The following is a 72,089-nucleotide window of genomic DNA, read 5'->3' on the forward strand; positions in this document are numbered from 1 at the left end:
CTTTTTTGGCTCTTCAGTTGTTTAATTAGGCCACATTTTTAGTCCATCTTTATAACCACAAGCATTAGAAATTTGCTAGCTGAATTGTTCAGGATTATAACTAGAGCTTCTGAGCTGTACAAAAGTTCCCGTCAACCATGCAGACATTACTTACCATAAATGTGTAAAGGAGAAAGAATAGTAAAATAGATTAACAAGAAAATTCCCTTTTACCCTTCAGACATCCCAATCAATTCTTGCCCTAAGGCTTCTGTATTATCCATACAACACAATAGCACAAAAATAGAAATGCAGGAATTTGACAAAAGAAGTTTGCGTGGAAAGGCTGAAAAATCCTCCCTGCAGACTGTATGGTCCACAATGGTCTGAAAAATCTTGTCAGTGCTTCTGGTGGATGAGAAGATATTCAAGACCAAAGCAGGTTAAGACAGTTTGTATCATGGACACTAGAAGCCTGTGTTTTTGATTGATGCTTACCTCACTCTTCCAAACTGGCATGTAGATGCATCTTGGTATAGCGCTCTCTAACATAGCAAAGATAAATCACATTGTACAGAAAACACATAACCCTTTTTATTTTAAAACCTTCAATGAAAACAACTTTCCATATGAAATTCCATTTTTAAAAATGTATACCAACCAAGCTATGGGTCAGTTACATTATACAGATTGCATATTTTAAAGGAACCTAAATATTTGATGGAGTATTTACATAGGAATCCATTAGGTAGTAAAGTTTCACTGCAGTTGATATTTCTCTAGCACATACTTTATTCAGTGTCAAAGTAGTGAGGATGAACTGGTAGTTATCTAGAAAAGCTTATGACTGGATAGTCATTTAGGGTCAATTTTTTCCTGAGAAAACATTTGTTCTTGAAACTTTTGTTTTAATAATCAGTAACGCATAAGTAGCACATCTTTGTTGCAATAAAAACCCTACAGGGATGCCTAGTTAACCTTTCTTTTAAATTATTTACGTACCATTAAGTTAAAAAGTTTACATTCATTCCATTCATTCATATAAAAACTGTTGTTAAATCTTATGCTTACGATTTAACACTGATTGCTGCAACACAAATTGCACTTTTATATAAAAAAAATTATTGTATGTATGGAAGGGGGAGGGAAAATCTGAATGCTACCCTGTTGAAAATTTCCGACTGACTATGTATAGTTCAGCCCCAATATAGGAAACTCCCATCAACCTTCATCACAGTACATGGGAAAAACAATAATGCAGCCTTGCGAGTACTTTAAACAAAAGTTCTTGTTAGCCAGTCCTAACTTGAGAAGGGTGTACCAAATGTGATTTACTTCATTGGGTGAGATGGAAATCTGTTTCTTTTTTAAAAAGCTATTCAGAAACGTGGGCACGCTGTGAGGAGAAAGCTGTAGCTGGAACACTGACTTGGGAGAGGAGACCACATCAAAGTGTCAAGTTTCCTGATGTGCACGTTGGCATGAGTGGTTCTGTGTCACACTATCCCTAACCACGAAAGCTTTTGCCTACTTTTGTCTCTAAGAAGTGTTGACACCAATCAGATCCTGGATGTCGGTTGTGTGGGAGTGACACAAATACATCGCAATCCTCAAATACACAAGGCAGCGCTGGTAGCTGTGGTGAAGATCTACTTCTGGGACTTATCAATAGTGCAGAAGGGCACCCCTGGGTGGCGGTGGAGCTAACAGAAGTGGTTTAGCCTCCCTTGATTCTCTTGCATAGTTGAGGATCTGGGCAATCAAGCAGAGACCTTGGGAGTAAACACCTCTAGAATCAAGGCACTGAGACAACTGGCAAGGAATGCCCCTGCCAGCACTTTCATTGCTTCTTGGTCTGCTTGGTACAAGAAAAATACACAACGCAAAGGGTAGCCAACTATAGGTTGCAGCCCAGTGTAAGTATCCATCTCCGTCACCCAATTCACGCTAGTGCCAAGGCACACCAGGAATCCTGTCTCACGGAAGCTGTAACTTCTGCAGTGGAGGTCAGGCTGACTCCTGAATATAGCCCTTCTTGACCCGAGTATTTGAGTGTGCTAGTCTCAGGACTGGCGCTCTCTCCTCGGCCAGGCATCACTGAAGAGACTGCCTGCAGCAAAGATAAAGGGGGGGGGAGATTAAGTAACACATCTTTGCCAATAACACCATTTTTTTTTTGGCCTGGAAACAGTTCTGTTTTGTATGTACAGCAAAGGCTCCATGTAACCCACAGGGCCTGAAAATTTGCTGATGTCAGCACATGAATTGCTTCCAGTTTACAATCCACCAGTTCACACATAACATTTCTCCAAAAGGCTGCCAACCTCCAGGTGGTGCAGGAATATCAGGCAAGAATAGCTAACAACACTGACAATGCTAGTGAAAATATAGGGTGTATTAGTGCATAGGGAATTAGTACAAGGACTAGCAAAATATTTACAAATATGTACAAAAATAGTTTCAATAGTCCACACAGGTACAAAAACTCCAAAGATTACTGCAATGGCAATGTAGCAAAGGCTTGTCTTGAATAAAGTTGAATAGGAAGACAATTGTTTCTTTTTTCTTCTTCAGTTCCATTCAATGTAATTCTTCAATGCATGCACAGTAATATATCCAATGTGGTATTTTCTTCCATATAGGATAAAGACGCAACTATGTAGACTTCAACAAATAAATTCAATTCCAATATAGGATTCCTTATATTAAATACATAGTTGCACAGACGTTTCTACTACGTAAACTGTTCCCAGTGGGATACCTATATGGAAGAAAATATGTAAGTTCCCCAAACTTTTTTTTGGGGTGGGGGGACTTTGTACCATCCACGGACGTGTTGAAGATCAATTAAGAGATATATACCCAGAAGATTTCAACACCAATTTGAATTGCATAGAGACTGCATCAAACTTACATGTATATATATTGTATATAAGGTTTATGTTTATGTATCCCACTGTGTTCTGTAGATGTTATATGTTTAAACACCAATAAGCATTTTGATACTTTTGTACTTGGAGACTCCTGTGCAATTTTTCCTAACCTACGGTATTAGCACGCAGGTGCCTTCTTTTGGGACTGCAACTACCTGGAGATTGGCAACCCTATCCATGGGGCCTGTTGCGTTCTACAGGACAATGTAAAAAGTTTGCAATCTAGAACATCATGCCTGGGAAGAAGACCTTTGCAGTGGGTAAAATCACAACTTGTTCCAACACAGCATTTCCACTTTCTAGCAATCATTTTACCTTCTCCAGTTTTGGAAAGGCTGATTTGTCTCAGGATAAATCCTGTCTGCAGAAGCTATTTAATCTCCAGGGCTCTCTAGGAATTCAGGGGGCAAAGCTGTGCATATTCCCACAAGTAGGGCAGCATAATAGAGGAGGAGGGAGGATTCCTCTTGTCCCCCAGTGGCAGCTTGCTTGTTTTGTAAGTTGGGAACGGGATACAGGGACAGAAGAGCCATGCTACTCCTCCTTCTCCAGGATAAACAAGTGTGGCAGAGGGGAGAGGCAAACATGTTCTTTGTTTGGCCTGGCAGGCAGGCACAGGAGGCAGGCAAAGGCAACAGGCAGGGAAGGGAGAAAGCAGGTGTGTAAATGACAGACATGCTGTCAAACCAAAACAGTGTGTCAATTCCCCCGCCCCACTCCCACTGCACCTGCAGGGGACAAAGGCTTGAAAGCGGCTGTGATCTTTCTTCTCTTTCCAACAAGTAAACCAGGTATAAGGAGGATGTGTGAGAGAAGGGTCTGAGTTATCTCATATCAGTGATGAGGACCCATCATCTGAGAGCCTAGTCTTATTGTCCCTTTAATGCTATGGGAAAGTATTAAAGCCTGCAAATACACAGGGTTGGATCCATCAATCTGGCAGCAAAAGGCACCGACAGTCACGGACCTTCCCTGCTTCCCACTCTTCCCAGCAGCTGTTTCTGACCACAGGAAGGTTTGTTCCCAGTATAGCATGGATTAATAGTCATGTGGGTTGGGAGAAAGGAATGAAATCACATCTTTTTGCAGTGTGGAGCAACATCACCCCTTCCCCCTCTCCACTGCAGCTTCCTGACCTGCAAGGCTGTTAGTCTATGCAGGTCCCATGAGCCCTGGGCATGCTTTCCCTGGGTCAGGCATGGCTGCTGGGATGAGGGGGATTAGGGTTGCCAACCTCTAGGTAGTACAGAAAATAGACAATGCTGTAACAATATAGCCAAAGTGTAATAAGTATGAAAATCATACATATACAGTAACATTCAATCCAAGGTAGATGTCTTGAAAGAAGAATAAGTGGTAAAGGGATATGATCGTTTCAAGTAGGCTACTGATTGTATCCTGTTTAGGAACGTTGTAACCAGCTGAACTTGTCTGTGCAACCATGTATCGGCGAATTATTATCCTAATTTAGGAAATTATATATAAAAACAACACATGGTTTGCCTTGCTGATCCCTATGGGAGATTAAAATTATCGGCTCTAGAAGCTTCATTTTGAAATCAGTGTACATACTGAAATCTTAATTGAACGAGACTGAGGAAGACTTGATCGTATTCCTTTACCACTTATTCTTCTTTCAAGACATCTACCTTGGATTGAATGTTACTGTATATGTACCTATACACTTGTATATTATATGTATGATTTTCATACTTATTACACTTTGGCTACATTATTACAGCATTGCCTATTTTCTGTACTTTCTAATCTGTGATATTAGTACAGAGGTGTTAATTTTTTATTGCTTAACCTCTAGGTGGTGGCTGGAGATTTCACACTATTAGAATTGATCTCCAGGCGACAGATCAGTTATCCTGGAGAAAATGGCCACCTTGGAAGGCGGAATCTATGGCATTATACCCTATTGAAATATCTCTCCTCCCCAAGCGCCACCCCCTCAGACTCCACCTCCCAAATCCCCAGGTATTTCCCAACCCAGAGCTGGCAACCCTAAGCGGGATGCAGGAAACAACTGTGATCCTTGAGTCTGCAGTTTGCTGGATTCGCCCCACAGCATCTCATTCAGACTGCTCCTTCCCTGCTGCTATTAGCCCTGGTAGGGAGGGAAAGACCACCTCAGATTGCATGTAAAGAAAAGTGGGGGGTTGAATTTTTAAAATGAGTGCACAGGCCAGGGAAGCCATACTCTGCCTCCTCTCACAACACTGCTTTCTGCATTTTTCCCCTTACACAGATGACTTCTGGAATCAGTGCTGTGCACACACACACACACACACACACTCACAGAGAGAGAGAGAGAGAGAGAGAGAGACAGACAGACAGACAGACAGACAGACAGACAGACAGACAGAGACTCCCTATCTGCTGCTTGGGCATCCCAGGAAAGGAGAAAAACTCACTCACTCATGCTAATTTATGCCTTCCTGTACCCATTCTACAAGGGAGAATTTTAATGGCTTCTTAAAATGGGGATGTTTTCCCTTTCCATCTGCAGTTTGGCAGAGAGGGAGAGAGTCAGCTCCAGAGAATTCCATCCCAGCTAGGATAGGGGAGGATGATAGTTGGAAATGTGTTTCCGGTTAAACCCCATAATTCCCACAAACCCTATTCACATAGAAAGTGATTGGATTCTGCCAAATTTTAACAGCAAAAGAGGAGCCAAGCCTTCCCTCTCTCCTGCCTGCCCTCATTCTTGCAGCTGGCTGTCTTAACTCCTGCCCCGGTCCACTGCTGATATTGGAAATTAGCTGGGGACTGGGTAGGGTTGCCAACCTCCAGAGGAGATCTCCCGCTATTACAACTGATCTCCAGCTGATAGAGATCAGTTCACCTGGAGAAAATGCTGGCTTTGGCAATTGGACTCTATGGTATTGAAGTCCCTCCCCTCCCCAAACCCCGCCCTCCTCAGGCTCCACCCCAAAAATCTCCAGGTATTTCCCAACCTGGAGATGGCAACTCTAGGGGTTGGGGGGAAGAGCACTTGGAGAAGTGGATCTTCGGCTGGGAGAGAGGAAAAGGGTTCTGCTGTCCTCACTGAGTTGGCCCTTCAGAGCCAACAGCATCTTATACATTGAACATAAGAAGAGCCCTGCTGGTTCAGGCCAGTGGTCTACGGAGGCCAGCAATGGGGCATAGAGGCTGAGGCCTTCCCTTAATGCTGGCTCATGGCACTAGGATTCAGAGGTTGACTGTCTCAGAATATGGAGGTTCCCTTCAATTATCATGACTGACAAACCTTTCCTCCATAAATCTATCTAATCCCCTTTTAAAACTGTCTATGCCTGTGGCCATCACTACATCCTCTGGCAGCGATTTCCACATTCTAATAATTCACTGCGTAAAGAAGTATTTCCTTTTGTCAGTCCTGAATCTACTGTTCATCAGCATCATTAGATGCCCAGAGGTCTAGTATTTTGGGAGAGGAAGAAAAACTTTGTCAACTGTCTCCACCCCATGCATAATTTTATAAACCTCTATCATGCTCCCCCCCTACCCCCGGTCATCTCTTTTCTAAACTGAAAAGTGCCAAACCCTTCAGAGTTTCCTCATAGGAAATGTGTTCCAACCCCCTAATCATCTTGGTTGCCCTGTACTTTTTCCAGCTCTGCAGTGTCCTTTTTGAGATATGGTGACCAGAACTACACACGGTATTCCAAATGAGGCTGCATCATAGATCTATACAGGGGCATCATCATATCAGCCATTTTATTTTCAATCCCTTTCTTAATAATCCCTAACATAGTTTGCCTTTTTCACTGCTGCAGCACACTGGGTTGTCATTTTCATTGAGCTATCTACTGCAAGATATTTTCCCCATTCATTCTCAGCAAGTTCAGACCTCATTAGCCTATACTTGAAGTATTTGGGGAGGGGAGGGACTTCAATGCCATAGAGTCCAATTGCCAAAGCGGCCATTTTCTCCAGGTGAACTGATCTCTATCAGCTGGAGATCAGTTGTAATAGCAGGAGATCTCCAGCTACTACCTGGAGGTTGGCAACCCTATAAAACTAGCATGGAAAGGTTCTGCAACTATGGGAAACTCCCAAGTGGTCCAGGCTTCTTACATTGCCCAGCAACAAGTTTCTGTGACCCCCATGGTGCTGGAGTTACACGAGGCCCCAGTTGTAAAGCCCATTAATGCCTTCTCTGTAAAAAAAATCTAAATCACCAAAAGCACCCACAGGGGTTGTTGAAAATCAATAAGCATGAGAAATTTTAAAACACCAAAGAAAAGAAAACAGTTTTTCATAAATCCATCCTGAGTCTATCAAACAGTTTACTGTGTCATGTCAGATACTGAAAATGGCAACATTTTACTAAGAAAAGCTTAACAGATGACATCATTGTGGTTCTCACTAACACTAAACTTAAAAGTGTCCAAACCCGGACATACTTTGAACATTAAGAATGCGAGCATCCCCCGAGTTTAACCGCTGAAAACACCCATCATATTTCAGGCAAAGAAAGTTCCCTTCTGATTCATTTATTTCAGACAAAAGCAAAATGCTTTCCCACTTCATACACTGGACATGTGCCAAGTGAGCAATTTTCACAGACATAAGCTGAAAAGTTCTTCAATTTATCTCAAAATTACCAAATGGGTGGGGAAGTCAAAAGGCAGCATTTGATGGATCTCCCTGGGGACTGGGGAAAGGTGGTACAGTAAGAGCAACACACTGAGGAACACGTTGGCTTCAAATAATATTTTACCATTTTTCAAATGAAGAACATAATTTTACAATTCTGACTGAAACAACCCAGCAACTCCAGATTCCCTTCTGGTTACAATCTTGCAAATCTGTAGCCTTTGAACAGTTTATCAGTCATAAATTAAAATTAGAAATGTTCCTTTTAAAATATATTGTTAGTTATCATTAATACCTCTAGAAATACAAAGCCTGTTTCATCTTTCCGCCCTGTGTCCTTTTAGGGGCCAATGCAGCCCATGTACATTCTTTCTTTAGATCTCGGCTATGGTCCATTACAGCGTGCTTAATAGGAATAATAATAATATTTATCCTGACAGATACATCTTAGTTAATCTCTTCTGTTATTAAATGTAGCTATCTCATTTCAGTCAATGACAATGCATAGTTGAGCTTCTCTTCCCATACAAATCAGTTGAATCAATCTACTGATAACTGATTGCTTGGGACCCAAATGTCTTTTCTTAATATGCATGGTATCCAGTCACTCCCCTCAGCTAGATCAGGGGTGTCAAACTCATTTGTAACGAGGGCTGGATATGACATAAATTTCACTTGGTCAGGTTGGGTCATGCCTCATAAGATTGAGGCGGGGGGTGGGTGGCTTCCTCAGCTGGCAAGCCCGCAGCAGGCTCACCAGTCCAGATCGGAACTGGGGTGGTGGTGGTGGAGGAGGGGCCACCTTGGCTGGCTTGCGGGCTGGATAAGAGACCTCAAGGGGTTCAGATCTGGCCAGTAGGCTGTATGTTTGACACCCCTGGACTAGATGTTCCATGGGCACATGCCATTTCTGATGGCGCAGGGCACCTCTCACCATCACGAGAGGTTCTTCCACTAATGGAGGAGTCTCTCGCATAAGTGGGATGCACTTTACATCCATGAAATGCTCAAACATAATGTTCAAATTCATTTCCCCAGCACTTGAATCATAATGAGCTGTGGCTAGGGAAATGCATTTCAGCAATGAATCTATCCCTATTCTAAATATGGGACAAAATGCAGCCTCATAAAATATCTCGGGATAAATACAAAATAGGGAACAGCTTTCACTATCACATAGGACAACAGGAAAGAACCCTGCTGCTCTGTACATTATCCTTGGGAGTGACTGCATTGAAGTCAAATTGCAAGCTGGTATTCCATCATCTGGCCAAGACACAATACCAGGACAAATTGGGGAAAGGGTCTGGGAAAAGGTCATACCTTCTTAAACAGCTCACTTTTCCTCGGTAGGGAGACCTGTTACACACACTGAGAACCATGGTACTGGATGGGGAAGGCACAATCTCTGCTTAAGGAGCTGGTATAGCAGAAGTGACCTTAAGAAGCATTCTAGCCCTGTTCCACACAGCTCCACAGTGTCAGGCCATTCATGCACATGCCAAAGTCAGCCTAATCTTCCAGTGCATTTTTCACAATGATTTATTTATGGCACAGGTTCTCATGCTGCTGCTCGTTTTGTAACTGCGCTGCTTGAAGGCCCAGCACCAAACCCTATTTTAGGCACAAGGAAGCCATGTGAGTGCCTTTATCAGTGGCACCGAGCACGGCAGGGAGCGCAGCTGTGTGTGACAGACACTAGGTCTGGGCAACATGACAACCTCTGGTGGGTATCCAAAACATAGTATCAGTGTGAATTCCAGAAGCTGACCTTGTGATAAGCGATAAGAAGTCGGAATGGAAAAACAGCAAGGCTTCAGCAGAATACATGTACTTGCCGGATCCCAGGCCTTTATAAACGATTGCAGAATTACCCCAACAAATTTCATTTGTTGTCCTAGAGCAGACCTGTTTTGCACCTACTGAAGCCAACAGGCAAAAGCCAGGTACGCCCTGACTGAGTTCTGCTGGGCTTTCAGCTTCAGAAATTATTTTCACTGCCCCATTGATATACTCTGCGCACACACACTAGCGCACTGCCATTTTACTGCTTTAGCTATTCTTGTCCTCAGCTGGGGCAGTGAAAAGCCCGGTATATTTCTTTACACTATTTAGTAACTTCTGTTAGCAACAATCCCCAATGTAGTGCTCAGGGGTGCTGTGGGGCCTGCCAATGTGCTTTCTGGTGCCTACTTTCTTGCTGTGTGTCGGGGATAAAATCCAAGGGTCTTAAATGAAACAAGACTAACAAAGCATTGCTCTTATCCCTGGCAGGTGCATCAGCATTTGAACCCTTGGCGCAGCCATAGACACAGCTTTTCTTATGTCTCTGTGCTTGGAAATCTCTCCCCACGGCTGCACGTGGAGTAAACTCTTTTCTTTGGAAGCCGTAATGAAACAAAAAGCTATTTTGAGGTGATGCTTGCTATATTCTCACAAAATGCCGAAGGAACTCAACAAGGACCCCTGCCCTACAGTCTGAGGAGTAGGGCAATCAATTGCTGGCTAGAAGACCTTATTTATTTATTTAGTGCATTTTTAGTGTGTCAGGCTTGGGTCTAGGAAGTCCAGTTTCAAATCCCCTCTTTGTCATGAGAGCTTGCTGGGTGACCCTGCGTTAGTTGTGCACTTTCAGTCTAACCTACTTCACAGGGTTGTTGTGAGGATAAAATGGAGAAGAATTATGTAAGCTACTTGGCATCCCCATTGGGGAGAAAGGTGGGGGATGTGGAGACTGTGGGGATGCCCAGTGTATGGAGGGCAGCTCCCCAGACAAGGGCCTACTGGGAAATTTCCCAGTGAGTTCAGTGGACAATCTTCCCCTGAATATGACAGAATAATATCCCAGATATTGCAGAATAATATAGATAGTGCAGAATAATATCCCAGCACTCTCTGCTTCAAAGGGAAGCAGTCCAGGTGACTTCTAATCCTCAAACTTCTTGCTGCTTGGAGAAGCAGGAATAGGGTTCCCAGGTCCCTCTTCACCACCAGTGGGAGGTTTTTGGGGCGGAGCCTGAGGAGGGCGGGATTTGGGGAGGGGAGGGACATCAATGCCATAGAGTCCAATTGCCAAAGCAGCCATTTTCTCCAGGCGAACTGATCTCTGTCAGCTGGAGATCAGTTGTAATAGCAGGAGATCTCCAGCTAGTACCTGGAGGTTGGCAACCCTAAGCAGGAAACATGTAATAATGCAAGTCAAAATACAAAACATATTAAAAGCAGCTAGTGCTGAAGATGTGGGTTGCTAAAAAAAATGCATCAAGAGCTGATCACACGACTTTCTGGAGTGTTGCTGCTGTATAATAATCTGGCAGCAGCTAAAGAATATAACGTCAATTTCTTTGAGAAACAAAATATCACAGACGTAACTGACTTGGAAATATAGAGCCAAATCTCAGGCAGATTAACAAGGCCTACTGGACTCTTAAGAGAAGGTCCTTTAAAACTTTATAACAGAAGGGCAACACCTCTGCATTTCAATGAGGCAAGTAAAACTGAAGCTGCAAAAGACATAAATAAGAAAGGCAGCTTGATGCCAACACATCTGCTTCATATACAGGGTTGCCAACCTCTAGTTGCAGATCTCCTGCTATTACAACTGATCTCTAAGCTAATAGAGATCAGTCCACCTGGAGAAAATGGCATTGAAGTCCCTCCCCTCACCAAGCCCTGCCCTCCTCAGGCTCCACCTAGGGTTGCTGACCTCCAGGTACTAGCTGGAGATCTCCCACTATTACAACTGACCTCCAGCCGATTGACATCAGTTCACCTGGAGAAAATGGCCGCTTGGGCAATTGGACTCTGTGGCATTGAAATCCCTCCCCTCCCCAAACCCCGCTCTCCTCAGGCTCCACCCCAAAAACCTCCCGCTGGTGGCAAAGAGGGACCTGGCAACCCTATGCATATATAGGAAATATGCTTTCTATCTAAGCAGAAAACAGTGCAGACCTGCACCACTATTCCTAGCTCTGTGTCCCTCAGAATGGTTTTCACATTCATTAGGGGAATCAGTCCGATATTGCTGGCCCTAAAAGTTGTCTGACTTACCTGGCATCAGATTGGGTAGGCCAGGAGTCCCCAACCTTTTTGATGTGGAATTAAAACCATAATTTTCCAGCGCACATCCCTAACATTCAGATTTCACTTTGCAGTTTACTTCCTCCCCACTCCTATCTGCAGCCACCAGGATAAACATCATTCCACGTAATTTTTACATCATGTTGGGACTGGAGAAAAAGGACATTGATGCCAAACCAGATCTGAGGGTGGGTTTGGGTCTCACAGCACTAGTTGTGCCCCTTGTCAGCTCAATATGATGCATACTTGCAGCAGAACGAGCACAGTGAATATATAAGCCTGTATAATAAGTAATGAAACCCATGTTAAGCAAGTTATGGATTATTCTGAGAATAAGACTTTCTAAAAGCTGCTCTTTTAAAGTAAAATAAATAAATACTGACACTGAATAAATCACCTTAGGCCACAAACAAAGCATGACAGGTGGGATGTGTTAGCTGCATCCTCTGGAGGGCCAGCAAAGCAGATGACAAAATTAGCCATGGTTAAGTTAAAATGGACACAATAGGGTTAGCTTTTCCCCTGTTAAATGGGATTCTAAGCCTGGATTGTGCTCTCGTTTAGAATCCCAATAAGTGGGGAGGGCATTAATTCTACATAACTTGCACACCTTGATTTGTATTTTAGGGGTACTTGGAATTAGAGACTTTTGTTTTGATCCATGCAAGAAGCGAAGGAGTGGACGAAGAAGCCACGCACACACCTGAATGCACCCATAACTTCACCATGGTTTTCACTGCAGTCTGACTATACCAAATGACAAAGAATACACTGCCAAGGGCCACTGGTTGACTGGCCAGAGTGAGGGAACAGGAGGACTCTGTGCTCCGCTCAGGCATCCTTGTTCCTGCTTCTTTCTCATCTGACAGCCCACTCTTTGAGTACCAGCTTCCATGCCGTGCGGACATACCGCCTTGGTGCTGGGTAGTCGCCTAATTATCAGTTCTGAAAGTTTTACCTTTAAATGAAATCCCAGTGAATTTTGGCTGAATATGATTGTCGACGGTATGAATCCTGTTGAATCTCATTTCCCATCAGTTTCCTCCTTGCTAGGAATGCTTTGGCATCGTGTCCAGAAAGGCATAATAAATCATTTCTGTACCAATAGAAGAATCTGCTTCGTCCAATTCATTAACATTTCCATGTACTGAAAGGAACTGTTTCTTCATGTTCAGTCCCTAACATATTTTTAATCTGTGTCACTTTCCTGGTTGCAAAGAATTTTGTTAGCACAAAATGTAGACTTCATGCAATCACTAAATATAGAATGGGTGGGTAGCAGGCTAGCAGCAACTTTTCCAGCTAACATGATTTCTGGGCCTTGCTTGGCATGATTACTTCTAGAGCATTTTTAGTCTTTTCACTGTTGTACCCATTCCCATCTATCTCCAGAACAATCCTGGAAACTACAGTAGGATTAGGCAAGGTCAGCAGAAGCGATGGGAAGTGGTCCCTGCAAGCAGCAGCTTACTTATGGGAACTGGGCAAGCAAGCAGCCACTTACTCGCTGAAGTGCCACATGCATTTCTATGGAAAAACATCACCCTTTTCCTTTCTACAGTACAGTCAAGGGCACGGTATGACTGCACAAACCCATTCTCACATAACTTGGGTTAGCAAACATTGTGAATTGCAACCATACATTTGCTGAGGGAAACACCAATGTTACAGCAGTATTTTCCATGGAAAACGTGATGTGTGGAAATAGCAGATGCACGTCCACACATCTTTGAACACCGAGTGCTTGGAACCCTGGCCTCATTGGGTTTCAAAGTCCCATGTGCATGCACATTTAAAGACTTGTGCACACACACATCTATTGTTTTCACATTTTACACAGTGGCTTGGAAAATAGGAGGCAGGTACACATTGTTCTGTCTCAGCAAGCATTTGTATTTCCTCAAGTGGTTCAGGCTGTAGCATCGGTACTCTGGGGCTTTTGCTTTATACAGAGTGGTTGTGTTTTGGCTCGTTTATTCTGAGCTGCCTGGAGATTGATTAAAAAGGTGGAATACAAATATTTTAATAAATGAATAAATATATAAATGGGATTACTTCACTATACATTTGTTATTTACTGTTCTACTACTTTCACACTTTCCACTCTTCCTAATGTGTCCTACTTCCCTTAAAACCGCAAACAACTGGGACCGAACCTGACAGTAGGCTTGCCATTTGCCCAGTTATGGTGAGCAATTGCCCACCAATTAACCAGGCTGCTTGCCACCCCTCAGCTGGTCGGCAGGAGGAAGCAGACCAGCTGAAGGGGGAAGTGATCCCCAGGCATGATGATGTCACTTCCAGGTTTACCCCAGAAGTGCCCGCATCACCATAGGGATGCTCTAGCATTCTCCCCCCCCCCCACAATGCTGGCGCTTGCGGCCTAAACCTGGAAGTGACATCAACATGCTGCATGTGCAATGCATGTGCAGATCGACACCCCCAGCCCTGCCTCCAAGAAGCTCCTGCCAGTGGCGAGGAGGGACCCAGCAACCTAATCTGACAGTGATGTTCTTTACTGTTTAGAGGGATCATTAAGACAAGGCTTTTGCGATGCTTTTTATCCTGGCTGTTATCCAGGCCCTTTTCTACAGGCATGATTCAAAAGACTATGTTCTTCATTTTATCTCATTTTGTACATGTCCAGCTGCTCACCACTCTGGTTTTCACTGTCTTTCTTTCTTATAGCCTTGCCTGTGTGAGTGTGTCCCGTCAGGTCACAGTTATGGCAGCCCCATGGAGTTTTCAAGGCAAGAGGTGGTTCGCCATTGCCTGCCTCTGCATGGGCTGAAAGAGTTCTGTGACTGGCCCAAGGACACCTAGCAGGCTTCATGTGGCGGAGTGGGGAATTGACCCCAGTTCTTCAGATTAGAGTCTGCCGTTCTTAATCACTACATCACACTAGCTCTCCTTGCCTAGCCCCACCCATTTCATAATCCCACACCCATTATTGAGTGTATTTTTAAATATTATGTGTTCCTCAGCAGTATTAAAGATCTCTTTCGAGCTGCTCTTCCGAGGTGATATGTGCTGTTATTTAAAATAAAATAACCAACATGCTTAAAGGATTCAAGAATAGCACCCTAGGAACTGCTTCACACTTCCTACTTTATGCAGTGCTGAACATATGTCAGTTTTCGATTGGTGTTTGCCTTAGCAGATGTGTGTGAAGTATGAACAGAAAGGTTTCTTGCACCTCCTCTCCTGGAGGAGAGGGAGGAAATTTTTTTTTGGGGGGGGGACATCTTGCCAGCTGTATAACATCTTGCTGAGCTTCTGTCTCCTTCCTGTCTTCAGGGGGGCACAGCCGGAGGCACGAGTCCTTGGGTAAGAGCCAAAGGGTTCTTGGAATGGAGGCTCCCAGCATGGGGCCTGTGACAGCCAGCCTAACAAATAAGGGCCCACACAGGCCGTGTTTGTTTTGATTGTTGTCTGCTTTATTTAAATTATATTGTTTATTTGGTTTGTTTTGGAAATTTCTGTAAGCTGCTTTGGGTGCGGGCGGGACGTGGCATAGAAATGCCTTGAATTAATAAACAAAACTAAAGGCTAAAAGATGTCTTAAGGTGCCAAAGTACCAATTTTTGGTTTTGCTCCAAAACTAACATGGCTACCATGCTGAAGTAGGAAGAGAAAGCAAGCACACGCGCACACACACACACACTCCTTCCCAAATACTTGGGAAAACATGGACGCATGCTGGGAAGCTATAATTATCTGTGGCTCCCTGGTGCATATATAGAGATATGCGTCTCTCTCCTTCACACATTTACCCCAACAAACCCCAGACAAAGACTCATTGTGACAAATAAAATGCCAAATGGTACTCAGTCATATTTCAACAGAACTTGTGTGCTTAGCATTGCATCTTCAAACCTGAACCCACGTACTTAGAAGTAAATCCCACTAGTGTGCCAGAGGAAAAAACAAACGTGCAAAGTAAATGGCCACAACCCAACACAGAGTATGAGTACATAAGACAATATCTTTCTATGGTAGGGTTGCCAGGTCCCTCTTCTCAACTGGCAGGAGATTTTTGGGGCAGAGCCTGAGGAGGGCGGGGTTTGGGGAGGGGAGGGACTTCAATGCCATAGAGTTCAATTGCCAAAGCGGCCAATTTTCTCCTGGTGACCTGATCTCTATCGGCTGGAGATCAGTTGAATTAGCAGGAGATCTCCTGCTACTACCTGGCAGTTGGCAACTCTATTCTATGGGCACAAGTATGCTTAGCACACTGTTGGGTTAGATCAATGTATAAAGCTCTATACTTAGCCTAGGGCATTATAAGTTCCCCCCCCAACTCTCATTAGTCTATATTTTTGAGAGCACACTAATTTAGGTTCAGAAGGCATCAAGCACAAACAGGGCTACAAAGGCTAGGGAAACTCAAAGGAAGAGCAAGGTGACCTCTGACGGTCGGAAACCGCATGCATAATCAAAACAAAGACCCCAAGTCATCGGAGGGGTGACCACGAGGGAAACAGCCATGCACAAAAGGCCTTACTCTTCTGAGAACAAAAATCTCTATTCAACATATGCATTATGTTCAATCTAGCACAACCCTCGAATCTTAGAACGTATCGCTCTGCTTAGGATTGTAATCATTTATCCATTGGTGATTAGATGTCATCAACCACCAAGCATTACAATGAATTTTAAAGAAAAACATATATTTAAAATAAAAGTCTTCTAAACTCATTCATCTCCACACCACATAAGTGATCGGCAAAGAATAAAAGATTTCCGAGATCATCTATCCCTTCCAAACAGCAAGAAAGGGCTCCACGAGGTAGCTGATATATGTGTGTATGTGTATATTGTCCCTTCTGACTGCTAGATAAAGAAGATTTTGAACCCCACAATGCACAGAAACCTGTCTGAGCACATCATCACCTCACACTGGATCTACGGTTTAGTAGAGTAAAATACTAATCAATAGGGTTGCCAGGTCCCTTTTCACCACCGGCGGGAGGTTTTTGGGGCGGAGCCTGAGGAGGGTGGGGTTTGGAGAGGGGAGGGACTTCAATGCCATAGAGTCCAATTGCCCAAGTGGCCATTTTCTCTGGATGAACTGATGTCAATCGGCTGAAGGTCAGTTGTAATAGCAGGAGATTACCAGCTAGTACCTGGAGGTTTGGAAACTGGCACGGGAAGAAATCAGTACAATAATACAAAATGTGTATATTGTGTTTCAAAACATTTCAACAAGTACAATGGACTACAACAAGTGACAATAAATATATACAAAATATACAAAACGTGTTTGATGCAGTCTATGAATAGTACAGTCTATAAATAGTAGAATCTTCTTAGTATATAGAAAAGTATTTTATTTTAATATAGTCCACTGTACTTGTTGAAATGTTTTGAAACACAATATACACATTTTGTATTATTGTACTGATTTCTTCCCGTGCCTGTTTCCAAACCTGACGGTAGTAGCACGGAAGTGCTCTTTTCTTGTTTTGCTTAATACCTGGAGGTTGGCAACCCTACTAATCAACATGATATAAATGGAAGATAGATCATACATATATACACCTTAATAAAGATGTTTGTGAAGTACTTGAGTTTGAAATTGTGTTTGCATTTATAGATAGTTTCCTCAGAAATTCCCATTCCAGTATCAGCTAACAAAACAAAAAGTTGATTTAGATTACTGTTCTTCTAGATAAGATAAAAATAGAGATAACGACTGCCAGGGCAATTCACTGGCTTACAAGTATAGATACTATTTTATCACTTACCCCTGAGGCTGCGGTTTGTGTACTAGGGGAAGCATTTTTGCTACAGTCATCTGAGTTCGTAGAAGACGTGGAAGTTGGAGTCATAGGAACTGCATTATTGCTATTATTACCTGTAACGGTAGCAAACCAAGTTAGAACTGTGTGTTCTGCCTATGAACAAATCTGTCTCTTAGCAAAACTTCTGATTATATTTACCAGAGCATGACTTTGTCTTAGTTATGTTCTTTGGTTTCCGTTTCCTGGTTTGAATTCCCTCTTTTTTCATAGCAAGGGGTCGGGGCACCTAAAAGAGAAGATCACATTTTTTTAAAAACAAAAATTCCTCTAACAGCCTTCAGGACAGCCATTTGCTGTAAGCAAAATGTCCTGAAACTAACTGCTTTAAAGTACGTTTAATTTGTTATATAATTTATACTAAATTACACTGTTCTTTACTGTGGTCCCTTAAATAAGATTGATATCTATTTGAATATACCAAGAAGAAACCATAAATTAGATCATATGATCATTTTAGATACCAATGCCACAAACACACACTTTGTGCTACCATGTACATGTAGACCTATACTTTCCATTGAAAAAACCCACATGCACAGAACCTTCGTGTGTTCATAGAACCTTATGTGAGGGATCTGAGGGACTATATTTATGATATTTGATTGTTGGGATATAACTAGACTCTTGTAGCACCATAAAATCTAACAGAACTTTAGTCCAGTACAAGCAGTCAAGAACTAAACTAATTTATTACAGCATCTGAAGAAGTGCAATATAGTCAAAAAAAAAAAATTATGATAGAATAACTTTTTAAGTCTCGAAAAGTGCTTCAAGACTCCTGTTCACTTTTAATGCAGCAGACTAGCATGGCAACCTCTCTGGTAGGGTTGCCAGGTCCCTCTTCACCACCGGCGGGAGGTTTTTGGGGCAGAGCCTGAGGAGGGCGGGGTTTGGGGAGGGACTTCAATGCCATAGAGTCCAATTGCCAAAGCAGCCATTTTCTCCAGGTGATCTGATCTCTATTGGCTGGAGATCAGTTGTAATAGCAGGAGATCTCCAGCTATTACCTGGAGGTTTGGGCACACAAAAATTAGCGAGCTGGAGGTTACCTGGAGGTTGGCAACCCTACTCTCTGGGATCAAGGTGGAAGGAGCTGTAATATCAGACACGTTGGATCAGTGCACTGGTGCACACAACGCACATAGGGTTGTAATTTAGTCCTGCACATGACACATTGCTGGTACACAAGGCTGACTCGGGGTTCTCTTCCATTCAGCATAAGTAATGGACGTCATTAACTCTGAGAAGATGATCACCCAGAGGTTAGCGGAGGTTAGGGAAGCAGTTCTGCCTTCAGACTCAGTCGCTTTTCCTCACTCATACGTCTCATCAACCTAACGTATAATTAGGTGCAGTAGCAGCAACCCAACATAGGGGCTTCATGCTTTAAATATTTTCCTGGAGTGCTAGATACATATATGAGTGATTCTCTTGGACCTTGACAAAGTGTAATGCCATGGATTTCTCCAGGGACATTCTCCCAGATCAGTTAACTGCATAGCACAACTGCATGCTCAAATGCAACGGAAGAATGTTCCTCCCTTTCCCCCTAGACTGTCTAGCAGAGTGTGCGACATGGATCGTCTATGAAACTTAATGCACGTTCCATCTGAGGAATGGCTGAAGGATGGAGTGCCCATTAAACATGCATCGAGCAAAGACTGAAATAGCTACTGATAATATTGAAGTAGCCACATACCCCATGAAGTTTCATGTAGAGGCCACAGGCATTGCAAACAGGCTCTCCTTCTGCATTCCTGCGCCAGAGAGTGGTGGTTGTAGTGTGACAGTTGGCACAAGACAAACCCAGTCGTCTTGAAGAAGGCTAGAAGCAAGCGTGAGAAAAGACCATACAGCCAAATAAATACAAAAAACATGGCAAGTGAATAAATGCTATGGGAATATATCTGCTGGCCTATTGGTTAATTTAACTCCTGCTTCCTCCAAGTACAAAAAAAGAGAGAAGGACTAAGGATACTAATTGCTTTCTTTAAAGAGGATCCTTACTGCAGAACCAAAATGGTTTCAATGTGTTATGCCCACTTTCCCCCAAAACTGCAGTTATTCCAGTATATTCATGGATTTCTATGGACAGAGTCTAGACTCTAGTAATTCTGCATAGGATTGCATAGATGGCTTGGGGAAAATCTAAATATTGTGAAATGCAATTCACCAAGCATTTACTCGGAATTAAGCCCCATTGGGTTCAGTGGGATTTACTCCCAAATAAGCATGCATAGGGCTGCAATTTTAATTATCTTCCACTTATTCTACAAGAGATATTGGGGTGGGGGGTGGGAGAGAGAATTAGCAGTCCAAGTTGCTTTGGAGAACGGGACTTTCATCTTGGTGTAGTTGGGGTGGAGGGGGTGTCAGTAAGCTGTGGCATAACAGAAAGGCCCAAAGTATAAACAAGTCATTTATGACACTTTTCAGTGGAGTTTGGAGCCAAGATGAAGCAATTTTACATCAGAAATAGCAGTACAACAAAGAGCTTTACAACAGCAGACCATAGATCATAAGTAAAGCCAGTCCCATAAACATGTGAAATAAAGGTGAAGGGGTTGTAAAGTTTCCTGTAGCAAGTGATCTCTTCTACATTAATCACCCGCAAGGAATTCCAGCTACATCATAAATCTGTTCTTTTGCACAAGGATTGCACTATTAAAAAAGAATCAGTGACCAGCTTCAGCTTTACAAATGTAACCAATTTGCACACAAAAAACTCTGTTACACATAGCTGTACTTTCCCCATCCAACACTGTAAATGATGACTCCCTGTCCCCAAAGAAAAAGCAAATTAACAAAGATTCCACCCCTCCTTTTGCAACAGTTGCTTTTGGCTTGCTAGAAACATTCTTGGCACATGAACAAAAAATGACCATCTTCAGTCTTGTTTCAAAATCAAAAGCAAACTTGTTGTATCTCTGATCATCTAACTAAGTGCTCTGCTTTTACTACTCGAAATTGCAATTTAAATTCGCAGTTAAGCATGTATATTTCCTTCCACAGTGAAGGAAATCAGTCCCAACATCACTAAGGTAGAAATACTTTACTGCTACTCCTGAGATTCTAAAGATAACGTTGTTAGATTCTTGACTCGTTTACAAATGTTTCTAGCACCTATGACTGAGGGAATAAGACTTTTAAGTACTGCCAATTATTCAAATAGTTCTGCAGAAAATTGACCAATGTTTAATTTGATTTTTTTCCCTGCAGGTTTGTTCATTATTTTGTTAATCTTTGGAGCTGACAATGCTAGTAGCGCATTAAAGTTCAGGCTACATAGGTATAAAATAAAATTGTAAATAATGAGCACAAACAAATAAGGTAAAACAAACAACTGCAAACTGTGAGCATCAGCAACAGCTTGCTAGTTGTAAAATAGTTCACAATTAAATTTCCCTTGACTTCAGTTGATATTAACTACCTTTTGCTCATATTACATTTTGCTGTATTTCTGAAGGAAGAACATTAAGCAAATGCATTCGTGTCTAGCTTTAACATTTCCTTTCAACCAATTTTAACTAGTCCATATAAAGCAGTGGATATCTGCATGACACTTGGGGTCTGGCCCTGAATTATACACATTTTACACTGTGTATAAAAAGGGAGTGTGGAAGCTCTTGTTCATGAAACCTTATGGATGAGTGGAAATGTGTTTGTCTTTAAAGAACCGCAAGACTCCTGCTTGTTTGGACTACAACAGACTCAAATGGCTGAGAAACATTTTAAAAATTGCTTAGCAAGATCTTCGCGGATCATTGTTGTTATTATTACCTCTTACATTCAAGATACCACAAGGATGCAACAACGTCATACATTATACCTCTCTGTTGCACATAGTTAAAAGCAACGATTTCTTAAATTTTGGATTTAACATTGGAAAATGATCAATTTAAAAAAATAAAAATTATTTCCACAGAGGGAGATCATGGAAATACATACAATTCACTACTATGAACACTATGCACACCATGTTCACGTTCTCTTTCTTATATGAGCTTAGTGTGAAATAATACATTCCATCTGCTTATTTAGAATATACAGAGATATTTTTATGGAGTACCATGAAACCATTTGGTTCTATAAGGAGTCAGATTTTCTCGCAGTCTCTACTAGATAAGCAGAAAGGAGTGGGGAGGGAGAGACGGGGGGGGGGGAGAAGTTGGCCCATTTTATTCTTCCTAATGAGATTACACTTTACTTAATGAAATCAGGTAGATAATCAATTGCAAATCCCTGACAGTGATTAAGTTTGGGAAACTCTTTGGATTAAGGGTGTGTCATTGCTCTGATGAGGAAATGGTGGCTCTAAAAACTGCACTGTCTCCTCTGAGAGATTGGTTTGTGTGGCTGCCCTTGAACACACTCGTGAAGATAACACACAGCCTGGAGATAAAAAGGAATGTATTACCTCATAAGTAAAATGGGATCAAATGAAGAATAGTGCATGATTTTATAAAGTCAAAAATTAATTATAATCCAGCTGGAGATGGCAACCTCAAAAAATAAAAAAATAAAACCTGAAACACAATAAGTTTTTTACCCAGTTTCTATCGGTGAGGCTGTAAACCATATGAGCTGCTCTTTGCTCCCCAAATTGTTAATTGGGGTGGGGAAAATCAGTTGATTGGTTGGTTATGTTTTTGCTGTTGTTTCTGTATATTCCGGGTTTTTTTATGCTGTTGTTTTAAGGCTCTTCTTTTAATGCTTTTTTAAAAACTAGTTTTAGGCTTACTGTGCATGTATCACTGAGAATGGTTTTAACTGGGAAGGTGAGTCACAGAGATAAAGAGATATATACAAAGAGTATTATAATGACATGCAACAGCAAAATAGAGTGCCAGCGTACATACACTAGGGGCCTAAGAGGGGAGAAAGCCCTGAGCCATTATGGTTTAGTGTGATTTTGTTGTAGAATCAAGTTGGTGCTTTAGAGTGATATGTTATATTTTAAGTCTTTGTCAGCTGCCTTGGAACCCTTCAGAGAAAGGTTTTTAAAAAACATTTTAAATAAATAAATAACTAGGGTTTCCAGGTCCCTCCTTGCCACCGGCTGGAGGTTTTTAGGGCGAAGCATGAGGAGGGTGGGCTTTAGGGAGGGGAGGGACTTCAATGCCATAAAGTCCAATTGCCAAAGTGGACATTTTCTCCAGGTGAACTGATGTCTATCGACTGGAGATCAGTTGTAATAGCAGGAGGTCTCCAGCTAGTACCTGGAGGTTGGCAACCCTATAAATAACCCTTGCATTTTTTAAAAAAAAATACAGCATCAAAATGATTCCACACCTTCCCTCTGTTATTCTGGTGGGGTGGGAACATTCTGTCCTTGTGTTACCATTGCACACATCTCTGCCATCTATGGAGAGTGAAAGCAGAGCATGAAGAGCATTTAGTTGTACCCAAGGATGGGCCAGTTAATTGTAGAGGCGACACAAGGAACCGCAAATCAAATCCCTCGATAGCCATGTTGAGGGACGACGAGACTGAAAAGTAAAGGCAGCCTTCTTGGAGATCAAGTCCCTCAAATTTCACCTCTCAGACAAAAAAAAGGCAAACTCTGGAAGGAGTCGCCGAATGTTTAAAAAATTATTTGGCCCATTCTTTGTCTCTCCCTCCATGCAAAGAACCAGACAAAGGGGAAGGCGATAAAAGGCTAGAATGTTTTTTCTGCCTTCTCCTTGCAGTTTATCCCACCTTCTCATCACTGAATTTTTTCATAGGTCCACACCCATTTTATTTTATTTTTAAGCTACCTTTCTCTAATGGCATGTTACTACTAATAAAAAAGTCAGTTATCATTTAAACAATTTTTAAAATGTAAGATAGTCATGGAATTTCTCTCTACCCTACTAGAAAGTTATATGGGACACACTTTCTTTAGGAAGTTCTCCTGAGGGAACACAAATGGTAATTGTGCAAGCGCATCACTGCAGTATACGTGGATTTTTTTTTACAAATCACTGCTTAATTGTTTTCTTTGCTTTAATCCCTCAACAAAGAATGGCAATATTTGTTCTTTCGTGCTCCTTGGGTACATAAATTTAAATTGTCCCAGAATAGAAATGGTCAGGAATGTCTGAGCTATTTTTTTTACGAATTGCTTCATTCTAGGGAACTGGTAGTTTCTAAACTTACTGCACGCTGACATACTTTGAATTCCTGAAAATCCAGCCCTAAAATCTCAAGGCACATTTGGAAATGGTGAGATTCTCAACTGTGTTTTTATTAAAAGGGGCATGTCTATAGTCCTTATGATCTCGGAAAGAATACTTGCCAACCTATCCACAGTCATGTCCTTTCACTGGAAGCCAACCACAACTGTCTGTAGCGAACTACAGGCAGGCCTCTTCCAAAACTCAACATTTACACGAGAAACCAAAATGGGAGTCATTCACGTCCACCACTTCCACTAGCATCTGTTTTCAAATTGTTTCAGTTGGGCATCTTTGTTAGTCTGTAGTAGTAGAATGAAATTCCAAGCCCAACAAAAAATATTTCCCAGGGTAAAAACTTCCGTGAGTCAAAAGTCACTTCATTAGATAGATCCAATTTAGGATCACAGCCTCAACTGTCTTTTTGTCTCAACCTAGTCCTAACCTCACTAGCCTGGATCCAAAGTGTGACAGTGGGTCATGCAATGGAAATATCCCCACTTGGGAAACTTGTCATGGAACATTTAAAAATACGCTTCTACACGCTGTTTTTTCACTGAACAGCTGACTCCCCTTCTTTTGAAACACCCATCTGTTTCAATAGCTTTTTTCCACGTAGCATTGGGAGCTGCTGTCTGAAAAGTTTAAAGCTCCCCGTCTCGCAGAACCAGTTTCACAGCTCTCTGAATCCTGACCAATGAGTTTAAGATTTGTGGCGGTGCCACCTAATTCAGAGTTCTTTTATTATTGTTGTTATTATAAACTTAACACATTCACAAACCGAGAAAAGGCTTTACTTATAACAAAATGCATATCTACACTGCCATTGTCTGTTAAATACATTGCAAAACCTCTTGTTGTAATTGTACATTTGTCCAATTCAATTTACTGATAAATGGTCCAATGAGATCTTCATTACATCCTAGAGAGATCACTCACTCCCCCAAACGTGTGCACAGGATTGAAGCCCTTTCGTTTTAATTATAACACTGGGCCTACTTGGTGCCAGTCTATCCTCATATATAATTCATACTGTCATTTTAAAAGAGAATTCAGGAAAGATAGGAATAGAGTTAAAAACTAGGCTTGCGCTTTGGGGTGTAACATGGAAAATGAACAAATATTCTTCAAGAGAAACATTCAGAGTTTAGATGATAAAATATCCTTGGAACTCTCTTTCCTTTGAGGAATGTCTGGCATCAAATTGATGACCTTTTAGGTGCCAGGCAGAGATCTGTATTCTCCTCTAACAATGTTAGTCATCCCCTTAATCTGATTTTTACTATTATTCCTTTTACTGAGACATTTGTCACTTTACTCCCTTCATACTGTTTCATCTGCATTTCCTGACTGTTAGCGTTCCATTTTAATCTTTCTGCCTGTGTTTTATTCCATCATGTTGTAATCTTCAAATAGTATTTTTATCTTTACAGTTATTATATTGCTTTTAGGATGATATTTTATGCTTATTGTTGGCTTTCTGTGGTTATGCACTAGCTGCTTCTTCGTGGCTTTTACTTATCTGAATTTTCAGTAAGTTATTATATTTTATGGATTTATTCTTTTAAACAGATGTTATAAACTGCCTCGAGCACTATACTGTGCAGAATATATGTAGATAAATAAGCAAATTTAAATTTATTGAATATTTGTTTTATTTAACAAACTATGAGTTATATTTTATGACTAGAGAAAGGCACACAAGTATCTGTATGGCAGGAGCCATTATGCAGTAAATCCAAATCCAAAACATTAAGAGCATTACCAGAGACTGCTTAATTCCCTACCAAAAGGAAGGCTATTTTCTACATTTTGTAAAATGTCGGGATTATTCATCACAGCAACCAAAATGAACAGGGGAATTGAGCAACTGCCCTATGAGGAATGGTTAAAATGCTTAGGGCTGTTTAGCTTGGAAAGAAGGCCGTTAAGGGGAGATATGATAGAGGTCTATAAAATTATGCATGGTATGGAGAGATTGGACAGGGAGAAGCTTTTCTCCCTCTCTCATAATTCTAGAACATGAGGTCATCTGCTGAAGCAGGAGGGTGAGATTCAAAACGGATAAAAGGAAGTATTTCTTCACACAAAGCATAGTTATATTGTGGAACTCCCTGCCCCAGGATGTGATGATGGCTGCCAACTTGGAAGGCTTTAAAAGGGGAGTGGACATGTTCATGGAGGAGAGGGGTATTCATGGCTACTACTCAAAATGGATACTAGTCTGGATGCGTGCCTATTATATTAGGTGCTGTGGAACACAGGCAGGATCATGCTGCTGCAGCCGACTTGTTTGTGGGCTTCCTGGAGGCACCTGGTTGGCCACTGTGTGAACAGACTGCTGGACTTGATGGGCCTTGGTCTGATCCAGCATGGCCTTTCTTATGTTCATGACTCGATGCTAGTGCCTCTTACTAGGAGTAAACTTAGATATTTCACAGAAACCTGTATAATTGAAATGGTGTATTTATTGCCTTTCAGAAACATTCTCCTCTCTCTGGCAATCATATGTCATGATGAGCATGACCTAGCCTTCATTTTCCATTTATTTGAATGGTGGGGGGACGGGACACATGAAATCTATGAGACTCCTATGCAGCTATCAGACACACAGTTACTTGGAAGTGAGCCCATTGGATAGATCCACCCAAAGTAAACCACCCTACCCTTCCAGTCTATCTGTGTTTATCCAAAATCAGTCCCACTTATTTCAATGGAAGATGGTGAACCACTGACTGACCCCCCCAAAAAAGGGGAGGGAACAAAACTTAACCCTATAAACAGAATTAAGTACCTAGAAGATCAAGCAAAAAACAGCTAACAAGGCCAACAATATAATTAAAAGCTAAACCATTAAAAAGTTGTCTAAGTGCATATAAATTTAATACAAGCTAGAACCAAATGATGCTAATGACTCCTATATGGCCTTGCAAGGAGCCTTCCTAACACACGTATGAAAATAACACAATTGGCATAATACAACAATTGTGTTATTTTTATACATGTGTTTAAATGTATATTTACTTAGATAACTTTTTAATGGTTTAGCTTTTAATTCCACTGACTGATTGTCCATGAGATCTTAAAAGTGTGTATTAGGCACAGAAGTTGTAAAACAGGAATGGAAAAGATTCTTGGATGAGGATGGCAGGGCAGAGGTGAGACAAGGGCCTGCAGACTCCCTCCCCCAGCCACTCACCACTCTCTTCTGGGGCTTGATGAGGGGCCTACTGAGGCCGTTCATCTTGGTATACAGTCCACAGGCGTTGCACAGATAGTTGCCGGTGCCGTCCCTTCTCCACAAGGGGGTCTGGATGGAGCCACAATTGACACATTCCCGGCTCTCGGACAGATCGTCCAGGAGGTCTGCAATGAAGGAAGGCAGAAAGCTCGGTTAGCTTGGAAGTCAAGTGGGGAACCGCTGCCTTTGGGGCATTCTGAGTTGTCTTTCTACCCCCCCCACACACACAAATTCTTTCTACTCGCCCAAGAAAAATGGCCAGCCCCAATCTCTTCATCAATTCCACACAGACAGCCCTCCACTCTGTCCCAGCTGGGATATAAATCCCACTGATCATCACCTCATCTTAAAGATCTGCTTGGAAACCAAGAGCACTGTTTTCAAGGAGGATTTATTCCCGGTCCCGACAATAAAACCCCAGCCTATCTGTGTTGACTTGGAAGTAAGATACACTTAGAATTTCAATAGCACTTGCTCTCAGGTAAATGGGCATAGGATTGCAGGCTTAAAATCCATCCTGTGCCCAGTGAGGTATGCTGAAGACTTAGCCCCACATAACTGGAAGTAAGCCCCATTGAATGCAATGAAACTTGTTGCCAGGTAGGATCCAGTTCACTGCAAAGTCCTCTCAGTAGGCTTTCTTTCTCGATAAATGCAGCTAGTTGGATTATTAGCTCCCAAAACCACTAAATCTGTTTCAGGTCAAGAGGTCCCTAACTGGATTCCTGGAATATGGTCAAATTCAATTCCCCATTCCCAGCAATCCACTTGTCCATTGAATTGCTTTTACCATCTTACTATTATCTTCCTATATTGTGGCTCAAAAACCAGCACCCCACCTCTGCTTAATTTTAAGAACCAACAACCTGATGCTAGATCTGGCCAAGCAAGACCTAGCTTAAACACACACATATTAAAGTTATTATCATTTCAACTGAATTTCATTTGTTTTTAAAATTCCAAGTTCAAGCCTCCAGGGACAGGATACTGTGCAACATTTTCCAGGTGTGGTGTGGTGTGTGTGTGTGTGTGTGTATGAGGTCAGATAGACTTGACAATTTGACAGGAGGGGGATTCCTTTCTAAGCAGCCCCGGGCAAAAAGGACGCCCCCCCTCCCCACTTCATCTTAATCTTTTCTATCTTGTCCCACCATTATTTTCAATTTATTCTTTATCAGCCGTGTGTGTGTGTGTGGGGGGGAGATCAGGGTGTTTTTCTGCCTCTTTCCATTACCTTTGCTGAACTACTGAAGGTGATGCTTTTCATTAACGTTTATTGTGTGTGTTAAGTGCCATCAAGTTGCTTCTGACTCATGGTGACCCTATGAATTAATGCCCTCCAATATATCCAAGAGCCTTGCTCAAGTCTTGCAAACTGAGGGCCGTGGCTTCCTTCATTGCAGCTGTATAAGAGGCTTCAGCCAAAAAGATTGTTCAAAATATTATTTAAAGGACTGAACATCTACTAAAAAGATCCTTTAAAAAAAGTGTGATTCTTTTTTAAAAGTGTGATTTTTCTTGATCCCCCTCAGCTATACCATGATCCCAAGATAGCTTATTTAGATGGGCTCCATAAATGAAATAATGAGTTAGCTGTCACTTCTATGGATTTCAGGCAGGCTTTCTTTTGAATAAGGACGAAATACGAAGGAAAGCAACCTACGAGATACAACGAAGCGCAAGGTTTTTAAAATTACTTCTGCCACGGTCTTCATTTCTGTAAGTGACTGGCAATTAACTAACACCTCGGTTTGAAATCCAGCTGATCTTTAGCAAGCAGATGCTTAAGATCGCGACCTCAAGATTTTTTTTCTCCACATGAATACAATACACTCCGACACCATTCCGACACCATGCTCGTTTACTCAAGAAGTTCAGCCTACTGAGTCCAAGTGAGGTTGGACAGGACAACTGGGAATGGTCCCACTGAACGCAGCAGAGTTTATCAATTTATCAGCGTCTCAGTGGGACATTTCCGGATCAATATACTTAAGCATGGGTGGCATTTTTCTTAATTCAGCTGAAATCTATGGGCCTTATTTTCCAAATGAATGCATTTTGAATTGGAACTGCAGAAGGTTGCAGCCAGAAGCCAAGGAAGAGTTGGCTGGTTTTTTATACCCTGCCTTTCCCTACCTGGAGGAGTCTCGGTCAATCGGCAGGACTTGCGCTTTAGGACTGTTTAAGGTGCCCAAGAGAAATTCTCCGGCTCAGAATTTTAACAAAACCAAGTAAGACCTCACCCCTTAAGGGTGGGGTGGTTGCTCAAGAGCAACAGCTTGAAACCCAATTGAAGTCGCTGACACCTACTTGTGAGCAAGCATAACCCCCTGTGTCAACTGAAACTGTAGTGTCACCACAAATTAACTCGATCGATCCCTCAGCTGTTTGATAACAAAGTCCAATGAGATCTATGTCCATTTGGAATCGGGGCCAAACTTCATCGCAGAGGGAGAAAGGATCAGTGCCATCCTAAGCAGAGGCTTAAAAGGGGTGTAACTCCCCTTTGGATGGCACTGCACAGGATCCCTCTCTCCCCCTTCTGGTCACCACCACCGTAAGTCAATTTGCCACCTTTCCCCTTCACTTTAAACCAACAGGTCGATGTAAAAGACTTTATAAAAAATCCAGCATAAAAACCCAGGTCCTGCCAGCTTGGGCTTTTTAGATCCCCTCCCTCCTCCTGCAGCTGGCTTGGAAAAGGTGGGAAACTGCTAGTGGGGGTGAGGCTGCGATCCGGCACTTGCCTGCTGGGGAGTAAGTCCCCTGGAAACTGGTGGGAGGCAGCCTGCAGCAGGGGTCTGCACGAGCCGCCGCTGGAGGGACTCAGGCTCTGCTCCGGATCGTCTCCGCCTGGGTGCAGAGGGGAGCGAAGGAGCCACATAAGTCGAGCGCGCCTCTGTGATAAATGTTTGGACGGCGGGAAACGGGGTGTCCCAGAGCAGCGCAGCCTCTACCCAGTGGTTCTCAACCTTTTTTGCTCCATTCCCCCCTTTCACCATTGTTCAGAATATCATTCCCCTCTTCCCAAGATAGTCTAACTCAAAAGGTGCATTCCAAATAATATGCATATTTGCTGAATAGTGGTCCCAATTCCCCCCTGAAAGCCTAAAATTCCCGGGGGGGAGGGAATCCCCCCCCTTGCTGAGAATCCCTGCTCTAGCCAAAAAGGATGGGGGGAGCCAAAGGCACTGGCAGAGAGGCTGGCTGGCTGGGGTGACTTTGACCCCCTCCTTCGAGGGGCCAGGCTCAAGGACAGGGAGGGCAAACAGGAGAACGGCTTGTAATACTCCGGATGGGCTGACTCTGCAATCGCTCCGGGAGGGAGACCACGATGGTGGCCGTTTGACACACAGGGAAAATCTAGTCACCCCTGAAGCTTCTCATGGTCAAATGTGGATCCCAGCTCACCCTTCGGACTGCCAATTTTAATGCCACAACATGATTCATTAAAATCTATGCTCTTAAGAGAGATTTCTATATTGGGGGGGATCTAACCCCCCTCCGAGTAGCCAGCCTCCAGTTTAAGGAGCCAGCCTTCAACTTAACTGGCGCTTCCTCCAATGGAAGAGCCATTTCCTTTGGAAGAAGGCACTCTTAGCTGGCTTCCACTGGAGCCAAAAAGGAAAGGTAGGGTATAAATGTTTTAATAAATGTTATTTGGAATGTTTTGTAGGGAAGCAGCAGCACTCCTCCAGTATTTTAAGAGTACAAAAAGAGTGCATCCATTAATTAAATCTGAAGAACACATTGTGTTTATGGTGTGTGTGTGTGTAGGTTCCCTTAAAAAAAAACTTTTAATATGCTTTCATATCTTCCTAAAATGTAAAGTAGACATCTGGTTTTCAGGAGTCAGTTATCTGTTGCCTATGATTTGATACCAAGACGATTAACTCGTATGGGACATCTTAATCAATTATTCATTTTGTGAACTGGCTGCATTTACAGTTTTATGCACACCTCTGGCTTTCACTTGATACCAACATCCCTAAAACAGATCATTAATCAAAATGCAACATTTTGCTTGGTTGCAAATTGTTTACTTAATTAGTTGTTTAAGAGGTTGCATAAAACTTAAGGCAGTAAAAGTACCATCCCAATCCAGAGAGAGATAGGGCAGAAAGTGCCACTGATTTCAACAGAACAGAAATATAGGCAAAAATAACTGTAGCTGACAGCTATGTCAGTCTTTTCTTCCCCCCAGAATGCTGACTTGGCAAAAACAGTTCCCTTTTCTTTTCTCTCCTATTATCAGTTTTCTTGCAGTAATATAAATAAATAAATATAGGGTATATATATCTCCAATTATTACATTAACAAGGAGAACTAATTATTCTCAAGCACTTAGGTTATTTATAAAACCACGCATTTTGTTGTAAAACTGTCTATACAAATTAGAATTTTCACCAGAAAAAGATGAAACAGATACAGACGTCTATACTGATCTGCAAGCTCACCTTGATCCAGCCAGTGTGGGGGAGGGAAGCAGCCTTCTGGGCACAGAATACTCATCCCCCTGCACATCTGAAAGGACATTCCAGTGTGCATTATGATGATTCCATTCCCAAGGAACTGGGTGGATATCACTTTGCAGGGAGACGTGCTTCCCAATCTGGAGCCCTCTACTTGTAACATGCAACATGAGAAGTGGATCAGGGCCAGACTGAGTTCCACTTTACCGTTTCATTTTTCCACTGAGCCCCAAGTGATGACAGATTCCAAAAGGGTAGCCATGTTAATGTGTTAGCAAGACAACAATCACAACAGAAAACCCTACAAATAATGTAAATGAATAAAAAATAAATATTTTAAATATTGAATATTATTCTGAATATTGTTATTATTAATTTAAGTTCTGCCTACCCAGGACCTCAGGGTCTTAGATATAAAACTATTTCAATGGGTTTTTAATTCCAAAAAATTGGATGGGATCATTTTTTGTTGTTGTTCATGAACATTTCTTTGCCTTCTAGAGGCTGCCTATGAGGTTGCCCCTCTTTCACAAGTGTAGAGCAGTATCCGGGGCTATTATATAACCTTTACTCAGCAGTTATGAAGAACATTTTAGGAGTCCAGAACTTTGAAAGAGTCCACAAGACCTTCGCAGCGAATCTTGTAGGTAGCCACGGTCACTGTGCCATCTTGCCCAGGGAATGGAAGCTCCAGCTGAGAGAGGGTGTTTTATTTCAGCCCCCCAGGCCCGGCATTCATTGCTCCGTTGCCATTGGTCTGCATGCAGATAACCTGCATGCAGAGAACCACTCTTCTGCCAGCTACAAAACCAGCCTTACTCTACAGGCAGATGTGGTGGGCAATAGCCTAATTCTTCAGGACCCTAACTATGGCAGGAATGGTTGAAGTAGGAATACCATAGGATGTTTTGAGATACCGGCCCATAAATGTCCTCTATTACTGGAGAAAGGCACAGGCTCAGTTTCTCGATCCTGACACCCAGGGACGGTGCTACCATTAGGCAAACTAGGTGGTCGCCTAGGGCGCAGACCTCAGAAGGGTGCAGAACTGGCCGGAGAGGCACAGTTTTAAACCGATTCGTTTCTTGAAAAAAAGGCAACTGACAATTTATATATATTTTTATTTTAAGGTAAGTACTACAACAGTGCTATGGAACATAATTATAATGTCTTATAAAAAGTTTTGTGCTTTTACTTTTCTACAAGACATCTGTTTTTGAAAATTGGTTAGCAATGGGTTAGCACAAGTAGTTAGCCTTGCCTAGGGCGCCAAAATGACTGGCACCGGCCCTGCTGACACCAGAAACTGCAGTCCAGACTCCTAACACCCTCAGACTCACAACTCAGACTCAAACTCTAACCTCTGCAGTTTAATTCCCGTTGGTTTAAATAGACTTCCTTCCAAGCGATGTGCTTAAAATCGGAGTGACAGCCGCACAGAATTTCAAAGCAGGAAAATCTCTTTCAAATCTCCAGCCATGGACACGCTGGACCTGAATGGCCCCAAGAAATTACATCGGGCTCGATCTCCCTGACTTGGTTTTCCTAAATCAGAAGGGTGGAAGGAAGGGAGGCGGAATTAATTTAAGATGGCCACGGACAACCTGGGCCATTTACGCATGGGGGGTTTTGCCTTGGAGTTGCCGCTCTCTAGATGCACATTTTCCCCATCCAAATTCTCAACACTCAGCAATAAGTCCCCATGGAGAGTTTTGAGAATTCGGATGGGGGGGGGGATGTCCATCTAGAGAGGGGCAAATCCAAGGGAAACCTCGCCTGCATCAATGGCCCTGGGCACTCGGAAATCTGTTTGGAGTAGAAGAGAAACGCAAAAGGAAAGTGAAAGAGGCCGGGAGAGATCCTCAGCTCTGCTTTGGGAGTTCAGGGACACGCGTTTCACATCGGCTGGGATGTGGGGGGGGGGGGGGTCGCTCACGATCCGGCGGCGCTAGCAAAGGGCTTCTTTCTCAATCACAACTAGCTCAACTCCCTCTAACAAAAACGCCCCATCGTGAATAACAATACGTGATTGCATTAAGTCGGCCGGGAAGATTTGCCTGGATTGCAAAACCAACATCTCCCCCCCACCACCACCACACCCTCGATCCTGATTTCGCGGAAAGCAATTTACATGGCAATCAGACCGCTCTAACTTATCGATTGTTTGGGAAATGCGCCTTTGCAAACCGGACGCCGCACAAAGGCGCCCCAGAAGGAGTGGGGTCTATTCTCACCGAGGGACTCAATCGGCTCCCAGGCAGGCGGCTCATTCATTAACCAGGACCGCCCGACGGCCTTCCCGAGAGCAAAGCCCACGACGGTCCACGAGACCTTCCTTGCAAGGAAATGGGCCCGGACTTGCAGCCTTGGGGCGCGGCCTTTAAGATGCCCCGATAGGCAAAGGAGGCCTGAAGACCACCGCCTTTTTCTTTTCCCAGATAGGGAAGACAATAAAGCCCCGCCTAGGGGAAACCCAGGCGTTTCCACGGAGTGGAAAGCTTTTGGACGTCAACCCTGGAACAGCCCTGCTGAAGAAGAAGAGCTAGACCATTTATGCATGGGAGGTTTTGCCTGGGATTTGCCACTCTTTAGATGCACATTTCCCCCATCCAATTTCTTAAAACTCAACAATAAGCCCCCATGCAGAGCTTTGAGAACTCGGATGGGGAAAATGTGCATCTAGAGAGCGGCAAATCCCAGGCAAAACCTCTCATGCATAAATTTCTCTACCACTTAAGGGAGACTCAAACCGGCTTACAATCACCTTCCCTTCCCCTCCCCACAACAGTCACCCTGTAAGGTAGGTGTGGCTGAGAGAGCTCTAAGAGAACTGTGACTTGCCCAAGGTCACCCAGCTGGTTTCATGTGTAGGAGTAGGGGAATCCAACCCGGTTCTTCAGATCAGACTTCACCGCTCTTAACTACTACAACATGCCAGCTGGCCAATGTCCTCCAAGCTGTCGGGGAGGCGCATTTGGCAAGGGGGGTGAGCGGGGAGGGGGGGGTGGTCAGGCAGTGGTCTTCCAGCTGCCCCGACCCAGCACAGCACAACGGCGTCTTCTCTCCACCCAGGCCTTCCTGTCCTCCTCCCGCCGGCCGTCGATCAAACCACCCGCCGCTGGGCTGCCCGGCGAACCTTCTCCCTCGACGGGCACCTTCAGTTCGGATAGACGCCTCCTCCCGGCCGCCCGAGCCTATAAAGCGGGCGCTTGGCGAGAGCGGCCCTTCGCCGGCGGCGCCCCTGGGGCTGGGGGGAGGCGAACCCCCCGCCTGGCTGGCTGCTTCTGGGGGGGGGGACCTCTGCGCCAAAGGCCCCAATCCCGAGCCTTCCGTCAGCGTGGCTCGTTTTGCCACACTTATTAATGAGCGACGGAATAAAAACGTCACAAGATATGCTCTGAAAGGGCACTAGTATTTTTTTAAAAAAACCCAATTTATGCACAGGAGGTTTCGCCTTGGATTTGCCACTCTCTAGATGCACACCTTCCTGATCCAAATTCTCAGAACTCAAAAACAACAACTCCCCCCCCCTGCAGAGTTCTGAGAATTCGGATGGGGGAAAACCCCAGGCAAAACCACCCCGGCCTTAAATGGCCCCAAGTTTTCCTGATGTCCAAGAGAGGAGCCTGAAATATTCCTGGGAATCTCTTTCTCTCTCCTCCCTTCCCAGGCAGCCTTCTGCGTTCCTCTTGCTTTGGACAGCCAGCACCCACCAGTCAGGGTATCTTTGGCGGTCAGGGCCAGCCCCCCATCTCACCTTCCCCTCTTTCTAAGGACACTGCCCCAGGCCCATAACTATACCATATATTACAACAGAGCTCTCAGAACTCTTTCAGCCCAGGCCGAGTCAGGCAATGGCGAACCACCTCCGAACCTCTCTTCCCTTGAAAACCTTACGGGGTTGCCATAAGTCAGCTGTGACTTGACCTCACTTTCCATCACCATATTGTTATATTACTCTCTTTTAAATGCTTTAGTCTTGCTTTTGAGGCTAGCCGCCAACTAAAGCTTTTTAAAATGTTGTCGGTTGGCTTTTTGTCATTGGTGCACATTTTGGATAGATATAAACATTTCAGGTGCCTTTCACAGTTAACTGTTGCCTGCTGAAAGGGTTTCCGTGCATCTTTTTACAAAGAAAAGAAAATCCTTGGTGAAGAGAAAAGCTACAGTAAAATGAGCAAGAGAAACAAAACAAATAAAGTGGAGGAGAGGAGAACCATGTAAGTCTCTTGGAATCCCCACTGGGGAGAAAGGTGGAGCATAAATCAATCAATCAATAAAATCAAGCTGTTTCTGAAGAGGACTTACACATCTGTTAGAAAGGGACAGGAAGATTTTTCAGTATAACCCAAAAGAATGACTTGGTAGAAATTGTAACTCACGTACAAGAGACCTGCTTCCAAGCAAGCCGTGTGTTTCACAATGGCTTTTCCGTGGCTAACAATGTAAGCCTAAGCAGAGTTAGGCTCTTCTAAACCCACTGACTTTAATGGGCTTACAAAGTTGTAATTATGTTTAGGATTGACTGTAAATGTATTTTTTTATTGTTTTTGTGCATAATTTAAATCGGTGGTCCTAAATTATCTTCCAGTTTTTCTTTTCATTCAAGTTCTAAAAACCGCCCTGGGGTGCTGGTATTTTCTTACTGGTTTTCTCCCAGAAGTGAATCTTCTCCAGTGTCCTAAATACCTTTGCTAGGAGCAAATCCTATTTAGATACTTGAACTAACTTTCCAGTCAAGATCAGAGTGCTGTGCTAATTTCCTTTCATAAGCGAGGCCGGCACATTCTCTGGGTAACAAGGGGAGGTGTTTTTTTTGTTGAGCAGGCAGAGAGAAAGATTTGGTGGCCTTAGCCTGCACAGTAGAGAGACCTCCGATTTGTTTTCAAAGGAAAAAAATTAAAATAAACACGGTCTCCCATGAAGTTTAACTACCTACTTAAAAAGGCCATTGGCAAAAAAAATTTTTTTAAAAAAAATTAAATTCATTCTTCTGTTAAACCTTCCCCCCAAGTATTTAAGGCAAGTTTTTTTTAAGTCTTTCTTAAATCAGGACATCTTATTTGACTGTTTTCTACTGCCAGCAACCTTTTTTTCAGGGAGGGATCCCAATTTCCTCCACCAAGAAAGGAATGAAGGAAGAAAATTTCTGAACAATCCTATTAACGTCTACTCAGAAGTAAGCACTACTGTGTTCAATGGAACTGACTCCCAAGTAAGTGTTCTTAGAATTGTAGCTTTAATCTTTGATTTCTCTGTCATCTTTCCTGAAAAACCCTGGCTGTTATTTATTGTTATTTAGATGGGCTACCTATGCTTCCAGATGTCTGATTTTGTATAAACATCAAACTTGGAAAACAGATTGGTAAATTTTCATTAGTCTTGTAGCCAGCTTTGTCTGAAACATCTTAATCCCAAAGATCCAAAAATTCATAGTCACTTAAGCAAACTGTTCTCTGATCAGCCTCCCAGGTTTTCTAACAAAAAGCCAGTTTGCGTCAAACATATTTCTGAGGGCTTGTTAAACCGTCTTCCTCCAAGCCTAGCCTCTTTTGCCTGAAGGCCCAGTCCTTGTCAAAGCCCAAAAGTACTGATCAGGGCTAGGGTAATTGGAAGGATATCTCCACTGAACCACCCTGCTTCCAGCAGCCTTCAAAAGAGAGTGACTCCACATTTCCAGAGCCACCCGGAGATTGCAGATCTAGATCTGGCAGCCAGGCGAAAAGTTCCACACCTTTTCCTCCCCCTCGTCAGACTGGCGCATCCAAGATGATGTCACTCAGCATACCTGGCCACCCTCTGCCCCTCTCCGTTTCTCACCCCAGACCCCTACTGTGCCGTGTGCACAGACGCCCGAGGGCTGCTCTCCAAACGCAGGGAAATCCCGTGGGGGGCATGGGTGGGGAAAAGACAAGAACCAGGGCTGCCAACAGGTCTGGAGAAAAAAAGTCCTGTGCTTGAAATGGAAGCTTAATGTGCAGAAATAGGCAGCTGAACCTTATTTGCGGGGGTTGTCAATAACCTCCTGTTAAGCGTCTGTTAAAGGGACAGGACATTTTTTTCCCTCCAGGCTGTTGGCAACCCTACCTTAACTCCTTCCCATCTTGCAATTTCCGGCTTCCAAATTGCCCTCTCCGGGGGATCTAAAAGAACATCCCTCTTCTACTACAAATGCCATGAAGGGGAAAGAATAGGAGTCCAGCTCTTCCTTTGCCCTTGTCCTTTCAGGCTTCTGATGCTACCAACAGGGCCGACTTGCCTCCCTATCTATTTATTATTAGTTAGTTTAACAAAGCCTGAAACGACCATTACTGGTATTCCATTCCTATCACCCATTATTCAAAAGGATTCAAATCTCCACTCTCCAGAGAAATTAGGGCAGGATCTAGCCAAAGTGGTTACTTTTGAGTCTCTGTGGTTTCCAGGGAGAAATACTTAAGGCTCCAGCCTTGAGCACAACAGAGGAGTTTTTACTGAAATTAACTGAACGCTTGTTCAGGAGAGCTCTATCTATTTCTTCCACAAAATCAACATACCTTCCCAGCAGACTTTAGTAGGATTGGTTCCACTAAACAACAACTTTAGGATTGCTGCATAAATGCTTAATACCAGCATGAGAAGCTCAGCTGAACAGGAAGGCAGAAGTCTTATTGGCCCTGACCTGGCTAGCCCATCTGGGCCATTTATGTATGGGAGGTTTTGCCTTGGATTTGCCACTCTTTAGATACACATTTTCCCCATCCAAATTCTCAAAACTCAACCAAAAGCCCCCATGCAGAGTTTTGAGAATTCGGATGGGGAAAATGTGCATCTAGAGAACACGGCAAATCCAAGGCAAAACCTCCAATGCATAAATGGCCCTGATCAGATCTAGGGAGCTAAGCAGGGTCGCCCTTGGTCAGTATTTGAACGGGTGACCACTAAGAAATACCAGGGTCTCTAGGCACAGCCAGGCAATGGCAACCCCCACCCCCACCCCTCGCGGCCTGAAAACTCTACCGGTTGCCATAAACCGGCTGCGACTTGACCAAAAAAACCCAACAACAACAAGAGGAAGAAGTCCTGTTCTCCAGGAAAATGCTGACTGTGGCCCAACCAAGAGCAATCCAACAATCCAGAAAAGGATTAGGGAGCAGGGAGGGAGCAGGAGAGAGTTAGGCAATACCCTGCACAAAATGGGATGGTGGGGAAAATCAAAGCGCTCCCTCCCCTAACCCTGACTGGCAGCTGACCCAGTGATTATGAGTGAGAGGCCTCATCGGTAACATTGTTCGGGTACGAAATACAGTTCTCAATCACCAATTAGTTTTCATTGACCTAGTGGCGACTGGCCAGGGTGTCAGCTTGCCCAATGGCAAGAGGGCCCTGTGGGCCCCCTTAAACATTAGACAATGTGTTTAAAATGTTAATGACATTTTAGTAGCTTGAAAATATAAGTTCCAATACTATTACTGTACGCAACTAAAATTTTAATTTCCCCCACTTATGTATTTTTTGAAAATGTTATTTATTTCTTATACAAATTAAATGATAGCCTTATAGTTGTGGGTGGGGCCCCTTTGTCTCCTGGCAACCAATATTTTTAGACCCACTCCGCCACTGCATGGACCTGCAGGGTACCTGAGAGATTGGCTGGGCATAATGGTTGGAGAAGTCCCATGAAGACCCACTGGGATGGATGGAACCCCTGCCGTGGGTGCCCGGACCCAAGTTCCCAACCTCCTCAAGAGGATTCTCCATTCCTTTCTTACGGGAATGGCGGTCCACCAATTTCTTTGCCTCCTACCAGCTGTCTTCTAGGACGCCCTTCTCCCCGGGACATGAATGAGGTCTAGCAATGCACGGCCGTCCCGTCGGGGCCTCTCTACCAGGTCGACGTCTTAAAAGCCCGTCCAACCAGACCGGCAGCCGCGACAAAGCTCCACGGCGCTTCTTTCCCCCCGTATTCCCAGCACTGCCCCCCTGCTGGCACGCAGGACCCCAAAGCCCACCCCCCAGCCTCTGGCGCGGGCCCCGCGGGGCCCCCCAGCCCCACAACCTGCCGGCCCGGCTCTTACCTGCGCTGGAGGGGCGGACGGCGAGGGGCGGCCGGCTGGGCAGGCAGTGGAGCACCGAGTTGTCGAAGGGGCCGGCGGGCCAGCTGGGGGGCCCGAGCTGGGCGCCCACGTAGGGCCCGTAGTAGGATCCGTTGAGGGCGCGGAACTGCTCGCGGGGGCCGTAGGCGGCCGGGTCGCGGGAGGCGGCGGCGCCCCCGCCGTGGGCCGGGGGGCTGCCGGCCGGGTAGGCGAAGCGGCCGGAGGGGCAGGCGCCGCCGTAGGCCGCCGAGGGGCTGTCGGGGGCGGGGGGCGGCGGCCAGGCCGGCGGGGGGCCGCCTTGGCCGGCGCCGGCGGGGCTCTGCAGGTAGGGCAGCATGGAGCCCACGCGGGTGGTGGGCACGTAGACGGGCGAGCCGGCGGCGGGGGGCGCGAAGGCGGCGGGCGAGGGGCCCTCGTAGGCGCCGCCCGGCAGGCTCTGGTGCGGGTGGTACATGTCCTCGACGGCCGGCGGCGGCGGGCCGGGCTCCGGGCTGAGCTTGGCCGAGGCGCGGCTGGACCACAGCAGCTTGTTGGCCTGGTCCAGGTCGGCGAAGAGCAGCAGGTCCTCCCAGCTGGGCAGGCTGGACGGGGCGGCCGCCAGCGAGACGAAGGGGCCGCGCAGGGCCCTGCCCTCGGCCGCCCGCGGCGGGGAGCAGCCCGGCGGCGGCGACGAAGCCGACTCCCGCCCGGGGGGCGCGTCGGGCCCGCAGCGCTTCAGCAAACACCAGCCGCCCTCGGCCAGGGCCATCCAGCCCCGCGGCGCGGCGCTCCTCCCCGGCCCCTCCGGCTCCTCCGAGGCGCGCTCCTGCAGGGGGGGGGGGACACAAAGGCAGAGAAAGGCCGGTTAAGGACCACACGGCCTCTGGGCGCGTGCAGAGCGCCGCCGCGGAAGGAGCGAGGAGCAAGGCGCGTTTCCGAGCGAGGGCGGCCGCTGGTCTCTGCCCCCTCCGGATCTCGACCAGCCAGGCCGCGGGGGAAGCAAAGCCCACCCCAAGGAGTTCCCGGCGGGGGGGGGGGCTCCAGATCCCAGCCCTGCAGCAGAGGCACTGAGCGCCGTCTGCGAAACCGGCAGCCTCCAGGGTCCGCAAAATAGAAACGTGGAGGGAAAAACGCACCCGCAGACGCGTCCGAAGCAGCTGACCGGTTCCCAAGGCTCTGGGAATCACAAACCCGGTTGGGGGACAGGGGGGGACGACAAAACCCGGCGCCGGCCTGAATCAGAAGGGCCCTACCGAGGCAGCCCCCCCCCCGCGCGCCCCACCTCTGGATCCTGCAGGCTCGGGGATCCCCGCAGTCGCGTCTGCCCCGGCGGAGCCTCCTGGGCGTTTGCGTACAGACCGAGAGAGTGACAAAAGCCGGGGGGGGGGCGTGGGCTCCGGGCTAGGCGAGGCCCCCCTCCCTGCCTCGCTCCGCTTTCAGCCAATGAGTCACCGGGTTGCGTTCCGGAATGAAAACAATTAGCAATGCAACCGAGGGGAGGGGGGAGGTCGCGGAACAGCCAAAGCCCTTTTCCCGGGGGGGGGGGAGAGAGAAGAATCCTGATTGGGAGGGGGCGCACGATCCGCATTCAGGGCCTTCGGGCCAGTCCGGGATGTGTGGCTCGCCCCCGTCCGGGGAGCCGAGGGGAGTCGTGCGAAGGGGCCGGGGGCGGGGAGAGCCGGTGCCAGCCCGCACCACCTTCCCTCCCCCCTCCGGCCTGCCCAGGTTGACCCAGCCGGTTCCAAGCCCCAGAGGCGCGGCGGCGCACCTTGGCCATGGCACCGGTCCACGGTCAACAGACAGCTCGGCTCCCGGGGCCCGCTCTCGCCTGCCGCCGCCCGCGCCGGATCACGCAGCCGCCGGCCGGCCGCCTTCCCCGCCACCACCCAGGGGGAGAAGCTGTCCGGGAGTCGGGGGAAGGCCCCCCGACCTCCCTCCACCCCAGGCCCCCCATTCAGCCCGGCCACAAGAGCCTGCCCCGCTGATGACCCGAAAACCGAGAGACCCCAGTTCTCCCCCCAGCCCGGTCCGCACCCCAAGAGTCTTCCCGACGCCTCTCCCTCGCCCGGCAGTGCAGATCCGCAGGGGACCGGACGGGCCCGGGGCGGCCGGGCGGAGGCCAGCGTCCCCGGGGGGCCGCGCCTCGCAGAAGCTCCCTCCCCCGACGCACCTCGGGGCTTCTCCGGCCGGGCGAAGGCGACGTCTAAGAGGCGCAGAGGAGGAGGCGCCTCTCGCCGCCCGGCCGGGAAAGGGCCTCCGGCCCGTCCGGATTGGATTCAGGGCGCAATGAACAAACAGGCCGGCCGGCGCGGCCCGGGGAGGGGAGGGAGCTGGCGCAGCTCCCCCTCACCCCAGCCTCACCTGCAGGCCTTGCCTCCACCGCCCTGTCCTTTTCGGTAGCCCCCACCCCCAAATAGGGCTGCCCACCTCCAGGTACTCGCTGGAGCTCTCCTGCTATTACAACTGATCTCCAGCCGCTAGAGATCCGTTCACCTGGAGAAAATGGCCCCTTTGGCGATTGGACTCTATGGCATTGAAGCCCCTCCCCTCCCCAAACCCCGCCCTCCTCAGGCTTCGCCCCAAAAACCTCCCGCCGGTGGCGAAGAGGGACCTGGCAACCCTACCCCCAAAGCCACTCACCCCGCTTCTCCTTGGAGGGGCTCCGCCGTCCAGCCGGCGCTGCTGCGCATTCTGCGCCCTCGAGGATCCCGCGAAACCGTCTCCAGCTCTTGGGGGAGGGGCTTTCTTTCTTTCTTTTTTCGCCTTCTGGCCCCTCGCCGGAGTTTCCAGGGCCCTTCGCGGGTGGCGGGAGGGGGGGACCGGTGGAAGGGGCCCCCTCGGAGCCCCGGCTCGCGTCCCTTCTCCCTCTCCGCCTCCGACTGCCTCTGCCTTCCCCTCGCCTCTTATCTTAACTGCAGACGAACTGATAGGATGCTTAGCAGGAAAAGTGGCTGGAAATTAAAACCGCGGCGCCCCCCCGAAGAAGGGTTATCAAGGAGAGATCTGTCATCATCAGTTTGTGCAGAAACCCCGCCGTCCTGGCAGGGGCCGAGCGGAGCACGTCCCGCTGTCCGGGACACGCGGAGAACCTCCCTCCCTGCAGGCGCCGGGCAGAAACCCTCCCGGAGAGCCGGCGGCAGAACGAGAGAGCCGGCCTTAGGCAGCCGGGATGGGGGGCTCCTTTTTCCAGGCAAGTGAAAAAGCAACCCGTAGGAATAAATGGGTTCAGGGGGTGGTGGGGTGGGATTTTTGTCGTTGCTCTTTCTTTTTCTTTTTCTTTTTTGGTTCATCTGATTTCAACGCCTTGATTCATTGTGTGTATTCTAGATGTTTGTGCGCGCCGTTGGGTAAATATATTCGCCTCGAATGTGTGTTGGGTGCGTAGACGGTGTAAACAAACAGCGCCGGTTCAGGCGTTTGCTTAGGGAAAAGGCCCCTCAGTTTCAACGAAACCCTTTCCCCCCCCGACTGCAGCCAGAAAGGAAGAGATTCCCTGCTGGAGTTAACAGACAAATTGATAGCGATGGTAATAAATCAACAAAACGTAGATAAATAAATAAAACGTAATAAATAAGCGTAAATACATGAAACGTAAATGAAACGTAAACTACATTTGACTCGAATTGAAAGCCTACTCGGGAGAACCAGTGGTTTCTGGTGAATTGAGAAATCGATCTGATCTTGTCCTTTGTTTGTTGGCGTTTTTTTTTCTTTTCTTTTGGCCGTTTTCATGCAACCAAGATGAACCGCAGGCTCCTGCTAACGGCCGTGAGAAGCCCAGTTTCGGGCAGCGTCCTCCACTTCCAAATTCAGCATCTGCACCGGGTGTCCCGGGGACGGGACACGCTGGACGGGATCCGAAACTCGTCCCGAGTCGATCTTGCCTTTCTGCGGCCGGCCGCCCGGATCCTGCGGTTTTGCAAAACCTGGCGGCCGCGACGCACGTGCGGGATCCAGAGTCACCCCCTCCCGGGGCCCCGGGTCGCCCGCTGGATTCAAGGGGGCGAAGCCTTAGCCGATCCGCGGCTTGTTCCGAGGGAGATCCTGAACGTTGCTGCGTGAAACGCGCGGGCGCTCTGGTTGAGGATTTCAGAGCCTGGGCTGCTCCCTGGGGGTTTGCAGCACGGGTCTTGAGCTTTCCAGGGATTCGCATCGCCGTCTGAAGGGAGCGGTGGGTCTGCGATGCCCCCACGCCCTCGGCCGGGAGAGGAGCGACGGCCTAGCGGAGGCCACCTCGAAGGCCTCCATCACCTCCAGCCGCCCAACCCCGTTGAGCCGCCCGTTTCCTTTACAGCCCGGCTGCGCGTTGATTTGGATTTCGCCCCGTCGGCTCTAGGGCGAAAACGCACGGTCGCTTGAGCCTCCTTTCTTCCCTGTTCCAGCCAGGATTCAGCCAGGATTCAGCCAGGATCGATCCGCGGATCGATCCTGGCTGAATCCTGGCTGGAACAGGGAAGAAAGGAGGCTCAAGCGACCGTGCGTTTTCGCCCCAGGAGGTTCTGCGGTCTGAATTCGGGGCATCCGGAGACTGGGGGCGAAAACGCACGGGAGGTTCGGCCTTGGATTTGCCGCTCTCTCGATGCCCCTTTTCCCCATTTGGATTCTCAAAACCCTGCCTGGGGGCTCCTTTTGGAGTTCTGAGCATTCGGCTGGGGGAAATGGGCATCTAGAGAGGGGCAACTCCAAGGCCAAACCTCCCGTGCGCTTTCTGTTCTCTCTGGGGTTGGGGCTCGCTCGTCTGCAGGGGTCCGGGAGAAACGGACACGCTTCGTTTCAGGTGAGCCCTTTCCTTCGACGGCTGCACCTTGGAGCGTTCCGAGGCCCGAATTACGAGGCAAGCCGAACACGACCTCGGCGGCTGAAACGCGGCACGCTGGTGCGGGCTTACGGCACACAGAATACGCTCAGGATCGGGGCCGGGAGCTTGCCCGTGTGCTTCGCTCGGCGCCCTCCAGCGACGGATAGACTTGACCCTCGTCGGGAAGTCGGCGCCACCCTGAAGGACGGGTCTCCACAGCGCCCTAGGAAAGGAGAGCGGAGGGGGGGGTCACTAGGGTTGCCAACCTCCAGGTTCTAGCTGGAGATCTCCTGCTATTACGACTGATCTCCAGCTGATAGAGATCAGTTCACCTGGAGAAAATGGCCGCCTGAGCAATTGGATTCTATGGCATTGAAGTCCCTGCCCTCCCCAAACCCTGCCTTCCTCAGGCTCCACCCCAAAAACCTCCTGCCAGGGGCGAAGAGGGACCTGGCAACCCTAGGGGTCGCACAGGTCGACGGGCGGAGCGGGGCAGCTGTCGAGTGTCACAGAACGCTTCGTCTTCGTGTCTGCCCGATGAAGGGCGCTGCGCCACCCCACCCTCCCCGCGGACTCTGCTACCAGCCAATAAGTTGCAAAAAAAAGAGAGAGAGAGAGAGAGAGAGAGAAAGACTTCTTTTCGCTCGGTCGTCGCCCGCTCTGCAGGATCGCAGCGGGATCGCGGCCACGTGCCTGCCTCCCGTCTGGCCTGGCCCAGAGCAAAAGAGACTGGTGGGCGGAGGGCGGGCGAGGGGGCGCGGGCGAGGGGCCAGGGCCCTTCCCCCCTGGACTCGCTCGCCTTCAGCCAGCGCCCGAGCCCCAAGCCTCGGCCCGGCCGGACGTCTCTCCCGAGCGGGGCCCTGCGGCGGGGCGGGTGGCCCGGAGGTCCTCTTGGCCTCGACGGGGCCAGGGGGGGCTTGAACTGCAAAGGGCCCCCTGCTGGTCCCCGGGCGGGATCTGGCTCCTGGGCTGCTGTGGCCAAGGCCCTGCTCCAGACCTGCTGGGGAGTCGCGCCCTGTCGCCCCCGTCGGGGAAGGAGAAAGGCGCCCCCCCCCAGCACCCCCTTCCCCAGGGCAAGGAGCCGTTTTCTCGGTGGCCAAAACCTGTTGCGCCCAAGCCCCGCTCCGCCAGCGGCACTCGGAAGCCCCCGGGCAGTGCAAGGGAAGGGCCGGGCTGGGGGGCTCGGCCAGCCCTTTGGTGGGGGGGGGCTGCTTCAGAGCCCCCTTCTGTTCCGCTGTAGCCAGCTGCCCAGGGCCAAACAGTCACTTCGAATCAAGCATCAATTCATCAGCATGGGTGGGTAGGTGGGTTTTTTAAAAGAAGTCGTTTGGAAAAGGACCTCATCTAGTCCTTGGGTCCTCTTCTGAGGGGAAGCGTGTTTTATTCGCACGTCTGCACGTACCATCTCTTGACATGGTGGGCTCAAAATTAATAGGAGGAGATTCATGGGAACCTTGGCTTCTTTTCATCTGGGCGCCGTTTTCGCTCTTCCGGGGGGGTGGAGGGTACCTCTCCGGTCAAGCAGATTAATAACGAGAATAGAAAACCTCTGCTGGCCACAAGATATACTGGAAGCGGGCTCTGGGCTTGATGCCGGGATAAAAAATCGGTTGGCTCTTAAGAAGCCCCGAGGCTCCTGTTTCTTTTCGTTGCAGCGGATTCCCCTGCAGCCCTAGGCAGAGTTGCTGCAGTCTAAGCCTATTGACCGCAGTGGGCTTCACTTGCAGCAACTAAACCTAGGAATCCCCTGCCACCGGGCAGCCCCTCTTCCCGCATGAACAACGTCCACGCCTGGCTCAAACGTGTTTGAGGGGCACGTGTGAAAACGTTCGTTCCTGCCATCCGTGTGGTCCACATGCAAGTCCTACCTTCAGAAGGAGCTAGAAGGTCCAGTACGAAACGGGCCGTTTTTGAAAACCGATTGGGGAGGGGCACAGGCGTGGCTAAAGACGGATCCGGAGAGCTGAAGCTGGTCTCTGAACTCCCCGAAGGAGCTCGAAGCGTCTCTGGCCGAATCTCTCGCTGCCTCAAGGCCCTTGATGCACGGGAGGTTTTGCCTGGGGTTTGCTGCTCTCAAGATGCACATTTCTGCATGGGGGCTTATTGTTGAGTTCTGAGCATTCAGATGGGGAAAAGGTGCCTCTCGAGAGGGGCAAATCCAAGGCCAAACCTCCCGATTGTAAATGGCCAAAGAGGCGTCTTTTTCGTTTCTTGGCCCCGCTGCAGCCCACTTGGAAACAGCCCGGCTAAGATGCAGGGGACGGACTCCCTAAAAGGGCGGCTGGCAGCTGCGCAGCCCGATCCTCTCCGTGTTTACTCGGAAGGAGAGCGGTCAGTCGTTCCCCCCGAGTTGCGCAGGACGCTCGATGTAGCGGAGTCTGAAATGAAGCCAGCGGGGGCTTTCCTGGCGGGAGCGGCCACATCCATGCCCAGCCTGGCCTGCAAAGCGGCAAGAGCCACCTACGAAATGGGAAGCTGATATTCCAGCCGAGGGCTGCCATAGGCACGATTTTATTTCAACGCCTGTGATCTCCCGCAGGCTTACTTGGGAGTAAATCCTATTTATTTGAATGGGGTTTCCTTGCCGATTTCTCCAGCGATCTTGGGCCCCGATTGATTCCGTCTACTTTACAGGGTTGCCAGCCAGGACGGTGTCCTGGGTTAAAGTGTCGGGCTAGGACCGGGGAGAGCCGGGTTCGAATCTCCGCTTACAGTGAAATTTACCAGGTGAGGCTGGGCCCGCCCTTATCTCGGAGTCTAGCCTAAGTCACAGGGCTGCTTTGAAGATTAAAAAATGGAGGCGGGAAATCCACCTCAACCACCCTTTGGAGGAAGGGCAGGATTAAAGTGCAGGGAAAAAAGAGTCAGTGTGGAGTAGTGGTTAGCGTTTCAGGCCATTTATGCACGGGCGGTTTTGCTTTGAATTTGCCCCTCTCTAGATTCACATTTTCCTCATCCAAATTCTCAGAACTCAATTAGCCCCCATGCAGAGTTTTGAGCATTCAGTTGGGGAAAATATACATCCAGAGAGGGGCAAATCCAAGGCAAAACCTCCCATGCATAAATGACCTCAGACTAGGACCCGGAAGACCCACGTTTAAACCCCTGCTCTGCCATAGAAGCTTGCTGGGTGACCTTGGGCCAGTCATGCATTCTCAGCCAGACCTGAACACATAAAGCTGCCTTCTACTTGGTCCATTAAAGACAGTATTGTCTACTCAGGCCGGCAGTGGCTCTCCAGGGTCGCAGGCAGGGGTCTTTCACATCTCCGACGTGCCTGGTCCCTTTAACTGGAGATGCCGGGGATTGAACCTGGGACCTTCTGCATACCAAGTAGATACTCTACAAACTGAGCTGCAGGGTTGTTGTGAGAATCAAATGGAGGAGAGGAGAACGATGTAAATCGCTTCGGGGCCCCATTGGGGAGAAAGGTGGGCTATACATGAATAAATAATAAATAGAGGCTATATAAATCTACATCCTGGAGAAGGCTTCTCAATCTGGCAGAGCCGATTTAAACCAATAAAGCCATTGACTTGCGGGCACATGCCATCATCATTTGCTCTTATGTTTACTTGGAAGTAAATCTCACTGGGTTCAATAGAACCCTTTACAAATAACCCAGGCAGAGTTGCAGACTCCTTTGGAAACAAGCGCCTTTCAAACCAAGGGAGCGTGCATAAAGAAATGTCCTTGTTAGAACTGACTAGAAACACCAGTGAAAGATGCTGCAGTCCACCTTTCCGCCTGACAGGTCGAGGCGTCGGTTTGGGTGGGGCTGTCTCCGAAACCTACTTAAGAGCATCACTGAAGAAATCTCAGACGCTCCCAGAGAAACTCCTCCGGCGTCAGGAAGGACTTTGATTGGATCAGTTTCACCTCGACGCCGCTCACTCCCCCCCATTGACTTGAATGGGGTCTCTTTGAAGTTTCACCTATTTAAAAAAAGACTTTTCTTTTCAAACAATCGTGTCCTTCCCCCTTCCCCCCCCCCCAACAAAAGACAATCGACTTTTCCCACAGCCTTTCCCAGGACATCTAATGGAACTTGCAGGTGGAGAAATCCAGAGCAGCCTTCTAATATATAGGAGGGAAAGTTTCCCCTCTTGTCTACTGTGGCCATTTATGCATGGAAGGTTTTGCCTTGGATTTGCTGCTCTCTAGATGCACATTTTCCCCATCTGAATTCTCAGAACTCTGCATGGGGGCTTCTTGTTGAGTTTTGAGTATTTGGATGTGCATCTAAAGAGTGGCAAAGCCCCCCATGCATAAATGGCCAAAGTCACTGGCAACCAAGATCAAGTCAATTCATGCCATCGTATTCCCTATCACTATGCATGGGTGTGGGAGCAGGACAATGAAGAAAGCTGATCGGAAGAAAGTAGATTCCTTTGAAATGTGGTGTTAGAGGAGAGTGCTACGGAAACCAATCAGTGGGTTATAGATGAAATCGAGCCTGAACCGACCCTAGAAGCTAAAATGACTAAACTGAGGCTGTCGTACTTTGGTCACATTATGAGAAGACAAGAGTCACTGGAAAAGACAATCACTGGAAAAGAAGTTGACGGCAGCAGGAAAAGAGGAAGACCCAACAAGAAATGGTATTGACTCTATAAAGGAAGCCACAGCCCTCAGTTTGCAAGACCTGAGCAAGGCTGTTAACAGGGCCCGTGCCAGTCTTTTTTGCACCGTAGGCAAGGCTACCTGTCTTGTAGAAAAAATGAAAGCCTGATGCATTCCTGCAAAAAAATTTATAAGACGTTATAATTAATTATATTCCATAGCACTGTTGTGGTACTTATCTTAAAATAAAAAAATATATAAAACTGTCAGTTGCATTTTTTTTTTCAAGAAACGAATCGGTTTCAAAGTGTGCCCCTCAGGCCAGTTCTGCGCCCCTCTGAGGTCTGCGCCCTAGGCGACCGCCTAGTTCGCCTAATGGTAGCACCGGCCCTGCCTGTTCAGGATAGGACGTTTTGGAGGACGTTGGTTCATAAAGGGTCGGAAGCGACTTGACGGCCCTTCACACACTACCGGGAAACGACAGAAGGGGGAAAATCATCCAGATCTGGGAAAGCAATGACTTTCGAGTAACGGGCGTCGTTCGGTTGAAGCGCAGACCTGCTGCAGCCTTTCCATCTCAGAGGGAAACAACCAACGTCTGAACGGGCTGCAGCCGCGTCTTCGCTGCCCCAGTGCTGCGCAGGGCTCGGGGCCGCTTCTCCCCCACTGAAGGGGACGGGCTTGAAAGGGCTCCGCTCCTGCTGGGGCTCTCTCCTGGCGCTCAGCGCCCGGTAAACCCCCCGCCGCCCGGCTAATGCGTCTCCCCTCCGTGGCCTGTGCGGTTAGGTGCGGAAGGTCACTTTGGTAGCCGTCGAAAGGGAGGAAAGCATCCTTTCCCGAGATGGGTTTGTGTAACACGCCGCGCTTTATAAATTGCTGCTCAGTTCAGAGCAGCCCGATAAGAGCAAGGGGGGGGGGGGGAAATCGCTGAAAGCACCAGGCTTGACGTTCTGCTTTCTCCCCCGCCCCGTTTTCAAGTACAGGGTCATCCAGGCCACCCAATGAAACAAGGATTCCTGCTGCCAAAGCATCCTATAATGGCAAACCCAGCCAGGCATTGCAAATCAACTGGTATTTCCCCCCTGTATTGCCTCCCCCTTTGAAAATTCATCCCTTGATTCTCCTCTTTCTCCATTAATTGTTTAGTGTTCTGTTTATTACACAATAATTGATTGAACTATCCAGAAATCAAGATTCATATCTAATAGCAGCTGCATATTCTGAATTTGATTGCTAAGAGTTTATCCTCTTGGAACTTTTTCAGATCATACCATTTTCCTCCCAGAAATTGACATCATCATGTTCACCATCTAACTGACACTGCTTTCTTTCTTTCTTTCTTTCTTTCTTTCTTTCTTTCTTTCTTTCTTTCTTTCTTTCTTTCTTTCTGCCTGCCTGCCTGCCTGCCTGCCTGCCTGCCTGCCTGCCTGCCTGCCTGTATACTGCTTTTCTCTCCATGGTGGGCCCCAAGAGATTTATACAAATATAATTGTTTTTTTAAAAAAGAAACATTTTCATGCTACCTTGACAACCCAATTCAGAGTCTCCAAGGCATTAACAATTTAAAAAGCATGTGCGTGTGTTTGTTTGTAAAAACAATTAAATAAAACATATAAATATAAAAATAACAACACAAATAAAACATAGACAACCAACAAAACATACTGTTTAATTTCAACTCCGGGGCTGGTCCAGTATGTACTAGGCTGGCTCACTCAGAGCCACAGACTTCAAGCCACCGAAGGGGCTATGAGTCATTGGCAAATATCACACATGCAGCTTAAAAACACCACACACGGGATTCTCATTTTCAGACTTGCCTGTTTAGTGGCCCACTGAGAACTCGAAAAACTTCCTGGTCTCATTGTTTACCAGCTCGTGCAAGGGCAGCTATTCTTTATTATATTTTTAACCCACTCCAGGGCAATGTACAAGGTTCACTAGTCTTCTATTTTATCCTTACAGCCCTGTAGAGATGACAACAGCTTGGAGGGGGGAAAACCCACTCCTCCCTTTTAATAGAGGCTTAATAGGATGTTCTCTACCATGGGAGCTCACTGGATGAACGTGGGCTAGTCACACTCTCTCAAACTAATTTACATAAGAACATAAGAACATAAGAAAAGCCCTGCTGGATCAGACCAAGGCCCATCAAGTCCAGCCTGTTCACACAGTGGCCAATCAGGTGCCTCCAGGAAGCCCACAAACAAGACGACAGCAGCAGCATTATCCTGCCTGTGTTCCACAGCACCTAACATAATACAGGGTTGTGGTGAGGAGAACGATTTAAGCTGCTTTGGGGTACAAATGAGTTAAATAAAAAAATAAATTTACCAGGGGGTGTTATTTACCTCCATGCCAAAAAAAGCTTCAGCTGCCCATTTCCACATATGAAGCCTCTATTACAAGGACAGGACGTTTCCCCCCCCACACACACACACACAAGCCTGCTGGCAACCTACAAGCCTGTAAGTAAAGCTCGCTTGAGAGAAAATGACCATCCTAAGGTCATCCAGCAGGCTCCTGGGTCAACGAACTGAGGTGTCAAAAGAAGGGAAAGTATCCTTTCCCATCCTGTCCTGTGGGGATTGTTGAGAATTTCTCTCATGAGATTCTGCAGCGTGAACAGTATCTGCAACATGCAAAAGCGGCACCTGAAATATATTTCTTGGGTGAGCAATATATCATACCGATGTCAATGGCCTGCTTTTCCAAGCAACCTAATCTAGCTTCCTGCCGATGCCGCCTTGTGATAGGGCCCGGGTGTCCCAGATAAGGAAGGCCTCACGCAGTCCATCCCACAATGCTCCCCAGCTTAGATCAGCTGGTGATTTTAATCACTCCACTTTATAGGCTTGAAATTGTCACAATGTTAGCTTTTCTTATCTTATCCATACTAGAGAGTTATTCCAAGCTTGTTTTCAATTTAAAAAAAAGTTCTCCATTTCAGCTGATGATTTGTACATTTTTCTCTACATGCTTCATCACAGGCTAAAAATGGATGTGGCTACGTGACGCAACCAGTCAGCTGACCACTCCGTTCAAACCTCACAACACCAGTGATTTGGGTGATGAATGAAACAGCCACTCGGGGGAATTTCTGCCCCCCTCCCATCCTTCTCTCCAGCAAAGCAAAGAGCCAAGCCTGGCTTCCCTTTACTTCATTGCAGCTGGAGGTGCTGCAGAGAAGCCCAGGAGCCATCCCTCTTGTGTCTTCAGAGATCATTTGGAATCAGCTGCCTTCCCCCACTCCTTTAAGTGGTTAAGAGTGGTAGTTTGGAGCGGTGGAGTCTGATCTGGAGAACCAGGTTTGATTCCCCACTCCTCCACATGAGCGGGGGAGGCTAATCTGGTGACCCCGGTTAGTTTCCCCACTCCTCCACGTGAAGCCAGCTGGGTGACCTTGGGCTAGGCACAGTTCTCTCTGAGCTCTCTCAGCCGTACCTACCTCACAGGGTGTCTGTTGTGGGGAGGGGGAGGGAAGGTGATTGAAAGCCAGTTTGATTCTTTCTTAAGTGGTAGAGGAAGTTGGCATATAAACCAACTCTTCTTCTTCTGCTTCTTCTGAATCATAATGTTGAAAGGGACCACCAGGGTCATCTAGTCCAACTCACTGCACAATGCAGGAAATTCACAACTACCTCCCCCCACACCCCCAGTGACCCCTACTCCATGCCCAGAAGATGGCCAAGATGCCCTCCCTCTCATGATCTGCCTAAGGTCTTCGTCTTCCTCCTCCTCTTCTTCTTCCTCCTTCTTCCCATAGGGCAACACTTGCCTTAGAACCTCCAGACATTTTGTGATTGGCCTGAGCTCCCATGACTGGGTTCACTGCTTTTTCTCAAAGTTTCATAAGTGCCCATGTAAAGCTCAACAGGGTTGGGTATCCCTGTGCTAGCAAAATATCATCCATTGTGAAGCTGAGCTAGCATCATGCTCGCTGTGCACTGGCTGCTGAGATGTTGCTGGTGTTTCAATCGACCTCCATGTCTTTAAACCACTCGCCTCCCACTTTATGGTTTTCTGTCCCCCTCCCCACAAGATACATCATATGGCAAGCTGGAACCAGCCTGCGTGTGACTGGGCAAGCTGTGTCTCATCCCTAAGAATGGCTCAGGCCTTTGAGGTCAGTGATAAGCCAGGGTTCCTTTCCCACCAGTTTCCCCCAATGGCTCCTCCTGCAAGTGGTTTATCTGCCAAGGGTGGGGGTTTCTCTGCTTGCAGGCTTTTCAAACACTCGGTGAAGCTGGCAGTGTTGTTCGGAGCCTGTGCGTTTAGTCACATTTGGGGAATAATGGGGTGAGGTCATCTTTATCTTTATTGCAGAATTTGGTTGTCTTGTGGCCATGTCTGTCACTGTGGGTGTAGTTCAGCACTACTCAATGAATGGGAGTTTCGCTATCAGCTGCAGTGAGCTTTTCTCTGTGTTAAGGGTTTTGAAACACTCCTCCTCCCCTTATTTAGGTATTCCAAACAAGAATGCATTTTGACAATGGTTGTAAAATTGTTGGCATTGTCTCACGATTACAATGCTTGCCGAGAGTGTTTGCATGGCCATTCATCATAGCACGGTGTTAGCAATAAGAACATCTGCGGCAGTGTGTGGAATATAACATGTCATAACATGAGTGTGTAAGATGATAGCAGTGAGAACAAACAATCCTGTAGGCATCTGAACTTCTGCATCCTCAAAGCAGTTATGGCCTCCCATGAAGGAAAAAACACCCCCCCCCCCAATGTATAACACTTATTCTCACCTTTCAGGAAACTGTTTGCACCTTGATTCATCTGCCGGTGCCAAGAAGTTGCTGCTTGTCTGCATGAAACCCTAGCACTTTGCAGATAATTCTGCAGTACGACCTTGGGCACAAATGTTGTTTATGCTGGGAACTGGCTAAGCTTGCTAAGTTTCGCTTTTTGTCCTACCTTGAATTGAGGGCCAAACTAACCATGTCACTGGGTGGGGGGTACATGACCATATCCCCCCAATGGGTATTTCAGCTTCCAAAGCAGCTGCAGTAGAGGGACTGGTATGGACGCTTGTCTCTTTCTCTCCCAGGTCTTAAAGCAGTCTCTATTTGTCCTGTATGTGTGTGGGGGGGAGAGGGGGGCTGAGATTTCTCAGAAAGGAAATGGCACAGGGTGACTTCCCCCATTCCCCAGCACAATGGCCTTTAGACTCGACTGGCTGCTTTTTGCTGCACAAATGCTCATCTGGGGATTTGATCACTCTCTTTCAGCTAGTAGATAGATAGTGCTGGCAACAGTCCTGGAGAAAAAACTTCCAGTCCCTTTAACAGAGCCTTAAATGTGTAGAAATTGGCAGCTGAAGCTTTTTGTGGGGTGGAGGTAAATTACATCCCATTAAGCCTCCATTAAAGGGACAGGGTGTTTCTTCTCCAGGTAGCTGGCAACCCTAGGCTGTCCACTTCTACTAACTGGGAACTCTTTGCCCAGCTTTAAAGAAATACTTCGGCTCTCTGGAAGAAAAGGAAAAACAATGCTCACATGAGAGGAAAGTTAAAACTGGTTCGGTCCCAACAATGGGACTAATGCATAAAGTTCTCCACACAAATTTTTTTTACCAGCCTGCCCAGAAGATAACAAGGTGTACTCACTTCAAGTAGCAGATTCCAAACAGGACACTATTTTTCCTTTTTCAGTCTCTAGTTCTGTATACCAATATCAACATGAGCTCCAATCCAAAAGAGGAATGGATGGGAACCTAGTCCAGGGTTCAGAGGCATGGATCAGCTAGCGGGCAACAGCCTCTGATATTGCTGTGGCTAGTGGGATTCCCAGCCTGGGGCCATAGATTTGGGGCTTCTGATTGCCTGGTTAAGAGCCATGGAAAGAAGCTGATCAGATCTGTTGCTGAAGTGTCAATATGTGTTTTAGAGCAGCTGAGCAATGAGGCCATTCTTTGGTAGTGCTCGGTCTTCACTACAATGGCACAGTGTGTGTGTGTGTGTGTGATGACAGCACAGTGGATCTGCTTTGTGGAATATTCATTACTGCTTCTCACAATACTAAGTTATGGAATTTAGTACTGGAATTTGGTAATCTTTCTTATCTGTTGGTAGGTACCTCCATATTCGTGCCTGCTCATTTTTTTAAAAATGCAGCTTGTCTTAACAGCTAAGTGGAGCCTCCATTTTCAAAAGCAGTATACCTCTGCATATCAGGTATTGGAAACAACATTGAGTTAATGTTTGGAGGACCTATGGAGTGATAGACTCTGATCTGGAGAACTGGATTTGATTCCCCACTCCTCCACATGAGCAGCAGAGGCTAATCTGGTGAACCGGGCTGGTTTCCCCACTCCTACACATGAAGCCTGCTGGGTGACCTTGGGCTAGTCACAGTTCTATTAAGAGCTCTCTCAGCCCCACCTACCTCACAGGGTGTCTGTTGTGGGGAGGGGAAGGGGAGGTGATTGCAAGCCGGTTTGAGTCTCCCTTAAGTGGTAGAGAAAGTCAGCATATAAAAACCAACTCCTCTTCTTCTAGTCCTTGCTAGAAAAAATGTTTGGAGCTCCTGTGACATTATAGTCCTTGCTGGAAAAAATGTTAGACTAGGCTGAAATTTAATCTGACTAAGAATTAAAATATACCAGTGCTGGAAATGTTGTGAATTTTCCAATATCACAGATTCAGGTTTTAAATGAGAATTTTCAGAGAACAGTTTGAACTTATGTTTCAAATGTGAAATCTGACTGCAAAACTTGAGTGTTTTAGCCTTGGCGCATGTCTTGATTGCTTTGATTTGGGTGGGCATCCTAACGATCATCTATCAAATGTTAATCATCATTCTTTGATATTAGAAATACTATTACAGGTAATCCAATGCAGTTATTTGTTAAACAGTATTGTATGCCAGCCATAATAAATGATAGATCTGTATTTTCTGTCATTTGTAGAACACTGAATAAACTTATTCAAATAAAAGCCCTACTGATTTCACTGGGGAGTTCTTTCAAGGGGAATCTCCACATTCAAGAATTGCAGCAGCCTTACAACTTATAATGTATGCAAGCTTATGAAAATACATGTAAATTTAAGTGATTGATTGACTGAAGAAGTCCTAGTAGATAGTAGACACAGGATTCCTCAACACAACAAAAACAGAGGCATGGAAATCTGTTTTGTTGAGTTACACTATGATCCACTTCTTTCAGTTTTATTTGATAAGAGGGTTGATCCTAGAAATCAAGTGAAAAATTTTCCTTCCAAAGAAAACTCCAAAGGTTAATGTTGGGTCTGTTTGCTTGTTCTGGTGGATGGGTGTGTGAAGGTAGATATTCATTCCTAAGTAGCAAAAGCTGACAGCTCCTTGGGTCTGTACATTTGGGTGATTTCCACACTACTTGGAGACTAAGAATGATCTATAAATGATCAGATAATGGGTTAGAGAAAGCCAACAGAACATTTTATTATCTTGTAGACATTTACTGTCTTAATGTAAATAACCTTCTTTCAAGAACAGGAGATTTGCCCTTGTGAGAAATTGTGAAATCAGCTAAATGTTTAGTTTTGCATTTGCATAAAAGATTAGCATTTTGGAAGGGTGATGAAATGATTGCATAAAAGTTCATTAGATGCCATCATAAAAGGGGTACATCATTTTGAGTCTAGACATTTGGGCTTCTGTCTATGTGCCACTGGGGAATTTTGTATCTGTCTTGATTCAGTCAGAAATGGTAAGAAAAAGCAAGGAATTAACTTTGAAGGACGTTAATACAATTTGCTGCTTGGAAGTTATTCAATTAAACCCTTTCACTCCCTGATTCTCTTTAATTTCCATAGTTTCCTCACTGGTACACATTTTAGGTTTTTTAAGACAGGACAAATTTGACTACATTCTTTCTAGAGGCATCCCCAAAGTAAATACAGAAATCACAGTATCATATCTCGCTTTTTGTCCCTTGAAATGCTATTCGCTTTGCTTTGGAGAATAGGAAAATTAAGTCTGCATTTTACATAATGATTTTTCACTCCTAGACTGCAGAGAAAGAGAGCACAGTGCCCTCCGCAGAATATCACTGCAAATCACTTTAAGACTGAGATCCAGCCAAGTATATAAAAACTTGCTTAAATTAATACAAATATACCCTTGCTAATAAAGCACTCATGTTTCATGATAAAGCACTCAGGTTTCATAATTTGTATGTTCCAAGGTTCATACAAATTATTATGCCTGGGATCCAACCAAATGAAAGCAGGGCTTTACTTTTGGACGGTGACTCCCTCCTTGCCCCTACAGCCCCGCCCCACCCCCAGTGCCTCTGAAAAAGCACCCTGGAGAGCCAAACTACCCCCATCACCATCAGAATGGAATGGTAAGTAGCAAAGGTGGCTATGATGGGATAGTAGAAGCCAATGGAGTACTTTCCACTCACGTGAGATCTAGACCCAAGCCACTGTCTTTTGCAAAATGTGTAAATATATTTAAGGTGAAACAATGACAAGTTCTTTTCTTATCACTTCACTATTATTTCCTTTTGCAGGAATAGATACAGAAGATCTAAGAAACTTATGCAATTAAGCTGTCTTGTTTACTAAAATAATGATTCATGCCCAAAGCTATTGGAAAACATTTCTTTGTCCTCAAGCCATTCTCAGCTCCTGAAATTGTTCAGGTTTGTTTGCCCTGTTGTGACTTAGGGCAGATTTGAAATTTGAGAGATTTCCCCCCACATACACACATGTTGAGTTCAATTCCGATGGGCAAGACGAAGAGAGAAAACACAGGGAATAGGAGAATGAGAATCTCACAAAACAGTCGTCGATCAATAGAACTCCCCCTTTGCATCCATAGATGGACGCAGGGAAGCTCCTTTAGTAGTTAAAATAACCCGCTCAATGCTTCTATCTCACACAGAGACATCACTGTCTTATTCCCCCCCCCCCAACTCAGTTTTATGTCAGGCAATGTTCACACATTCAGTTGGTATCTTTTTAATAAATTAGCACATGAAATAAATAGCTTGTATTTCTTCTTCAGCAACTCTTCTCTTACGAATGATTGCTCTCTAGAATTCATGCAGTTTCTGAAACAAATGGGAAAAACGTATCTCTCTGCTTTTCAGTGTGCACTGAGTTTTTCCTTCTGTCATTGTTTTTGACAAAGTCCTGGCTTTGACAGTACTGATCTTCTTTTGGCTGGATTTACTGAGTGCTGTCACTTCCCTGCTCTTTACTTTCACAATCACACATTCAAACCCGATGAAGTTCAAAACCCTGAATGCTTCAAGTTCTCTTAGATTTACAGGGTCTCAAAATGGATGCCTCCCGAACCTGATTGAATCCTCATGCGTTTGCACAGAAGAGCTGGCCCAGATAAACAAAGTCTGGAGAGAGAAATGGAGAAGGTCGTTTCCATCTCCCTGCGTCAACGAAGATGCTTATTCATAGACCAAATATCTAGGGATGTGCACCTTTTAAAAAGTCAGTATTTTTTTAATTTGGATTTATGGGTATCCAGGAAGCGCTGAAGCTGATTAACATAAGGGTGATTGACCTTGACCGGGCTAGTACACTGAGTTGGGCGAGTGCACTCCACTTTTGCACTAGGAGTTTCTCTTCCAATTACCCTCCCTTCATATTTGAAGTTTCTTACAATGCCTAGTCATAGGCGCACTTTCATGCTTGCCAGACTGAATGTCCTACCAACAGCAGAACTGGGAAGACGATTTGATAAGATTCTATTCTCAGATTGCTTCTGTGGTTGTGTATCAGGGGCAATAGAGACGATAGATCACCTTTTTAAAATTCTGTGATCAATGGATTGCACCGAGGGCTATCTGGATTGCTCCTATTTTATCTAGATATTGGCTTCCTGTTGAGCCACGAGTGGTATCACTATTGCAAGCAGACTTTGACCCAGAAATAACTAGATGAGTTGCAAAAGATCTGGCAATGGTAGTTTCTTTAAAGTTATGTTAAAATGATTTTATTTGCTGATTATTGGATGGGTCTATGTATTTATTCTCTTATGTGTTAACTGGAGATATTATCTATTTTATTGTCTGTATTTGTAATATTATAATGTTTAAGTCCTTCAAGATTTTGTAATGTTTTAATGTTGTTTTTATATTTTGAGTATTCTTCATGCTTAAGATATTTGGTCATGTGAGCTTAATAATGGATTTAGGAAGGACATAAATACTAGCATTCAGAGAGTATTCAAGTCCCCCAATACTGCTTTGGGATTTGGGTTTGGATTATTTTTGGGGGGGAGGAATTCCTGAATTGTTTGGGTTCTGTAATTCCTTAAGGAGGACTTTTTCATGGGGGGGGGAGTGGGTGATTTTCAACCCAATGGCACCAAACATGCAGTGATGCCTGACCACTAAAGATTCTCCACTTGAATTGGACCATGGAGTCCAATTCTATGGGCCCCTGAACAAGGTGCCCCCCGGCCATCCAGTTGTCTCCACTGTTTCCTATGTGGGGTGGAATTCAAAGAAGCCAATAGCCAAACACACAAACCAGCCATGGTCCACACAGGCAAACTGTACCAACAAGTTCAACAGAACCAATGTCAAACCAGAGAATCCCAGCAGAAACCAGGACCAATGTGGCACACCCAACAGAACCAAAACCTAACCAGAAATTTTCTTCAGAACCTGCTGCAACAATTTTTTACAAAACAACAGGAACACCCCAAAACTCCATGAAACCACTCTCTCCAAAAATACAACACAGAACGACATTTAAAACAACTGTAGAAGAACAATTGGAAAACCAGAACCAGAAGAATGGGGAAAGATATTTTTTTTAAAAAACAGTAACAACCTGTAAAATCCACTCCCCCAGCATAAACCATTAAAAAAATCAGAAACAGAAAAAATGCAAAAGTAGTTAAAATTCTAAAACAAGCCAAGAGAAAAGAATCCAACTATGTAAAAAATAGCACAAAACAAAACCAAGGAAAACCATTTTTAAAAGAACCAGAAAGGGAAACAAAAGGTTCCTGGGAGCCTTAAAATGGTGCCACTGAATATTCACAGACATTCCAGAATATTTCCAGATTTTTCAGCACCTGGCTAATTGGTATCCTGAAAAAAAATCCTGGATACTGCCAGATACACAAATATTTTTGGATATATCTGAGTGCACATCCCTACAAAGATCTCTGTTTATCCTTCTAAAATCTTCTACACATTCCTCTTAATGCAGATACAGTTATATAGGTTTAGGCAACAAGTTACCCTTCAGGTTAAAGACACATATGGCTGAAAATAATGCATTTGGCATAGACCACTGTGGCTCTGTTACAAAGTGTTGTGGTTTCAGGAAGGATTTATGAAAATGCGGCCAACCAGTATGCCATGAATTGAATTTGGTGTCAAGCAATGATTCCCAGCTGTTCTGAACCATAAATGGAGCTTGGGGACTTTGTGGGCAGAACATCAGGCCGACGGCAGTGGATTGTGGGGAAATGGTAACAAAATGCCTAAAATCCTAGTTCTAAATCCATTCCTCACCCCACCCACCCCCACTTTGCTCACTAGAATCTAGATAAAGGCTGCTGCATGCGGAGGCTATCCCAGAGAAGGCAATCACTCTGTGAGTATGCCAAAGGTGGTCTTACATGAATTGTTCCACCGTCTTTGAAATATAGGAGGAAATACTTGCTCACCAGGAAATCCCACGCATGCCTCAAACCCGCAGTAAATTGCTAGATTCCATTGAAAACAGCTCATCTTAACTTATTTTCTAATGTGTTAAGATCAAGACGGAAGCAGAATAAGAATCCCAACACTTGTTACCCAGGGAGATATTCCTCTCATTGTGGCCAATTGAGTACCTCTCTGGGCAATATGATGAAATGAGAGTGTGCTGTTGTGCATGACTTCTTCAGTGCAAGGATAAAAGTAGCAAGGGGACTCCGAATAATTTATTTATTAGGTCAATTCAAACCCTGTCACTTCTTCTAAGGACCTCAGGGTGGCATCTTACAAAACCTTCTTAGGCCCTGCCTTTGAATGGCTTATGATAGTGACTATACCCTACACCAGTTCCATCTCTGCATGGCTTTGGAGTGTTGTTGTCAGGGCCGTCTTAACGCATGGGCATGCTGGGCAGTTGCCTGGGCCCCCCACGAGCATAGAGGCCTCATGCTAATCTATGTACCGTATTTTTCGCTCCATAAGACGCACTTTTTTCCTCCTCAAAAGTGAGGGGAAATGTCTGTGCGTTTTATGGAGTGAACGCCGGCTGGGCGTGTGCGCGTCGGGACAGCGCGAGCCGGCGTTCCCCGCCCCGACGGCCAGCTGGGAGGCGGGTGGGGCCGCACAGAGCCATCTCGACATGCACGCGCCCAGCAGGCTCTGTGCAGCCCAGCCCCCCTCCCAGCTGGCCATCGGGGCGGGGAACGCCGGCTTGCGCCGTCCCGACGCGCACGCGCCCAGCAGACTCTGTGTGGCCCCGCCCACCTCCCAGCTGGCCGCCGGGGTGGGGAACACCATCTTGCGCCGTCCCGATGCGCAAGCGCCCAGCCGGCATTCACTCCATAAGACAAGTTTTTAGAGGAGGAAAACAAGATTTTTTCTTGTTTTCCTCCTCTAAAAACTAGGTGCGTCTTATGGTCAGGGGCGTCCTATGGAGCCAAAAATACTGTATATTGTGACTTGCTGTCAATGAATAAATAAATACTATACTAAACTATAAATGTTTGTTATTGCAAAATGCATATTTAGCATGTGTTTTACTAAAGATAAATGAACAATATTAATGTTAATTTGGGTTTGGATTAAGAATAAATACTGAAGTATAATGTAAGAAAGGACTTGTTCATTATGGAAGCACCAATAAATATATCTTTAATTTTATCGACAATTTGCCTTTTTATTCCTGGGAGTGGTTGTGTAGGTAGGGGCCCCAGTGCACTGCTTTGCCCGGGAGCCTAGAATGCTGTTAAGATGGCCCTGGTTGTTGGTACGCTGCCTCATGGCTCGTGGCTGGGTTGCTGTGAACTCTGATGCAAGCACTCTGCTCTCTGCACCATGGCATAAGATCCTTTGTTTATTTTTATTTCATCTGCAGAGTGGGAGTAGGATACTGAGTAGCAGTGCCAGTGCTGTTAGCCTCATAAAGGGAGGGGCCATGGCTCATTGGTGGAGCATCTGCTTGGCATTTAGAAAGTTCCACATTCAGTCCCAGCATCTCCAGTTGAAAAACCCAGGTAGTAGGTGATGTGAAAAACTTCCATCTGAGACCCTGGAGAACTGCTGGAGATTCCCTGGAGAGCCACTGGAGTAGCCAATAGTCTGATTCAGTATAAGGCAGGTACTCTAGACTGAGACAGACAGACAGACAGGCAGACAGACAGACAGACAGATAGATGATTTCCCCAAGACAGTGAGTATCATAAGCCAGCAAGGGTTTGTACCCTGTTTTCCCACTCTCTGAACTCAACATTCCAGTTAACATTTCCCCAAAGTCTGGAAACACTTCTAGTAAACTTTGTAAACTTCTAGTTCTATTTTCTGATCACAAATTGGGAAAATCCAAGGGAAAAGAACAGGGGAATGGGCAAAAATAATCCCTCTTGTTTTATAATATGCATTCCTGGTTTTCAACTACACATTACTATGCCAATAGGTGAAACAGCAGCAACTTTTGAGTTACTAAAACAAACCCATGTGCTGTAAAACTTCTATATCTGCCATTTAGAGAAAGAAAGATTGTAGAGAATTGTTATAAGGTATGTACAATGTTGTTTTTCCTCAAACCTCTATCACGAACACTTTGAATCATGAAATAAACATTTCCATCTGATAACTTTAGCAGAAGTTGCTGACAGTTGCTTCCATCTGAAAACTTCAAAACAATTTACTTTTGACTTTACAATGGAAATTGCGTTCAAGAAGTGGAAAAACACATTTCATTTGCTCTTGCTTATGGTGATGAACTGCTTTCTCTTGGGTTTAGAAAGGGAGGAAAAACTCTGATATATCACATACAAGGGTTTCCTGTACAACGAAGCAGCGGCCGGCCTGTGCATATGCATTGTGATCCCTGCAGTTAATAATATATTGTAAAGTTAGCATATCTTTAAGACTTGGGGGAAGGGCAGGAAGCATGTTAGGAGAAAAAAAATGCATATTAATAAACTAATGTAGTGAGACACAACCGTATAATATGCATTTATGGCATCAATCATTGCACATTTATATTTAAGCCATATAATTCCCATCCAGTCTGGCATAATTTAAGTTAGTTGTTTAGCAGCTGCAAAGTAAACAGGGAATAATAATTTATTTCACATACGCAGCTACCAGCTCGTGCGCTTCACGCATTAAATAGGGCAGTATTTAAAATTCTTTCTTTTTCTTTCTTTCTTTCTTTCTTTCTTTCTTTCTTTCTTTCTTTCTTTCTTTCTTTCTTTCTTTCTTTCTTTCTTTCAACTGAAAAAAAGAACAAGGGGGGGAACTTAAAATCAAGCAACCAAATAAAGTTAAAAAGAAAGTAAAGGGGGAAAGATGTGCATAAAGTAGAGACAAAAATATAAAAACACTGGTGGCGAATCTACACGTAAGTTTCTATAAACGGTTTCCAAATATCTAAAAACAAGTCCATATGCAATTGCCATCTATATGCCATGTATTCAAATATTGATATAGAAAAGTGCTCAGCCCATTTACTGAAGGTAATAACTTCTTCCTTGGAAAAACCAAATGACTGAACACACTCAAAGAATACGTTTGTTTGTTTTGTATAATATTTTATTTATTTTATAATATCGATACAGAAGGAAAAAAGGGATGGGTAAAAATAAAGGGATCTCCGTCTGGTAATTAAAAAGAAAAATAACATGAACATCACATCTTAAAGATTAATCGAGCAGACTTCATTATTACTCTTATTCGTAACTATTATCTAGGCAAAAATAATCAATAGTCTGCATGTTTTATAACTAACCAAACAGAGTTTTCTACTCTATGCTGAAGAACTACCTTATAATTATATACCATTTAGTTTTGATATTATTCCGATTAGCCTTCAGACTCAACATATCTGTCGAATAGTTTCCATTTGTTGTTAAATTGATCGTGTGTCGCATCATCAGTTGTATTCAACATGTAGGTCATTTTAGCCATGATAGCATACTCCATTAGTTTGTCCTCCAAAGAATATGTTTAAGGGATATGGGCTGTGAGTTACAATGCCAACAATTAGACACACTGCTCAATCATTTGCTAAAGAGTCTGGAGTATCCTAAACACAATTTTTGCTGCATAATTCTCAAGATCCATGGAGAGGCATAAACATTAAGGCCATATGCCATTGCTTTGGCAAAATAGGGCGATCTAGCTCCTTATTCCATTAATTCCTGAGACTCTGCATATCATATTTATTACTCAACATCAAATATTTATAAACAAATATTGTAGGTTTTGTTTTCTGTCTTGATTCAATTCATGTTTCTAGGAGCAAAGGGGACTCTGTGACTAGGGTTGCCAACCTCCAGATGGTGGCTGCTATTACAACTGATCTCCAGCCAATAGAGATCAGTTCATGTAAGAACATAAGAAAAGCCATGCTGGATCAGACCAAGGCCCATCAAGTCCAGCAGTCTGTTCACACAGTGGCCAACCAGGTACCTCTAAGAAGGACACAAACAAGACAACTGCAGCAGCACCATCCTGCCTGTGTTTCACAGCACCTAATAAATTCTGCATGCTCCTCTGATCCTGGAGAGAATAGATATGCATCATGACTAGTATTCATTTTTACTAGTAGCCATGAATACTCCTCTCTTCCATGAACATGTCCATTCTTCTCATAAATCCTCCCAAGTTGGCAGCCATCACCACATCCTGGGGCAGGGAGTTCCACAATTTAACTATGAATTGTGTGAAGAAATACTTCCTTTTATCAGTTTTGAATCTCTCACCCTCCAGCTTCAGCAGATGACCCTGTGTCCTAGTATTATGAGAGAGGGAGAAAAGCCTTTCCCTGTCCACTCACTCCATAATTTTATAGACCTCTATCATCTCTCCCCTTAACCACCTTCTTTCCAGGCTAAACAGCCCTAAGCGCTTTAACCACTCCTCATAGGGCATTTGCTCTAGTCCCCTGATCATTTTGGTTGCTCTTTTCTGCACCTTCTCAGGCTCTGCAATATCCTTTTTTAGGTGTGGTGACCAGAACTGTACACAGTATTCCAAGTGTGGTCTCACCATAGATTTGTACAAGGGCAGTATGATATCAGCACTGCAGTTTTATTCTCTATTCCTCGTCTAATTATGGCCAGCATGGAATTTGCCTTTTTTACAGCAGCCGCACACTGGGTTTACATATTCATCAAGCGATCCACTACCACCCTAAGATCCCTTTCTAGGTCTGTCGCTGCCAGCACAAATCCCATCAGTGTATATGTGAAGTTGGGATTTTTTTGCCCCAATATGCATCACTTTACACTTGCTCACATTCACCTGGAGAAAATGGCCGCTTTGGCCATTGGACTCTATGGCATTGGTCCCTTCCCTCCCCAAACCCCGCCTTCCTCAGGCTCCGCCCCCAAAACCTCCCACTGGTGGCAAAGAGGGACCTGGCAACCCTACTAGTCACGATAAAAGGCTTGCAGCCTTTGCTGCCGCTCCTCCTGTGTTCTAGTCAAGGGTATCCATTCACTTTGAAGACTATCAACATTTATTTCCACACAAGCTTTCATAAGCCAGAGCTCAGTCACTATTGTCCCTAAATTCAGCACTTTGTGTCTTTGGGTTGGACCAAAATCTGCTCCTTGCCACTAGTATTCCTGGTTATGACCTTTAAAGCCTCATACGGTCTGGGACCTTCATATCTATGGGACCGCCTCTCCTGGTATGTTCCCCAGAGAATGTTAAGATCTTCAAATACTAATTTACTGGTAGTCGCTGGCCCAAAGAGTATCTGGCTGGCCTTGACTAGGGCCAGGGCTTTTTCTGCCCTGGCCCCTGCCTGGTGGAATAGTCTCTCCAATGAGACCAGGGACCTGCGGGACCTTATGGAGTTCCGCAGGGCTTGTAAGACAGAACTATTCTGCCAGGCTTACGGTTGAGGCCAGCTACGGTTTTCTTTATTAATGCTGGCCTCCCTACTCCACTCCATCTTGCCTGGAAAGCTCCCACTCTATCTGCAGGCTCTGAATCTTATGTGAACCACTTGCATAGCCTATTATGGCCTTATGTCACAAGCCAAGCACCACTGGGAATAGTTGATTTTATAATGTCATCATCTTATAGGGCTGTTTTAATCAACTGGTTTTATAAGTCTACAATATTTTATTGTATATTTACTATTATGTGCACTTCCCTGAGCCTGCCATTTGCCAGGGAGGGTGGGCTAATAGTCTAATAAATACATAAATAGAATCCTACTTGGCACAGCCTATCCTGGTTTTCTTTCTTGGTCACTCATAGTGCGATGGAATTTGAACATCTGACTTTCATCTATAGATATTATTGTTGTTCTTTTATCAAAAATTAGGCATCAGCAGAGTCTATCTGCTCTCTTGTTATCCAAGCCTATCCCTTTCATTATTCTCTCTTATGTTTGTCTGAGTTTAACTTGCTCCTTTGGTTAGGGACCTGACTATTTGATTATACAGTAACTCACACTGTGTTGTGAATAAATAAGAAATGCCCTAAATCTCAAAATCATCCGTAAAACCAATAGAGGGGGCCCTGAGCATAAATGGAGGCTATGGTGTGTACAAAGTCATCAAGTTTTATCCATCTGTGGCGCAAGATTTTTTGACAAGCAGGAATACTAAATTTATAGATAAAATAACAAAGTACTGTGTTACAGTAAACCAATGGCTGAGTCCCAAATGATGCATTATAAGCACAAGTTCACAAAGATAGATAGCCACAGGTTTATATCTACATCTAGGAAATACATGAATCACTGGAATAAACACAACATCCGAGTGCAAAGTGTCTACTGTAATAAAAAAGGGAAATGAGTTAATTACTTTGGTTGATGTCAGTTATTCATTTGGGGCCATCAAGCTATAAAATAGTATAACATTGACTGCAGTGTACACTGGAGTATACATATTATCTAACAAAACAACCCAAAGAAGAGGTCAATTGCACAGAGTTCGTGTGAGTTATATCCTATAATTATGGTTAAAAATGAGGCATATGAGCTGCTGTTGTTAAAAGGCTGTGGAAGCCAACAGCCAAATCTAATCACTTTCCTTCCACCCTGTCAGGGTTCACAAGCACTAACATACTCATGAAGCTTCTCCATGCTTAAAAGTTTCCCCATTCGCAGCAACTGGGGAGAGATCTCCATAGACGGATGGCAATGTAGGCAACCTTCCATTGAAGTGAATGGGGAAGTTTCCTTGTGATGAAGTTCTCTATAAGACAAAGGGCAGCCTTTTGCCTACCATGCACATCAATAATATCGTAAATGGTAACATGACTAGGTATTAATAAGTGAGGCATGCAGAAGGGTGTTATTTTGGCAGTGATGTCACTCATGCCAGCTCCTTGCTTTTTTACCATGTTGCCATGTATTTGACATGCGGCTAATGAAAAGGGAAATACTAAAGACTCCAAGCGAAGGGGTTCCAGCAGCAGCCCTCCTGCCCTTTTGATACTCATCAACTGGAGTCAGTGACCAACTAAGATTACCAAGCAACAGTTGTGTGTCAAAACTAAGCACCCAACTACATAATCCATTTGCAATTGCTATGCAACATTAGCCAATATCTCCTTTGCCCCAACAAAACCCTCTTGGGAATGTGAGTTTAGCAACAGGGAAGGATAGGAACTGAAACAAGTTACCAGGAATCTTCTCCATGAACTGTCCCCTCTCTATAGCTACTTGTATCCCCCTACTGTTACAGACCTGCATTTATCTTGGACCCCACATGGGAATGTGGGCAGCATGGTAAAAGGTTTTTTTTTGGGGGGGGGTGGAGATCAGGTAGTAGGGGATATATTGTGTTCCTTTCTCCCCATCCTTCTTCACTGCAAAGTGCTCCCTCCAGAGGGCACTTTGCAATGGAGAAAGGGCCATCAAAGCCAGCATGGTGTAGTGGTTAAGAGCAGTGGTTTGGAGTGGTGGACTCTAATCTGGAGAACTTTGTTTGATTTCCCACTCCTCCAAATGAGTGGCGAACGCTAATCTGGTGAACCGGGTTGGTTTCCCCACTCCTCCACATGAAGCCAGCTGGGTGACCTTGGGCTAGTCACACTCTCTCAGCCCTACCTCACAGGGTGTAGGGAGGGGAAGGGAAGGTGATTGTAAGCCGGTTTAAGTCTTCCTTAAGTGGTAGAGAAAGTTGGCGTATAAAATCCAACTCTTCATCATCATCATTATAACAGACAGCTGTAGTCCTTTGACAATGAGTGGCTCTCATGCTTCCTTTAGCATGAATCCATGACCTCTTTCGAGAGATCCTGACACCCTGAGAACCACAGAAACCTCCCTAATAAGACAGGGGAATGAATGAAAGTTTCCATTTTTTAATCAACCCATCTATAAACAGAATGGGGTGGACAAATGACACGTCACCCCAGATTCTGTCATTTGATTATTTTTTTCATAGCCAATGCCTGTTCACACAACCATTTTTTTCTGATAGTGGTGTTATAGATTTTTAGTGTGGTAGTAGAGCATAAGCAATGGAGAAGTAGGAATGCTTCTGATCTAAAGTTGTAATGTGCCAACAAACTACATGACTTAAGCAGCAATGTTAAATTTAGGAACAGTTGTGGTGCTATTTCAGATTTGAGGCAAAGACAATGATTTTAATAGGATGAATAAAAAAATCTCGGTGAGATATGAAATATAAAAGCTGATTCCCCCCCAAGAACCTTTGCAACGTCCCAGCAAATGTCACAAAATGCATGATCACAGTAATTTCCACTTCCTGTCTTTTCATCTGATAAGGTTGCTAAGGCAAAACAATTGGCGCCTGAGCTCTCATAAGATCCCCTATCTTGCAAGAGTTCAGGTGCCATTTTTGTTTTCTTAGCAACTTTATCAGATAATGAGAGGAGCACACTGAGTTCCACTATGTGGCCTCCGTGGAGAAGTCAGTCCCCTCTCTTTTCTATCAGGTGCTTGAGGCTTGGTAGAGGGAGCTAATCATGTCTCCGTGACAGAATGCAAGGTGGACAGCTCGCTATCCAATGAGGTTGCTAAGGCAACCAGAATCTTACCTCTTGTGTGAGGGATCCACAGGCCTGCCTTAACAGCATTTATGGGGGGGGCCCGGCCAAAGCAGTACACAACCACTCACAGGCATAAAAATGTAATCAATAAAATTAAAGATACATTTATTGGTACTTCCAACAAAATCAGGGTTTAAACGTTAAAAAACATGCTGTACATCAAATACTAATCAACACAAACGTTTGAACAATATAACATGATATTTATAGTTTCTAATATTATAGTTTAGTATAGTATTTATTTATTCATTGACAGCAAGTTACAACACACATAGATTAGTATCTATTAGCAACTGCCTGGCATGCCCATGCGTTAAGATAGCCCTGGGTATCCAAACTCTTAGAAGAGGTATACATCTCTTGGTCCTTCTTCATACAGGCTGGATTTTTCAGTTTGGGGGTTCCTCCAAAATGGGGGTCATGGGGGAAAGTAAGATTTTTTTTGGCATTCATTGGGGGGGGGTTCAAGCACAACCCTCTGCCATATTTATGCCTGACCCCATTGCATTTTTTTTGTTACTCACCTGGGAGCCAGGACTTAGCAACTGGATATATTGAGGGGCACATATAAAATGCTTTTGTGTCTCCATAAAAATACAGTGTGTGAAGTGGTCCTTATAAGTAAGGTAAATTAACTCTGAATCTATAATGCAGTTGTGTCTTCAGTTATAACTGCAGAAGTAATGTGATCCCTGCACGTCAAGATTTAAACACCAAGACATGTTTTGTAGAAAGCAAGTAAAAGCTAGTGATTTATTGCCATCTAGTTTTCCTAGAGACAGGCACAGGATCTTTTCTACATGAGCAGTCAGAAGAAAAGAGCCCCCCCCCCTCCTGCCTTGACTTTGAATCTTGTAAAAGCACTTAACGTACTTGGGCATTGTGTGACACTTGTAAAAAAGAAAACAAACTAGCTACTGTGTTTTTTTTTTATAAGGTGTCAAACCCTGCTATCTGGCAGGAAGAGCAAGCTGTTATTGGGTGGTTAAGGTAGCTCTCTGTAGTGATATCACAGGGGTGAAGCCACAATATTGCATGGCTTATTGAAGCAGAAGGGAAGAATGGGAAAGGCTATAACTCCCCAGGCATCACCAACAACACTCATTAAGATAAATCATTTTAAAACTGAAAGCTGTGTTTAAGCTTGACTGCTTCACCGAAATAAATGTTCTATGGAACATGCTTACCATGAATTATTATGGAGATAAGGTGGGAGAGCACATTCCAGAGTGTTGGTGCCCAGATGAATAATGGAGGGGGGGCTCCATTTAGTATGGAACGAACCAAAGGCAGTGGATGCAGAATTACCAGGAAGGCAAAAAGAGACTGCCAGAAGGATCTCCTGGTCTCCAAAGCACAGCCAAGTCTTCTCAAGTGAGTGAGCAGTAACAGTACTCAGCACATTGCAGAACTGGAATCTTGAACTCTAGCAAAGCAGAAAGCAGCATAGATATATAGCGCTAAATCAGAAAACTAACCTGGTGGTGCAGCACTTTTGATTGCTTTAAAGAATTTCACCATTCCAATATCCAAATAATCTTCAAAAAGCTGTCATTCTGTGCAACCCTATACAAGTTGACAGCTAATTTAAAGTAGTGTAGTGGTTCAGAGCCAGAGTGGTGTAGTGCTTAAGGTGTTGGACTAGGACCTGGGAAACCCAGGTTCAAATCCCCACTCATGCCATGGAAGCTTGCTGGGTGACCCTGGCCCAGTCACATACTCTGACATACCCTGACCCTGACTAGTGTTTGGATGGGAGGTCTCCAAGGACTACCAGGGTCATGACGCAGAGGAATGCAATGACAAACCACCTCCCAATGTCTCTTGCCTTGAAAGCCCTATGGGGTCATCATAAGTCAGCTGTGACTTGACAGCAGAAAAAAAAGTGTAGTGGTTAGAAGTCAGACTACGAGCAGGAAAATCCAGGTTTAACTCCTCACTCAGCCATGAAGCTCGCTAGGAGACCTTGGTCCATTCATTCTCATTCAGCCTAAGTTTTCCCCAGCCTAATTCACAGCTGACTTACAGGTACCATGTGGACATCATAATATGTGAAGGGAAGAGACTTAACTGTGAACAAAACTTACAGTGGATGTGTACTGGTAGTGGCTCCCTGGAGATGTCTCACCTGTTCCCTAATGTTGGAGATGTACATCTCTTCTTCATCACTACACAAAGTTCTAGAACAGTGGTTCCCAAACTTTTTGAGTCATGGAGCACTTTTCAGGAGATAAATTCATCATGGAACACTAATTTTCACCTAGCACCTATATACTAAACCGAATGAAAGTAGTATTTTTCTTTCCAATCTCTTCACGGAGCACTAGGAGATGTTTCACGGAGCAACAAGTGCTCCATGGAGCACAGTTTGGGAACCGCTGTTCTAGAATCCTTTATAGTACCTGGAATGGAAGATCCAGAGAACACATACCCCTCAACTGTCCCATACAGCATGTTGAGGAAGAAATGAAAATATCCCCCTCCTGTGCTGAATTGTTCAGATTCAGGGCTCTAGTATCACCCTGCTGAGACTCAGAGTCAGGAGACTGGGAAGCTATTCATCCAGCCCTGTAGCACTAGTGGGAGTGATATTTTGGAATTTATCCTCTTTGCGAATCTTCACCCCCCCCCCTCCTATTCTGATGTTAAAAATAGGCTTACTTTGCCAACCCCTGATTCAGCTTCTGTGTTGGGGGGACTCCGGCAGGGGCATAGCTAATAGGAAAAGCTTTATTTTTATCCCTATGGCTCATATTGGGAGCTGTGCTTGTATTCTAGTGCAGAGTAGAGTTTGCAGAAAAACAGATAAAGGAGCAATCCCTCACAGGTACTGCTCCCCAGTAGTTGGATTACTGTTTTTACTTTCTGTAGCTGCCCAGAACAAAATGTATTGCAACAATTTTTGTAAACTGTCGAGATACATCTTAATATGTGCTTTTAAATCCTTTTAAAAACTTTGGTTGCAATTTTATCTGATTCCTGATTTTTATTTTCCTTCACTGAAGATGAAATTTTGTAAAAGCCTAATTGGTTAAATAATAATAGTCTGGACATATTGACTTTTAAAATTCCTCTGCTGGTGCCTTCTGTGCTGGCTCAACTATGAAGGAACCACACAAATACACTTTCATGCAGCAGCATATGAAATGGACAGCAAGGGCTGACCTCCACAATGTGATGGCTTAGTGTGTGTGCATATATGTGGGCTACAGAT

At 45.4% G+C, this 72,089-nt stretch overlaps 2 protein-coding genes across 2 annotated transcripts; one reads left to right on the top strand and one right to left on the bottom strand.

Moving 5' to 3' along the window:
- Positions 1-1,755: 1,755 nt before the first annotated feature.
- Positions 1,756-40,098, bottom strand: GATA6 (GATA binding protein 6). The gene is made up of 6 exons (XM_056854479.1): positions 39,333-40,098; positions 26,762-26,928; positions 19,104-19,229; positions 17,543-17,630; positions 17,348-17,457; positions 1,756-2,089 (listed from the first exon to the last, which is right to left on the bottom strand). Exons 1-6 carry the CDS (start codon positions 40,096-40,098, stop codon positions 1,922-1,924), a joined length of 1,425 nt encoding a protein of 474 aa, XP_056710457.1. The 3' UTR covers positions 1,756-1,921.
- An 843-nt stretch (positions 40,099-40,941) lies between these two features.
- On the top strand, positions 40,942-41,619 carry LOC130482117 (proline-rich protein HaeIII subfamily 1-like). Its single transcript, XM_056854932.1, has one exon. It carries the CDS (start codon positions 40,942-40,944, stop codon positions 41,617-41,619), a length of 678 nt encoding a protein of 225 aa, XP_056710910.1.
- Positions 41,620-72,089: the final 30,470 nt, after the last annotated feature.

This window comes from Euleptes europaea, chromosome 8, assembly GCF_029931775.1.
Source record: "Euleptes europaea isolate rEulEur1 chromosome 8, rEulEur1.hap1, whole genome shotgun sequence".
In the NCBI taxonomy this organism is placed as follows: Eukaryota; Metazoa; Chordata; class Lepidosauria; order Squamata; family Sphaerodactylidae; genus Euleptes; species Euleptes europaea.

Bases quoted from the DNA above. Each gene is read 5' to 3' on its own strand.
- LOC130482117 (XM_056854932.1), top strand. From the start codon at position 40,942: ATGTGTGGCTCGCCCCCGTCCGGGGAGCCGAGGGGAGTCGTGCGAAGG.
- GATA6 (XM_056854479.1), bottom strand. From the start codon at position 40,098: ATGGCCCTGGCCGAGGGCGGCTGGTGTTTGCTGAAGCGCTGCGGGCCC. The intron at 26,929-39,332 runs GTAAGAGCCGGG...CCTTCATTGCAG, and splicing joins CGTCCGCCCCTCCAGCGCAG to ACCTCCTGGACGATCTGTCC. The intron at 17,631-19,103 runs GTATGTGGCTAC...CTTCTCTTTTAG, and splicing joins TCTACATGAAACTTCATGGG to GTGCCCCGACCCCTTGCTAT.